This window comes from Mytilus galloprovincialis, chromosome 14 (genome assembly GCF_965363235.1).
Source record: "Mytilus galloprovincialis chromosome 14, xbMytGall1.hap1.1, whole genome shotgun sequence".
In the NCBI taxonomy this organism is placed as follows: Eukaryota; Metazoa; Mollusca; class Bivalvia; order Mytilida; family Mytilidae; genus Mytilus; species Mytilus galloprovincialis.
This window is the reverse complement of record NC_134851.1, coordinates 6896660-6968748: the sequence shown is the minus strand read 5'-3', so window position 1 is coordinate 6968748 and position 72089 is coordinate 6896660. Positions and strand designations below refer to the sequence as shown.

Sequence of the window (72089 nt, the reverse complement as noted above, 5' to 3'; positions counted from 1 at the left end):
CAACTAAGAAATTAAGTATGTTTAATTTTCTGTTCGTGAGAAAAGACGCAACTAATTCCTATTTGCACGCATACAGTTTTACAAAATGTCAAAAGTTTGTATCAAATTGTGATTGTATATTTTGACATCCAGCATTTTTAAAGAGACACTAATTTCACAAATGCATATTAAATGCAGTTAAATAAGTATTGATACTGTCATATCAAACATTGACATATGAATGGTGTAATCAATGTGACTAATTATCCACTTACAATATGCGGTAAATGTATGTCAATACCACGGTCGATTAGCATTGTGACGATTTCAGTTTGCCCGTTCGATACAGCAAGGTAAAATGCAGTACTACCATTCTGTACAAAGAAATACAAAGCAGTGTATACATACAATTGAATGCTAACGATTGCAGCTGATATATTAACTAACGCATGACTACATAGTGTCGCATTTATCGTAGCACGTCGACCCTGTAGCAGATAAAATAATCAAATAAAAATGATAATTGTTGTTATCAAATTTTCACTTGATGATAATAGTAAGGTGACAATTTGTGATATTTGTTTAAATTTTGATAATTCATTAAGAAAAATTAAGGCAAGAAACAGAAAATCGGAAAACCAAACCGTAAATCAACAATAGAAAAATAATATAATAAACAAATCTTCACCAATTACAAAAGAAAAAAGGTAAAGGGTAATTTTATACACCGAAATGGCGATAAAAAAGTGAATGTTAAATTATAAATAGGGAGATTAATTTAATGAGGAATCAACAGGAGCATATAATCTAGACATATTAGTAAATCTAAATAAGTCTTGCCAGCATGAAGTGTATATACAATTTTAACAATATCAAACCAGATGAAATACATAAGAAAAGCATTAATTTACCAGAAAAAATGTACACCAACAATAGTGATAGCTTATGGAAATCATGTGCAAGATATAACTTTATTATAGACAGTCACTAGACATTTGGTAAAATAACTTATATGAGATATTGTACATGTTGTATTTATAGGTGTCAAGACAAGTAGCATAGTGTAGCCTGTGTTGAAGAAAAATATTAACAAGTAGTCTGGACATTCGATAAATATTTCTAAATCTGACATAATTTCATCTTTATTTATTTTAGATTTCCGACCAGATAGGTGTAATTTGATACAAGACCGCATGAAGACCATAATTTAGGTTTGAGTTGATATTGTATGTCTTGATTACTACCACAATATACAAATAGTATAATTTTGAGGTTGGCATGAACAAATGAAAGGTTGAAATCTTACCTTTAGAAATGTTTTGGACCGTTGTGTGTAATTTGTGACACAATTAACAAAAAATATCATTCAATTGTTGCATAACTTAAAATAACTAGCCTTTTAGTTTGAGTTAAATTGCTAAAATGTGTATGCAAGATAACAAATTCACAGATTGACTGATAATTTTTAGTTATTTTATAAAATATGCTATAATAGATACCTAGGAGCAATCCCTATGCTGCTAATTCCTTGAAGTGCAGTACTTTTATGATGATCTTTTTTGATAGGACACAAATTTAATTTCTTCATTAGAAAAAGAAGATTAGTATGTATAATTTTCTTTTCATTTCAAAATGACCCAGTTAATTCCTATAGTCGAAAGTGTACGGTTTCACAAGATTGTCAAAGTTTGTATCAAATTGTGATTGTACATTTTGACATCCAGCATTTGTGAAGAGACATTACTTTCCGTAATCATATTCAATGCAGTTAAATAAGTATTGGTAATGTCATAACAAAGATTGTAAATAATCATCCACTTACCTTATTCGGTAAATGTATATTAATACCACGGCCGATTAGCAACCTTACGGTTTCAGTTCGCCCGTACCATGTAGCCTCGTGAAGTGCAGTATTACCATCCTGTACAAAGAAACACTAATCAGTGTTAACATAACATTTGATATTTATATTTGATATATAAACTTACACATGGCAACTAATTGTCGCATTTATCGTGGCACGTCGTTCCTTTAGCGGATGTAATAATCAAAGAACTACATCGGGAAATAAATTTTATCAAATTTTCACTTGATAATAATAATACGGTGACAATTTGTGTCAGCTGTTCAAATCTCGTTAATCGATTGAAAAAAATAACTTCAAACAAGAAACAGACACAGAGTATCTTGACAGTTACTAATAATTGAATTATAAAATTAAAGTTTGGAAACAAATCATCACTATTTTAAAAGAGATAAGTCATATCAATCGGTTTCTTTCTGCAATGTTTCGGAATGTACATAAATATGTAAGATTAATATCACCGCCGATTAGCAACCTTGATATTACAGTTGGTCCGTCCAATGCAACATCGTGGCGTGCAGTACTACTATTTTGTATAAAGATACTTAATATATCAATGCTAACATACTAGCTAATGATCAAGGACGCAGCTGATATCATCAACTAATTTCAGACACTGTAATGTCGCATTCATTGTTGAAAGTTGACACGAATGACGACATATAATAATCAAATAACTATATTGGACAATAATTTCATTCGTTTTTTTCACTTGATTATCATAAAACAGCGAATTTATTTTTCGATTTTCAAATACAGTTAATCGATTGAGACAATTTAGGCAACAGACCGAAACTGTGTGTAATAAAACCAAGATCTATAAAAAAAAATACAATAAAGATGGGAAACAAGAAAGTATTTTTTATTCAAATTGTTGTTCAACCGTGAACTTATTAATAAAAAAAACACCCGTTCCACAATCTAGACCATTTAACGTTCTCAAAACTTATAGACGGATAATTTCAAATACAATGCAACTGTGACGGTTACGTGCCATTTTGCATTATTAACATTTTTAAATGTTGTCATGGATTTAAAACTGATAAAAATATCAAAACAGCATTCATCTAAACGTAACAATTTGATATAAGACCGTATTTTATGTCACGTATAATGCCGGAATATACACATGGTATAATTTCTAGGTTTGCATAAACAAACGAAAAGTTGAAATATTTCCTTTAGAAATGTGTTGGCCGCCGTAACAATTTGTTGGAACGTTGTGTGTAAATTGTGTCACAAGTGACGAAGAATATATTTCAATTGTCAACATGAACAACACAAACAAACCGTCCTATATCTCCCGAATATTACCTACCTTAGAACAACTTATTAGTTACAGGAGTTGCATACAATAACCTAAAATAACTAGCCCTTTCGTTTAGGTAAAGTTGCTCAAATTTGTATGCAAAGATAAAAAATCACAGATTGACTGATATTTTTTTAGTTATTTCATAAAATACACCTTCATAGATATTTAGGAGCAATCATTATGTTGCTTATTCCTTGGAGTGCGGTATTTTTATGGTTTCACTTATTTGCTAGGACACATGTTTTTTAAAACAGATGTTTGTTCGTCAAATATCTGCGACAAAATTTAATTTCTTCATTTGAACTAAGAAGTTGAGTATGTTTAATTTTCTTTTCGTGAGATAAGATGCAATTATTTCCGATTTGAACGTATACGGTTTAACAAGATTGTCAAAGTTTTTATCAGATTGTGATTGTACTTTTTGACATCCAGCATTTTTGAAGAGACATTAATTTCCGTAATCATATTAAATGCAGTTGAAATAAGTATAGATTATAACATGCCCTTTTCCATATTGGCCCTGGTATTATCCCGAGACTTCCATATCGACCTCGAGGCTTTAGCCGAGGGCCGATATGGGTCGAGGGATGATACCAGGGCCAATATGGAAAAGGGCATGTTATAATCTATTTATCACATATTTAAGTTTTGCAGGAAAGAAGAAAAAAGTTCTCAATTATAACAATTTAATGAAACAAACAGGTCAATCTTTAAAAAATATCACAAACGTTTTATCACATTTTCAAATTTAGTTTTTATCATTTACTCCATAGAAATTTATTGTCACATTTCCTCTTATTTTAGAATATGGCAATACACAAACGCGTGAATTTGGCATAATTGGGGCTAAATCTATAACTGTTGGTTGTGCACTGTTGCTAGTTGCCATTGTAGCAGAATTCCCCTCATAACTTTCAATGCAAGCAACCATTGCATCGACATTTACATTTGTTAAATCATCATCTGTTAATTGTTCAATATTGTGAGTCGATGTACTTGGCTGATAAGAGACATTTCCAGGTTTATTAACTATAGATCCTCCGTTACCAGAAGAGATGTCACTCAAAATGTTTGACATTTTTTCTTGCTGCTCTAGAGAAGAAGAGCTATATTGGTTTATAGATTGAACATTACGGTTTCCAGTCAACTGCATTATCCGGGTAGTTTCAACGTTAGAATGTTATAATGAAGTAACTGTTGTTTTTTCTGGCACTGTGGTTAACTTTACGGCCTGTGAGACCAGCTTTAAGAGACATAGTTTTTGCCAGGTCACCAAGCTTGTTCTTTCCAAGTGGTTGTTTACTAAACCACAGTGCTCTAATAGGTGGAAAAGTGCTGTCAGGGGTAATATTGTGGAGTGTTGACAGATACATCCTACTGTCTGGTGTCAAAGTATCAACAGGCCGTCTTTTCATGAACTCTTTAAATGCATTTACAGGACATCTTGGGTCACCTACAAAGAAGACCAATGATTAAACTTACAAAATAAAGAAGAAACTTTTTTCAAAACATACAACACTTTTTATAAATATTCTTAAATGTAAATCGCAGAGAATATATGTTATGTTATGTTATGTATTAAGAATTCGATTTCGGCTTTTTTGTGTTTTGTTCCTATTGCTGCAAAGTAGTTTTATTGTGAGTTTATATATGAATTGATATTACAAATATGTGTTTTTGTAAGATTAAAATGTCACGATATAGTTCTATACGGTATTTACCTGGGTTTTCAAACATTTTAGATGCAAACGACCTTGTATTTCATGACTCCCCTTGTCTTGTTTTTGTCATTCTGTCTGAATATTCAAGATAGTGCTTTCCTTCAGATGTTGCTTTCATTGTTACATCACCAAATAACATATCTGTATGCTCTTGCCTACTTCTCATTCCAAAATGGAGACTGTTATTTAACCATACTGTGTTTGTTAAGGCTTCAGGGTTACCTAAAATAACATAAATTGAATATAAAACGATGCGAAATTACATGTATATTATATACGAATAATTTATATGCAATTGTACATTATACAAATGCAACTACCTTTTTTTCTTTCATTGAAAGAATTCTAAAAATTGAGAGGAGAGTCTCTGGAAATAACTTTTTTAGTTATAGAAAAAAAATACAACCATAGTTTATTGTATAACTGAAACTTTTGACGAATTTTAATTACTATCCTATTATTAAACGGGAACTGTGTTTTAACTATAAAATAAATTTTAAATACTTTATTAATACTTGATCATAAAAACTTACTTATTCCTAGCAGATTTTTGTTGAACAAGAAATCAGAAGTGAAGGGGTCTGCACGTCTTTTTTTGTTTCCAAGTCCTTACCCTTTTAATGCTTTACGCTTCGCTCCTAGAACATCCCGAGAGTGTGCAAATTCCTTGTCCTTTAATATACTGATGTTGCTTTTTCATTCAGATATCTGTGTATCGAGGATTGTATGCATTTTAGTGAATCCGGCTCATATTCTTTTCTATCTTTTGTCCGTACTGCTATAGAAAATCTGGCCAGATACATATTCATTGCTTCAACTGGAATATCCTCTGGATTGCGTAATTCTCCGACACTTGTTAACCAGTCTTTCAGAATGTTAATGTCACTTACTGTTTTTTTTTCTCGTATTGGCGTTTTTCATTAGTTCCACAAAGTCTCCCGTTTCGCCATCTTCCACTGCGACGAAACGAGCACCGTCACCGTCATTGTTCGCCATTGTCGTTAAGGACGCAATGACGTCACGTCATTTAGAGGGCACAATATCAATTTCTCTTTTTTGACCCGGGCAATTTTGAGGTTATCACATATGCAAAACCTAAGGTATTCATAACAAGTATGTGATAAGTATTGTTATCATATACTTAGACTAAATAACATATGATTTTTACAGTATGATAATAGCATTAAATTAAAGTATTTTCCATATTTTCCGAATTGGTGCTTAGCGGGCTGATATGAAAAGTTTATCACATGCTTCGATTGTTAGCACATGCCTTTCCGTAACGTTATCACATGGCATTCCGGTGATACTCGGCAAATTCCGGAAAATACACCTCAATGCTACGTTTTCAGTGAAAAACATTACAAAGTAGTGTACAAAACAATTATTTGAATAGTGGAAAATATATTGTGTAAAATGATTAAATTGAATTAAAAAAAAAATAAACAAATAAATCAATGCAGTTTTTAAGTTTTTCTGAAACATAATTTAGAAAGTTACTTTAAAAAAGTTGACTTTTCCAAACAATGTTCATTATGTATGTTGTTGAATTATTTTTTGTCGATTCGTCAATATTTAAATGATTTTTTTCCTCAGTTGAGGCATATGATAGAAAGATTTCATATTGAATGTATCAAATTTTGGGTCCAACGTCCGTGAACTTTTTACTCTTTCAACTTCTTTTCAGGAACCACGTAGAAGGATCAATATATGAATCTGTTATTTTTCTCTACTGTTGAAGCATAAGATAAAAAGATCATAACATGTCATTTTTCATTTCGCATGTATTATCAGCCCTCGGTCAATATCAGCCCTCGAGCCATGCGGCTCTTGGGCTGATATTGAACCTAGGGCTGATAATACATGCGATATGAAAAATGCCATGTAATAATCTGATATTATCATATACTTAGACTAAATAACATATGTTTTTTACAGTATGATAATAGCTTTAAATTAAAATATTTTCCCTATTTTTCGAATTGGTGCTTAGCGGGCTGATATGAAAAGTTTATCACATGCTTCGATTGTTATCACATGCCTTTCCGTAACGTTATCACATGGCATTCCGGTGATACTCGGCAAATTCCGGAAAATACACCTCAATGCTACGTTTTCAGTGAAAAACATTACAAAGTAGTGTACACAACAATTATTTGAATACTGGAAAGTATGTTGTGTAAATAATTAAATTGAATTAAAAAAAAAAAGAGAATAAAAAAATTATTAAATAAATGCATTTTTTAAGTTTTTCTGAAACATAATTTAGAAAGATACTTTAAAAAAGTTGACATTTCCAAATAATGTTCATTATGCATATTGTTGAATTATTTTTTTATCGATTCGTCCATATAAAATGTCTTTTTTTTTTCTCTGTTGAGGCATATGATTGAAAGATTTCATATTGAATGTATCAAATTTTGGGTGCGACGTCCGTGAACTTTTTACTCTTTCAACTTCTTTTCGGGAACCACATAGATGGATCAATATATGAATCTGTTATTTTTCTCTACTGTTGAAGCATATGATAAAAAGATCATAACATGTCATTTTTCATATCGCATGTATTATCAGCCCTCGGTCAATATCAGCCCTCGAGCCATGCGGCTCTTGGGCTGATATTAAACCTAGGGCTGATAATACATGCGATATGAAAAATGCCATGTAATAATCTGATAATAGTGTCATATTAAACATTGACTTATGATTGTTGTAATCAATGTGAATAATTATCCACTTACATTTTTCGGTAAATTTATATCAATACCATGGTCGATGAGCAATCTAACGATTTCAGTTTGCCCGAACACTATAGCCTCGTGAAGTGCATTACTGCCATCCTGTACAAAGAAATACTAAACGGTGTTAACATACAATTGAATGCTAACGAGTGTAGCTGATATATATACACTAACGCATAACTATATAATGTCGCATTTATCGTAGCTGATCGACCCTGCAGCCGATATAATAATCAAATAGAAATTTTAATAATAATTATCAAATTTTTACTTGCTGATAATACATGTAATAGTAAGATGACAATGTGACATAGATGTTCAAATCTCGTTTCTCGATTAAGAAAAAATAAGGCAAGAAACAGAAACAGAGTATCTTAAAACCAAAAAGTAAATCAACCATAGAAAAAAAATATGGGAAACAAATCATAACCACTTACCAAAAGAAAAATGAAGGGTATACTTATACACCGAAATGGCGATAAAAACGTGAATTGTAAATTCCAAATATGGAGAGTAATTTAATGAGGAAATAAACTCATCATAGATATCAGGACTAAATTTTTTTATATACGTCAGACGCGCGTTTCGGCTGCAAAAGACTCATCAGTGACGCTCGAACCAATAAAATTAAAAAGGCCAAATAAAGTACGAAGTTGAAGAGCATTGAGGACCAAAATTCCTAAAAGTTTTGCCAAATCCAGGGGATGGAATCAACAGGAGCATATAAACTAGGCATACTAGTAAGTATAAGCCAGTCTTGCCAGTATGAAATATAAAAACAATTTGTACAATATCAAACCTGATAAAAAAAACATCAGAAAAGCATTAATTTAAAAGAAACAGTGTACGCCGAAAGTAACTTATCGGAATCCTGTTCAAGAGATTCATTTGTTTTAAAAGAGACAGTCACTGATTTTACCTCATATTCAACATTGGAATTATTCAAGTCAAAAGTCGTTAGAAAAGGAACCTAAGATCTGATTCATAGGTTATAGGACAAGTGTGTACACTGCGTTTAAGACAAATTTTAACAAGTAGTCCGGACATTCGATAAATATTCCAAAATCTGACATAATTTCATCGTTATTTAGATTTCCGACAAGATATGTGTAATTTGACCGCATGAAGACCATAACGGGGTATCAGTTGATATATTATGTCACGATTACTGCAAGAATACACAAATGATATAATGTTGAGATTGGTATAAACAAACGGAAAATTGAAATCTTTCCTGTAAAAATGTGTTGGACGCCATTACGACTAGTTGGACTGTTAGGGATAAATGGTGTCACAAATAACGACAAATATCTGTCAATTGTCAACATTAACAGAGGGACGAAAGATACCAAAGGGACAGTTAAACTCATAAATCTAAAACAAACTGACAACGCCATGGCTAAAAATGAAAAAGACAAACAGAAAAACAATAGTACACATGACACAACATAGAAAACTAAAGAATAAACAACACGAACCCCACCAAAAACTAGGGTTGATCTCAGGTGCTCCTGAAGGGTAAGCATATCCTGCTCCACATGTGGCACCCGTCGTGTTGCTTATGTGATTACAAATCCGGTAAATAGTTTAATTCGGTAGGTCACATTCATGAAAGTGAAGGGGGTTGTAGATACGACGTAAGGAACATATCCGATATCATTTGTGAAACGGTTATTCCATAACGGTCAACCAACTCGTGATGGCGTCCGTAAAATTTACGAAGGGAAGATTTCAACCTCACCATTTGGAACTCTTGGTTTAATAGCTTCCTTGTGAGCAGTAACCCTCTATCAAGAAAATCATGATAGGAAATGCAAGCGCGGGAATATCGTATCAATTGGGAGATATATACCCCGTATGCAGGTGCTGCTGGAATGTTGCTACTTAGAAATGGAAAGTTCACAATTGAAAAGCTGAAATCATCTCTTTTGTCGTAAAGTTTTGTTTTCAACCGACCCTCATTGTCAATTTCTAGATGTAAGTCAAGATATGAAGCCGACTTAACTGTATCTGTAGTATCCTTTATCTCCAATTCGATGGGATAGATGCGTTCCACATAGTCACCAAATTTTGAGTTGTTTAGTGAAAGAACGTCATCCATATATATAGCGGAAAGTAGAGTTAAAGGATATTGCTAACTTCTTATTTTTCTTCCTAAGAAAAATAAGAAGTTATTATTTTTCTTCCTAAGAAGTTTCTGCATGAAGTCAGCCTCATTATAATTAAGAAACAAGTCGGCAAGTAGAGGGGCACAGTTTGTTCCCATTGGGATGCCGACAGTCTGTTGAAAAACACGTCCTACGAACGTTACAAATATGTTGTCAATCAAGAAATCAAGCATCTTGATAATATCGGTTTCAGAGAATTTTTTGTTTGAATAAGAGTGATTCTTTACAAAGTATGATTTATCCATCCCTAAGACAAGATACTTGTATCTACGTTGACCATTCTTTTTTATGAAGCAAAGTAATACCAACTCTTTCAATTTGTCTTTTAGTTTGGAATGTGGAATACTTGTGTAGAGAATAGAAAAGTCAAATGTTTTAATACTGTTACAAGATGAAAGAGAGTTAGATTGTATGTACTCTAAAAGATCGTTGGAATTTTTAAGTATCCACATCTGATTCACGCCACCTCTAGAATAGGCAGTTTCACAATACCTTTGAAGAATTAACAACACAACAAATCCGTCCTATATCCCCCGAATACTACTTTTTTCAGAAAATGTTATCTGTTACAGGAGTTGCACACAATCACTTAAAATAACTAGCCTTTTATATTTGGTTAAATTACTACAAATATGGATGAATAAATGAAACATCAACAAAATGACTGATGATTTTTTGGATATTTCATAAAATATGCTATCATAGATATCTAGGAGCAATCCCTATGTTGCCAATTCCTTGGAGTGCAGTATTTTTATGATTTCACTTACTTGCTAGGACAAATGTCTTTTAAACCTTAAAATTATTCGTCATATATCAGCGACAAAATTTAATTTCTTCATTTTAACTAAAAAGTTAAGTATTTTGAATTTTCTTTATTTGAGAAAAGACGCAAATAATTCCTATTTGAACGTATACGGTTTTACAAATTGTCAAAGTTTGTATCAAATTGTGATTGTACATTTTGGCATTCAACATTTTTGAAGAGACACTAATTTCACAAATGCATATTAAATGCAGGTAAATAAGTATTGATAATGTTATATCAAACATTGACTTATGATAAGTGTAACCAATGTGAATAATTATCCACTTACCTTTTTCGGTAAATTTATATCAATACCACGGTCGATTAGCAATCTAACAATTTCAATTTGCCCCTTCCATGCAGCATCGTGAAGTGCAGTACTACCATTCTGTACAAAGAAATACTGAGCGGTGTTACCATGACATGATATTCTAAAGATTGTAGCTGATATATACACTAACGCATAACTACATAATGTCGCATTTATCGTAGCTGATCGACCCTGCCGCCGATATAATAATCAAATAAAAATTATAATAACTGTTATCAAATTTTCACTTGCTGATAATAGTAAGATGACAATGTGTGATAAATGTTCAAATCTCGTTAATCGATTACAAAAAGTTAAGGCAAGAAACAGAAACAGAGTATCTTAAAACCAAAAAGTAAATCAACAATATAATATAAACATGGGAAACAAATCATCACCACTTACCAAAAGAAAAGTAAAGGGTATACTTATACAACGAAATGGCGATATAAAAGTGAATTTTAAATTCCAAATATTGATTTATTTAATGAGGAATCAACAGGAGCATATAAACTAGGCATATTAGTAAATATAAGCCAGTCTTGCCAGTATGAAATGTAAATACAATTTGTACAAATCAAAAATCGTAAGAAAAGGAAACTATGATCTGCTTGAATTTTAGTAAATTACCTAATATGAGGTATTGTGTTTAAGTAGGTTAACTTTTTATTCCTGAGAATAGACGCAAGTAATTTCTATTTGAACGTAAACGGTTTTATAAGATAGTCAAATACAATTGAGAATGGAAATGGGGAATGTGTCAAATTGAGAAGAACCCGACCATAGAGCAGAAAATATAGCAAGATACTCCTGCACCCGAAGGCGTCCTTCAGCTGGCCTAAAACACATATGCATACTATTTCAGTGATAATGGACGTCATACTAAACTCAGAATTATCGACAAGAAAATAAAATTAAAAAGCATACCAGACTAACAAAGGCCAGAGGCTCCTGACTTGCGTCGGAGTTAAACATGTTTTTTTGAGATCTCAAACCTTCCCTAATACCTCTAGCCAATGTAGTAAAACAAACGCACAACAATACGCAGCTAAACACAGTTTAAGAGAAGTCCGAGTTACAATAATAAATAAATAACAACATACTACCATTAGCTAGTTATTTTAAGTGATTGTGTGCAACTCCTGTAACAGATAACATTTTCTTACAAAAGTAGTATTCGGGGGATATAGGACGGACCTCAATTAAACTGATTGAAAGATTATGTGTTTGTCATGTGAATATCAGGCACAATCCCTTCTGTTAAGGGTTTGGTATTATATCATCATGAAATATATGAGAAGAATATAACCCGTGCCAAGCCAACAACTGATATTAGAATACATGTGTTTTATTCCGATTCAAAGACCCTAAAAGTGAATCAATATTAAAGCCAAAATATGCAATCTTTAATGACTTCACAACAGTATCGTAACTTCATCCCTTCTTAATAAGCTTGTTTAAAGGTTTTGTTAGCTCTTGGGGCGAATACTCACATGTACATCTTTGTAAAGATTATTACCATAAAAGATTTGATGTGAAATACCTGAATGTATAAGATGTTTGCGAGTTGAGTTATATTTACGAATTAATTCCTTATACGGATGACAAAACTATTTAAATGTTTTGACTAGTTGGTGATATCGAAAACCCTGGTGTAATAATTGTTCAGTAATACCAATATTTCACCAATTCAAATGTAATACGTTGTTACATACACGAGCGAATCGTACAAGTTGAGATATATTAACACCATAATATGGTGACAAGGGAACGTCACCATCTAAGAATTGATAATTACACCTAATTGCGGCCAAGCTTAGCGAAAGGTCGTTCGACATAATCAGTCAAACAAACTTTATTAATTTAACTCTTTAAGGAATGATCGTTTTCATTGGACAATGTAAACCTTCGACCTCACACCTGCGAAAATAGAACACTCGTACTATATCGTTGAATGGACTGATAAATATTCACGTAGCTGGTCAAGGTCGTTTAAAGCTTCCATCGTCGTATTCGCGTACATGGAAAAAAGTAAAATCACAAAAATACTGAAATTAGAGGAAAATCAATTCGGAAAGTCCATAATCACATGGCAAAATCTTTAACAATACGCATCAAAAACGAATGGACAAGAACTGTCATATTCCTGACTTGGTACAGGCATTTTCAAATGTAGAAAATGGTGGATTAAACCTGGTTTTATAGCGCTAACCCTCTCACGTTAGTGACAGTCTCATCAAATTCCGTTATATTTACATTGATGCGTTAACTAAACAGACACAATAAATAAAATAGTCAAAATATGGGTACATCAGTCATCATCGTTTTAAAAGGAACAATTTAACAGAACACAAAAAAAAAACCATCTATCTACAAACACATTCATTGATTTATGTGTCTGACGTTAAAAAATTAAAAGTATGTAAGAATAAATTTCAGAAATAGACCGAGATTTAAAATAGTCCAAAAGTTATATATATCATTTATAAGAATCCACAAATAATTAATTCCACAACGCAATTGAATGATTTTGACGTTTGTGGTTCAATGTATTTTGTAATTCATAATAGAAATATATCATAATGACATAAAAAAGAACATTATCATACTGACATGATTGTGTTCTTGATTATTCAATCACAATTCTAGCTTTTATAAATGTGCAACAGTTTTCACATCGAAATATTTAATTCAAATGTCTCCTCTGGATCAAGGGACGACATCAAAAGTTCAATGTAGGATAAAAAAACACTTACATATTTTTTTTCATTGACCCCCCTCCCCCTCCCCCTACCCAAGTTGCTCATTCTGCCTTTTCTTTTACTCAATGGACTCGATGAATTAACGTTGTACTCGAAAAATGAAACCCTACTTTACTACAAACACTTTTCATTTTCTTTGCCAAGTTTTAGGTATTCGACATAGGATAGAGATTTCTTTCTGATTCCGTTTACTTGGGAAAAAAAATCCCGAAATTTTAAGTAAATTCATAACATGTAACCAACCATGCTTTGTTAAGAAAAAAAGGAGAACGCAAACCATGGCACAGGGGAATTAAATGTAGTTTGTAAACTCCAACGATATACTTTAATTGTTGGCAAATAAAAGAGCACATCAAATGGACCAGAGTGATACCGTATTTTTGTTCATGTCCACTACGAAACGGTTTAAATCTCCTTCAGTATCTGGTTTTAAAATTATGAAAAAAATATCAGTGTACAGCTTAGTACGTGCTTTGATGAATATAATCATTCTTGTTACAATTGCAATATAGGGATTGGGAAAAAAAAAACATGTAAATATGTCCATTACAAAACGGTCAACTACGAAACAAGTATTAGAGATTTTGTATTTTTCAATTTTATTCGTGCAAAACAAATAACAAGGCTTAGTTTTATGTATTTTTAGTATGCTATCAACATAGAGTAGGGTCGATGTTAACTACGACGCCGTTCGTTTTTGTCCACTTCGATCGAAACGGTTTTGTCCACTGCGACACTCATCAAAATGTCCACTGTCTATTATCTATCGATCATGAAAAATGGTTCTCAAAATATAAAAAGATAGAGCTTTCTAGTTTATAAAGTAAAACAACTGGGATGTCTATAGGTTACATTCAAATGCAAAGTGGAAAGGGATTAATATAAAACAGGGACGAAAGATACCAAAGGGACAGTTAAACTCATAAATCTAAAACAAACTGACAACGCCATGGCTAAAAATGAAAAAGACAAACAGAAAAACAATAGTACACATGCCACAACATAGAAAACTAAAGAATAAACAACACGAACCCCACCAAAAAACTAGGGGTGATCTCAGGTGCTCCGGAAGGGTAAGCAGATCCTGCTCCACATGCGGCACCCGTCGTGTTGCTTATGTGATAACAAATCCGGTAAATAGTCTAATTCGGTAGGTCACATTCAGGAAAGGGAAGGGGATTGTAGTTACGACGCAGGGAACATATCCGATATCATTTGTGATACGGTTATTCCATAACGGTCAACCAACTCGTGATGGCGTCCGTAAAATTTACGAAGGGATGATTTCAACTTCCCCATTTGGAACTCTTGGTTTAATAGCTTCCTTGTGAGCAGCAACCCTCTATCAAGAAAATCATGATAGGAAATGCAAGCACGGGAATATCGTATCAATTGGGAGATATATACCCCGTATGCAGGTGCTGCTGGAATGTTGCTACTTAGAAATGGAAAGTTCACAATTGGAAAGCTGAAATCATTTCTTTTGTCGTAAAGTTTTGTTTTCAACCGACCCTCATTGTCAATTTCTAGATGTAAGTCAAGATATGAGGCCGACTTAACTGTATCTGTAGTATCCTTTATCTATAGCTCGATTGGATAGATGCGTTCCACATAGTCACCAAATTTTGAATTATTTAGTGAAAGAACATCATCTATATAGCGAAACGTAGAGTTAAAGGATAGTGCTAACCTGCATGAAGTCTGCCTCATAATAATAAAGAAACAAGTCGGCAAGTAGAGGGGCACAGTTTGTTCCCATTGGAATGCCGACAGTCTGTTGAAAAACACGTCATCCGAACGTAACAAATATGTTGTCAATCAAGTTGCAAAACTTGTTTCCCAATCCACTATAACTAAATATGTTTAAACTAATTGAAATGCAATAAGATGTACGTTTAAAAGCAGTTTCGTAGTGGACAAATGTCCCCTACGAAACAGTACATACATTATGAAAATGATATCATTTTAAAGAGTATTTTAGATTGCACGTTTTATTTACAAACAGGTCTATAATAGAGGTATTGGAAATATCTCTAGAAATAAAAATTTCGACAAGTTGATTTTTCATTTTTTTAGGTCTGAAATTCACACTTTTATTGAAAAGTAAAATCACAAAAATATTGAAATTAGAGGAAAATCAATTCGGAAACTCAAATAACAAAACACATCAAAAACGAATGGACAAGAACTGTCATATTCCTGACTTGGTACAGGTGTTTTCAAATGTCGAAAATGATGGATTAAAACTGGTTTTATAGCGCTAACCTTCTCACTTTTATGACAGTCTCATCAAATTCCGTTATATTAACATTGATGCTTTAACTAAACAAACACAATAAATAAAATAGTCAAAATATGGGTACATCAGTCATCATAGTATAACAATTTTAAAAGGAGCAAATTAACAGAACACAAAAAACATCTATCTACAAACACATTCATTGATTTGTGTGTCTGACGTCAGCTAATTTTATACGTCACATAAATTTGTCGTTCACACGTTATGAGAACCAAAGAAATACAAAAAGTCGCACATACAATACACACCACCAAAAAATGAAAGACAATAAAAACACATTGACAATGTATAAGTACCGAGCCACGTCAAACGGATATCACATAAAACCATTCAACAGTAAAAGTAATATTAATAATAGAACAAAGACAAATGAAAGAACTATAAAACACGTGGTTAAGATGATAATCAACATCAGTACGCAGAATATATACATCAAGACCATCGTGTATTATTTGTGAAGTTGATACGGAATATTTATCAACAAGGTCTTGGTACCTTCCGATGAACTTTTTTTAGAAAAAGGACGAGATGTTGTTTGACATACTCCTGGTTCATCAACTTTCTACTCAGACAGTGATGACGTTTTACAAAGTCTGAGTCGGAGCTGCAAGCTCTTGAGTATCGAATAAGTTGGGAAATATATATCCCATATGCAGGTTAAGTTGGTATATTGCTACTAAGGCGGGGGAAATTTATAATTTCAAAATTAAAATCGTCTCGTTTGTCAAAGATTCTGGTACTGAAATGACAGTGTAAGTCAAATTCGAGATATAAGTCTAAAACTGAGACGGAGGAAGCCGTGTCTGTTGTTTCTTTAATCTCTAGTTCTGGGAGATATATTAATGGAACCCACTCAGAAAAGTTCGGATTGTTTATGGAAAGAACATCATCAATATATCTGAAAGTGAAATTAAATAATCTGGCTTCTTTGATCCTCTTGTTTTTGACAAGTATCTGGAGTAACTTCGATTCATAAGAAAATAAGAAGAGTTCGGCAAGAAGAGGCGCACAGTTTGTTCTCATATGAATGCCGACAATTTGTTGGAAAAGTCTACCTCCAAACTCAACAAATATGTTGTCGATAAGAAACTCCAGCATACTGACCACTTGTTCTTCTGTGTAGCATGTTTTACCTTTTTGTTTGTCACTATTTACGAGATATGCCTTATGAAATCCGAAAGAAAACCACCCTTATAACTGACAACAATATGCATAACCTATAAATATTTACAGGTTCATGTTACTCCAGTGCTGTAATTATTATTTATTTGACACCGATTTTACATATATCCATATATGTCAATCAAGTTTTTTCCAAATTATGTTAAGAAGGGGAGGAGGTTCATTGAAAAAAACTATGTGAATTAAGTTTTTTTCTTATCCTACATTGAACTTTTGATATCGTCCCTTAATCCAGAAAGGAGACAGTTAAATTAAATATTTCGATGGGAAAAAAAGATCAGATTTTAAGGTCTGAAATGTTACTATTCCTCAAAATAATAATATCAATGAATTTTACACGCATACATGTATAAAAGCTAGAAATGAAATTGGATAATCAAGAACACAATACAGCGATTGAAGATTTGAAACGACCTTGACCATCTACGTGAATATTGATCAGTCCATTCAACGTTATAGTACGTGTGTTCTATTTTCGTAGGTGTAAAATCGAAAGTTTTAATTGACCAATGAAAACGATCGTTCCTTAAAGAGTTTGTTTGACTGATTATGTCGCACGACCTTTCGCTGAGCTTGGACGCATTTGGGTGTATATTTAAAAAAAGAAGATGTGGTTTCTACAAGAGACCAACATGACACAGAAATGAACAACTATAGGTCACCGTACGGCCTTCAATTATGAGCATAGTCAGCTATAAAAGGCCACGAAATGACAATGTAAAACAATTCAAACGAGAATTGTTCATTATACACTACGACATTGGGGGACAATTTCCTCCGTTTATGGTACGCTTAGGTACTGTGTGTATGTTTTATAGCATGAACATAATCAAAGAGGAATGACAGTGCAACCCATCATTAATTATTGTAATGGATCAGTATTATGAGATACTTATTACAAGTGGGCTATATCATCTAATTTCTCCGTCCAGACCTGAAACGAGGATATTTAATATTCTTCATATTTTTTTGAGTAAAAAATAGATTTCTTTTCAATTTTTTTATTTTCCCCCCAAAAAACGCCTAGCCCCTTTTTTTTCTAAAATATACCCCAAAGATAAACCCTTTCAGAGAGTTGGAGAAGGTAATTAATATATATTATTGCTGATGTATTTTACTGCATTGTTTTATTATTCATTATAATCCACGTCTCTTTCTTTAAAACGGTGTCTTATATAGTGATCCTCAAATTTCCCCGTGTCTTTCTTTAAAACAGTGTCTTATATACTGATCCTCAAATTTCCTCGTGTCTTTCTTTTAAACAGTGTCTCATTTACTGATCCTCAAATTTCCCCGTGTATTTCTATAAAACACTGTTTTAACGGAATAAATGTACTCAATTGACATTTATTTCGTTATTCTCAAATTGTAAAATTTCATGGAACAAAACACAGTCTTCTTTACGGTTTGAAGTGCATTACGGAATAAATCTATTCAGTTGACATTTATTTCGTTATTCTCTAATTCTAAAAAGAAAACCCTTTCAGAGAGGTGAAGAAGGTTGTTGATATATATTATTGTTGATGTATTTGACTGCAATGTTTTACAAGTATTAGCCTTTCAAAAAAGGCTAGCCGTCTCTTAGCTGATGAAAATGGAAAGTGTTCTCGCTTTGTAGATTAAATCATTTACTAAAAATAGCCACGTGCATCAATCAACAAATGTTACCACACACGCGAGGTCACTCGTTATGAAGTAGTATATATCGTTTAACGTTGTTGTTGACGAAACTCCAGAAAATTCGGCTATTTATAGATAAAAGTTACCTGTGTACCATTATCATGAATATGCATGATTAATAACCAGGCAAAATCAAATTGCTAAAAGAGAGAAGACAAATCCGATACTCTGCGGGATTGAAGGACATTTACTAATTTTGGATTGTCCTAACCAATCAATAAACTTTGATTATTCACGTCTCGTAATATCGTCCAATCAGGTAGTAACAAGCATTCACGCACTGACTGTCCATCGTTCAATTCTTAATATCGTCCCCGAGGAGAAGATAATTATTCATTATAATCTACGTCTTTTTTTTTCAAAACAATGTCTTATATACTGATCCTCAAATTTCCCCGTCTCTTTCTTCAAAACAGAGTCTTATATCCTGATTCTCAAATTTCCCCGTTTCTTTCTTTAAAACTCTGTCTTAATATAATAAATGTACTCAATTGACATTTATTTCGTTATTCTCAAATTGTAAAACGTCATAGAATGAAACGCCGTCTTATTTACAATTATATATTATAAAGTTTGAAGTGCATTACGGAATAAATCTATCCAGTTGACATTTATTTCGTTATTATCTAATTCTAAAACTGTAATAATCATTCTTTTATTCAATCACAACAGGAAATGGTCCATTATTAACAATATTTCAAAGTACGGGGAAATTTGACGATATAGCCTACAAGTGACCACGACAGTGTTAGGATTATAACCTATCGTCAGTATGGAATAAATAAAAATGGTTCATATATTCATCCGTATAAAAGCGGCACATGTATTTTATTTTATCCTTATATTTCTCATTATGCGGTACAAGATAATTAAGTCGCTGTATGGATAAAGAACTTAGAATATTACTTAATACAGTATTTCGACCCCACTATTTGAAGTTAACAAATCATTTACTTGATTCGCTTGACCAAAGGTTTGTAAACTATACAAATCCTTGTTTTTACGTTCGTAGTAACATATAGTACATTCTATTGTCGGTCACCTGTGTCAATTCACGTGTACACTGACTGCATTGCTGTTGTACTTGAATCTTTCGGCAAATGCAATGAGACGTTACAAGTTGTTTGTTTATGATACGCCAGAATGGTATCAATGAACTATCAAACGCTAAACTTCACTGCATTTCACTGTAACGATAGGAAATGAAAAAGCATCTCTTTTCTCATAAATTTTATTGTCAAATATGTTTTCCTATAATGCTTTAATTTCATAACAACATTATTTCAGCGTCCAAAAAAAAACAATGGAGTCACATTTACTCTAAAACATTGTATACTAGAAGTTTTGATTACATAATGAAGTATGAATGCAAATAAATGAAATGTGAAATGTTTATCATATTCTTAAAACTCACCCAGTTTTGAAAATTTATATTTGCTCCTAGTTCTAAGCACTGTTCTACGTTTTTCTTGTCTCCACGCTCAGCATAAAGTATTAGAACCTGTACCACAAGATACAAGTTATTCATCAATGTTGTAATGAGGATGTATATTACATGTGTAAGAGGAGTACCTATGTTTGATATTGACAAACTGATCAATTATCTTCAATTATGAATAATGAACATGAGTAATGTCGAAACCATCTGTTTACATGTAAACCATCATAAAAATATACTAGATCTACACGTGATAAACAAGTCTTAACAAGTCTAATTTCAAAACAACGTTCAAACCTATAATTGCGTTGAAGAAACACCGCATTTTGATACGTGTGCATGCAAAACAAATTTTTTGGTGATAGGGTCTAAATATAACACAACCAACGTTTTCCAAAAGACCAATGAAGCGAAAAAGTATATTTCAACATGTATTAGTTTCGAACACCATTAGATATATATTTGTTGTACCTTGTTAATCTGTTCCCTTTTTTCTTCTGAGCTCATTCTGAAAACTCTGTAAATAAAGCTGATATCAATGTAATTTAAAATTATCATTTATTAAAATGTTATGCTTTCCTATATTTCAGCAATAGAATTGGAATAAATAAATGAAATATAGAGTTACATCATAACAATAGATTGAATAATTGATTCTAATTCACTGATGATTACTAATTATAGTCGATAAAAATGGATCGTTTATTCATACATGATCATCTTAATTTGAACGATTGTTAGATATGTAATAGACGAATATTTCAAAATTAATGTGACAGCCTACCTGGTCCTTCTCGACACTAATTTAATAAACGATACAATATGATTTGGAGACGATAGATAAGGTCCTTTTTGTACTGCGTTCAATGTTACACATATGAAATACAGCATACCGTGAGAGTTGGGGTCTAGTGGCATGCAGTTTGTTAGAATGTTACTTTGCATGTTATTGGTTTTGTTTTTTCAAATGACTGATTGTTTAAAGATCGATTATATAATTTAGGGTAAGGAAAACAACAACTTCAAATGAATATAACATTTGGTCCTACAAAATGACAAGTCAATCAACATAAATACTACCTCAATTGATCCTACCTAACTATCATAACATCAATAGCATTGTGTGTTCGTTTCATTTTTATTTTATTTTCTATCAGACTTTTATCTTTGACTAGTGTTGACTAATGCAAGAGTAATCCATTGGTAGTTTTTCATACCCTGTGCGTGAGATTGCTGGATCAATCTCTGGAATTTGTTTGTCATCAACAAAGATTAATTGATATTTTATGCTTTTAAATCGAGTTGGCTGTATTGAGTAGATTGGGCCGATACTAGTTACTGAGTCAAAAGAATTCCATATCATGCTGATGGAATGATATCATATTTGATCTATTTCAAAATGACCAGTACTATTTGTAAATCGTATTTATAATCCTGTGATGAATACTTTCAAGGTGGATTATGTACTTAAAACTTTTTTATTTCGTGTTTACTGTTGATACATTGTAACCTGGATGAAGAGTTGTCTCATTTACACTCATATCACATTTTCTTATTTATCGCACAGGTCAAACAATACGTGATGGTGACCGTAAAATCGGAGAAGTATCGAATTCAGCCATTTTTCTCCAAAACGCTATTGCAGAAGTCTTTGTGAATGAAGCACACCCCTTTTAATAAAGTTCGTGTAGTGTGAACATGCACACATGTTACATACGAAATGAGATTTGCAAACGTCATACGATTGGGGAAATGTTTTGTATATGGTATCTTTGTTGTTATTACCGCTGAGAGGAATGGATGTAATATGTGTAATATCAAGAAAACAATCAAGATATAAGGGAGACCTCTGAATTCTGATAGTATCCTTACACTCAAGAGCAATTTAATATTTCAGATGCAAGCACTTACTTAAATATTGGTTATGGAAGTTTTATAAATCTAATACATATGTTGTCGTTCAAAATGGACAGCATATTTATCATATCATTCTCGTTTTGTTATGGATTTCAGAATCAGGGTGGTTCTTCACAAAGTAGGGTTTCTTATTACTAAAAGTTCTGTTTAATGAGACGATGCATTTGATCTTTCAATCGGTTATCATGGTTATAGGATTTTTTTTTAAATTCAAATCATTCTTAGATTTAAGAATAAAGAAGCATTAGGTTGTTTCAATTGCCTGTGTTTGATTTTGCTAAGGTCAACCTACAAATAATATTTAACATTTCTTATTTAAATCACATTATTCATATTTGGCAAAACCAGCTGCATACTGGATGATGACGATATAATGTATAACCTGTCTCGTAGTTCAACAAATACCATTTACTTTGTTACGTTGATGTGTTTTCTGAGTCGCAAATTAAAAGTTACACAAAGCTTAATTAAAGGTTTAAAGTTTACTAAACCATTACATCAAATTAAAAAAAAAATACGTACCTCAGCAAGAAATCAAATAACACATGATTAATCATTTTTAATTTTCTTACCATATGGCACAGTTTTACTTTAATCCATTTATTTCGGCAATCAATCAGTCAAAGATAGGTGTGTACATGTTGAAAAAGAAACCTTTCGTCGAAACAAGTCAGAAGAATTCTATAGATTTAATTTAAAAGTATCCACTTTTGTAATAATACAAACAGAAAACAAAGTAGGTAACTTCCTGTTGAAACGATCCAGTAATTTTTAATAATAGCTGACTATTGAACAAATGATAAAGGATTTAAATAAAATATATTAAATAATACATTTGTAAAGGGAAATGTATTCATCAACAGGTTTGTTTTAAATATGAAGCACGAAACACTCCATTGATATTGGCGAACAAAGGAAAACGGATAAGCAAACACACAAATAATTTGTAATTCATATTGTACTTTTTTGTAGAAGGCCATCTTGTAAAGAAAGATCTTTTTTCTTCTAAATACACTTTATTTTTAAATAATCTAAGTTTGTATATCCTATGAGATATGATAAGATCCTCTGTATATCTAAGTTTTCACCAAATTCGAAGGAATTTAGTATATTCGTCTTTTAATATGGGAATATTGACTAACACTTCACAGAAGATAACATTTTGTTTTATTTCAGCCGATACATTGAATACATATGCTGGAAAGGAATACTTAATGTTTTTAAAAGCTATTTTCCACATCATCATTTATATATGTCACCTTTAATTGGATATTTGTCTACACATAGCACACTCGATTCACAGATTTATAAGGCAAGTTCTGTTTGATGAGACAATGTTATATAGAGTATTTACAGGGGGAGGATTGCAATCTCATAAACATGATTAACCCCGCCGCAATTTCGGCCTGTCCTAAGTCAGGAGCCTCTGGCCTTTGTAAGTCTTGTATGATTTTTAATTTTAGTTTCTTCTGTATAATTCGGAGTTTAGTATGACGTCCATTATTACTATACTAGTATGCATTTTAAAGGGGCCAGCTGAAGGGCGACTCCGATTGCGATAGTTTCTCGCTACATTGAAGACCCATTGGTGGCCTTCGGCTGTTGTCTGCTCTATTGTCGGGTTGTTGTCGCTTTGTCACATTCCCCATTTTTTTCTTAATTTAATCTATCAGTTACTCCATGTCTTATCTGGAAATGTTTCGGCGCGAGATGTTCGTTAAATGTATCGGAAATTTTGTGCATATTTGAATATATATCTTCGTCATTTCTACAAGTCATTCGCGCTTTATTTCAGATTGCCACATAATTTTTCTATTTAATGCTACACGTACATGCTCAAATGGGCCTTTTTTATGTTAAAAGAACCTTCATTTTGAAAAGAAGAAATTGCTGTACCAAATAACATTTTGCTAATTAGGGTAAACATTGAAAAGAGGGACGAAAGATACCAAAGGGACAGTCAAACTCAGAAATCTAAAATAGACTGACGACGCCAGGGCTAAAAATGAAAAAGAAAAACAGACAAACAAAGTACATATGACACATAATAGAAAACTAAAGAATAAACAACACGAACCCCACCAAGAACTAGGGGTGATCTCAGGTGCTCTGGAAGGGTAAGCAGATCCTGCTCCACATGTGGCACCCGTCGTGTTGCTTATGCGATAAAAAATCGTATGCAGGTGCTGCTGGATTGTTGCTACTTAGCAATGGAAATTCACAATAGGGAAGCTGAAATCATCTCTTTTGTCGTAAAGTTTTGTTTTCAACCGACCCGCATGGCAAATTTCTAGATGTAAGTCAATATATGAGGCCGACTTTACTAAAGGTCATGAAGTATAAAACTTTGATTGTACAAGACAGCTGGTACAAGAACTATCCTGACTATTTGTCAATCTGAATTTAATGTTTTAGCATAGCCTGATTTTAATTATAAAAAAGAAGATGTGGTATGATTGCCAATGAGAAACTGTTAACAAGAGACCAAAATGACACAAACATTAACAACTATAGGTCATCGTACAGCCTTCAACAATGAGCATAGATCATACCACATAGTCAGCTATAAATGGCCTCGAAATGACAATGTAAAACAATTGAAACAAGAAAACTAACGGCCTTATTTATATTAAAAAAAAAATGAAACACATCAACAAGCGACAACCACGGATTAACAGGCACCTGATTTGGGAAAGGCACATCTACATTGTAGACTTTGTTAATTATATCCATGAAAAGTGAACTTTTCTGTAGTGAAACACGTACGGTTAAATGTGTCAATTTTTAATTATTCTGCAAAGTGAATACAATCATGACGAACTTTTTATTATTGTGCTTAAACCATGATTGTGATGACAATTGATAAGTGTCAGCTAAGAGTCTGCTAATTTTTTATCAGGAAGGCACATTCTGACTTTCTATCTGACAGGTTTTTTATGTGTCAATATTTGTGTTTCAATACAAAAGGAAGATGTGGTATAATAGTTGATTGCTAATGAGGCAACTCTCCGCAATAAACCAAATGACGCAGAAGTTAAAATCTACAGGTCAAAAGCCGTTATCGCATAGTCAGCCATAAAGAGGCCCTACAATGACTAATATAAAACAATTCAAATTAGAAAAAAATCGGCCTATTTATGCACAAAATGATAAACAAACACAGCAACAAAAGATTACCACTGAATTACACATTTGTGACTTGGAACAGGGTCATACAGATTGTGGTGGGGTTAATGTATGAAGGCGTCAATCCTTCTCTTAACTTAGGACAGTATTGTAATGGTAAAACTTATGGATATATGAATTTGTATTATTCATTTGTGAATTATCTGAATCTAGCGAAAAGTAGATTATCACAGAAAAATGTGCAAAATGATTTGTATGAATAGTCCGTATCCTTGTCTAACAGCCGTTGTGAAGAAAGATAAATGTGACAACCTTTGTATGTACGTACATGTCCGTCATCAAATTAGAGATTGCAGTAAATTTGCTCTGGTCACACAAAGTTGTTTATATCGGTTAAATCCTTCTATCCTATTATATAGGAACATAGTTATTATCCTTTGATTCTCTTTGTTTACAAATATAGACTCTAGATAGAGTTATATACATTGCAAATTGTTTACATATACCTTTAAACAAACTATTTCTTACAGAGGAAGTATTTTAAGAGGTTAAAATAATATTGTAACCGCACTTTTAGTCATGAATGGACCAGCTGAAAAATTGAAAAATTAGTATGCCTGAAGCTGTCAAGAGAATACAACACCCACTTCGTACAGATGCAATTTTTGAAAGTTTTCATTTAACTTCTCTAACATGTTAAAGAAATGCACTACGAATTAACTGTGTTCTTGAGCCAATTGCAGCTCAGTGGCGGATCCAGAAAAAAAGTTTGGGGGTGGTCCCAAATGTGGTCCCAAATGAATATTGAATGGTATGAAAAAGGTTAAAAAATACTTTCGACATTATGGAAGATCATGAATTTGGACAACACCATGCAATGCACATATTCCTAGGTAAAGAAATTTAAAGACATGTAAAACTGATTTTTATTTAAGACTCTATGCAATACCTTGCAATTTAAAATAGTACAACATACAACTGTCATCTGACTTAGACAAGCTGTAAAAAAAGTTTAGCTAAAATGTTCCGAATCGGTAAAAATAGTTCTACGTAAAATTGTTCAAAATTTACTAATTTAACAAAGAGTCGTTTATCAGGCCATTCAACATCATGCGTTGCTGGAGTTTCCTTGCAAAGTTATCTATAATTTGTTTTATGTTTAGTTCCAAACTGTAGTGCACATGCATCAACGCTAGTCCGTTTAAATGTGATTGTCCCATAGTTGTTCTCAGGTAGGTTTTTAATAGTGATAACTCACTGTTGGATCGCTCACATTCGCAACTCGTCACCCCCATGGTAGCTATGATTTTAAGATAACAGAAATATTTGGAAAGTCTATTTTACAAAATACTTTCAGAGCACCGGCTACAGTTTTGAAAGCATTGACTCGCAAGTCTTTTGCCACAAACGCAGTTCGGACGGCAGTGTAGATGGACTCGGCAAATCAGTATGGTAAAAGTCTACAAAATGTTTAATTTCATCAAATGTTGCGCTTTGTACATATGCCGGTACCAACTTCAGTGCTTGAATTGCTGTTGATGTTGTGGGAAAAGGGGGGGGGCTCAAAGAGATAAATAAACAAATTTAATTTAATTCATTCATAATGATTGTTTTTTTCAAAATGTACATAAATGAAATTTAAAACCGAGACTCCGTTAGTTGGACAATGCAATTATATATGGAAATTTCACTTTTAAAAATACAAAAATAATTTGTATTTACCTTTCAAAATAAGAAGTTAACTTCTTCATATTGACGAGCTGTTTTGACAATTTAATTACATGTATATAGGTAAAACACATTGATCCGTATTCTATCATTGTGACACCTCCAGGTATCCAGGTGATCCATAACCAATTAGTGCGATGAAAGAATTAATTTTAAGTGTTAATTTGTTAATTGGCTAGTTATTGAAAAAAAATAGACACTTTAAAAAAGTTGAGTTTCGTCATGGGGGTGGTCCGGTGCGCCGTGGGACCACCCCCTGGATCCGCCACTGATTGCTGATCAGTTAACAGCAATATCATGAACTGAAGCCTTATAAGCTTTTAAAAGCAATACTATGACAAGATTTAGTTTTCCTGCTTTGAGTTTTGTTTTTCTCTCATGAAGGTTCTGTACGATCAAATACATTGTAGGTGGTCAGGAAAAGTTTTAAAGAATAGAAAATAATGTATGTAATATGCACACTACATTTGTAAATAAAGAAACTATACATAATAATGAAGAATAATAGTGTTTTAAATTATTAGAGATACAGAAAAATGGATAAAAAAAAGAGATAAATGGTATAAAGAATTAGATAAGAAAGAAACGAAGGACCGTCAATCCATACCATCAGTTCTAAATCTTAAGTGTGCATGCTTAACCAAAAATGTTACAACTGCAATCTGGGCAAAATCTCCTGCATTCGCATAAGAATATACCAGGTTTACAAAAAGAAAATTATGTTTGCATATATCATATAAGCCTCCTATTTTCCTGACCTGTTCTCCCAGAAACCCAAATCGTCCGACCACTATGCAGATGATTTATACATACCCGAACTCTAAGGTCCACACATTTTAAAATCCATTACATGATAGAAGTACCATGAGCTATGCTTATAGTTATATGTATGTTTCAGCCTAAAAAAAACGGGTGTCATTGATTGTTGTTTGAGACGGATGTTGTTTTGAAATTATTTCCGCTAATTTAACGCATACTTATTATTTCAGGGGTCGTAAATCGCTCTTTGAGCATTTATTTTCAATTCATAAGCATTTAATTGTTTTTATCTTTTAATGATTTGTTGACATCCATCTTTCGCATATTTGTCGGACCTTTTCTAGTGTAAGACAAGGGTAAACTGCTTCATAAGCTACTAAATTGAAGATTGTTATCTATTTTTTCGATCTGAACTACAGTATTCATGAAAAGCAATTCATGTGTTTGATTATTATGAGTTATGCTCTCTTCCGTCTTCTCAGACGTCAATAACAGGCTCAATATTTTTAGAAAGGACTAACTATTTCGACAGTGACAATTGCAACAATATACTTTATTTAGTTTTGCTGTTAATAGTCATTGAAATCTTTCTCAATGTATTTAGAACAAAAATATTAGTTTAATGATCCAATAGTATTGTAATGGGAAATTACGACAATGTAAATGACTTACGATATCATTGCTAAACGTTATGCGCAGACGGTGCGAAAATTAAACCGCCGAACTACCTTAAAAGGGTTGATATCTCATTTTTATATTCATCTATATACCAATATGTTAAACTTATACATCCCATTCTATTATTGTGCTGTTATAATGTTTTGTATTCTTGTTTTTCTTTATTGCTTATGCTCTTTGTCTGTATACCGTTGTGATGGCATATTGTTTTTTTTTTTATTATGATTACATTGATAACACAACAGGACAATGTTGACTGATGTTTCCCTATTTGTAACCTGTTCACCTATTATGTTTGTTGGTTTTTTTACACATCGTTGTTCGTATGATGTAATTTCATACAACTACCAAACAAGTGATAGGTGTGGCTAGCTATAAAAAAAAATCTTGGAATCCGGTTTTTGGATTATTTTACTTTCAACAAGAGGCCATCAGAGTGACAGCAAACCATCAGCTTTAACACTTATTTTATGTCCTGGTTTTTCAACATCACATATATCAAAACTCCTGACAATCACCAATATTGAGCTTGACCACCATTTTGTCATAAGTAACACTATATGAAAATTTGAACAGCTTTTTGTTGAATGGTTCATTATTTAAAGAAAGAACAAGACTCGGAATACCATTGTTCAATCTTTGCAAAACCATAACTCCTAACAGATGACTGCAAACACCGTCAATTTCAAACAAGACATCCATTTTGTCATAGTTATTATCAACATATTTAAATTGGAAAACTTAAGTTAATCAGTTCCTGAGTAATTGCACGGACACTTTTTTAGGATTTTGTAATTTTTCGAAAAACTAAGGATTTTCTTATCCCAGGAATAGATTACCTTAGCCGTATTTGGCACAACTTTTTGGAATTGTTGGTCCTCAATGTTCTTCAACTTTGTACTTATAGGCTTTATAACTATTTTGATCTGAGCGCGACTGATGAGTCTTATGTAGACGAAACCGTGTCTGGCGTATTACATGGTAATCCTGGTACCTTTGATAATTTTTAGGAGCCGCCCGTCTGCCATGCATTTTAAAAATCAATTACCGATTTTTCCTTCGGACATCCGGTAAAAAATACAATACTTTTTTTTTTGTATTAACACAAAAATTAACCACACATAAATATGCATGCAATCAGAATTATAAATATCCTTAAATTTGAAATAGGTAAAATTCTGTTCTCATATCGGTGATATGTAGTTTTAAATGCTTGATAATATTTGAGAAAGATGTGTAATGCAATGATTTTTTATCTTTCAATTGCAGCTTACATTTATTTATGTTATCTTCCTTGTTTTTACATTGAAACTCTTTGAAATTACATTTTAATGATTATATGTATTTACTACATTGACTACGTCGAATTTGTCAACTTTGGACTGTCATCTATTTTTTTGTAATCAGACATGGATGTTATAATATTTTGTGTTATACATTTACTAACTTATGTAATAGCTACAAAGATTTGGTTACAAATTTGACTGTGTCTGAAAAATTGTTTATAAAACAGAATATCACTCATCTATTTTTACGGTGACTCAGATTTTGTTTATAGAGCCAGTTGTTGATAAGAGAAACAACAATTTACCGCTGTTTTAAAGTCAGAAATCGATTGAGTGAAAACATCAAGTCACATCAACTATAAGAGGAAAACAAAGAAACAACAGAAACACTGAAGTGCAACAACAAAAAAACGACAATGCAGCACACAAAGAAAATAACAACCGTTTTTGAATATATATAAGCTAACAATTACCATGTTCCTGACTTGGTACAAGACATTTTAAGAACAACATGGTGAGTTGACTCTGGTTTTGTGGCTATCACAACCTCGCGCTGATTTAGCAATGTTAATTATAACAATACAATGACAAGATTGCATGACAGGAGTACGGTACAAATAAATACAAGAATATTCAAGACATATACACATACAACTAAAGAATACAATTGTACATTTCGACATGATAACCAAGAAATTAAACCGAACACATCAAATAACATAGGACAGCACACACACATAGTACAACAGAACCACGAACTGTCCGTTACACGACAGGATCAACGACACAAAAATGGCGTCACATATATTTTTTTTTTAAATGGATAAAAATCAAGCATAGGTTTATCAGTATGCTTTTTGGTGTATTTGGTGTATTTAAATAAAGGCAACAGTATTGTACCGCTCTTCGAAACTCATAAATCGATAGAAAAAAAAATCCGGGTTACAACCTAAAACTGAGTGAAACATGCGAAACGCATCAAATTTAAGAGGAGAACAACGATAATTACAAAAACAATAGTATATAATTGTAATACTAATATTTCATCTAAATCAAACTGTAAATCAAGTAAATCGTGTTTGTTTAGTTGCTTTAAACTAAAATCTTATATTAAGAACTTCCTTTTAAATCAAATAATTTTATCATCAAAGGTTATCAATTTACCGGCGTGTGGAACTTTAAAAAAAAACTTTGTTCGCCAGAAATATTTTCGCTTTTAAAATATAAAATAATACAAAACCTTTAAATAAATACAAAACGATATATTTTAACAGTTATAGTATTCCTCGTGCTACATTCTGTATATATCAGTTTCGTTCACTTCAACATTGTGTTTCTCCGATTGTTATATTTTAATCTTTGTGCACTAGAACCATTGTATTTGCTTTGAATTATACTTTAGTCTTGAAAAGTATGATTTGTTTATTTCATTGTTTTTTACTTTTATCAAAATATGAGGAATAATGGACAATCTTATATCGGTCTTTTGTATCTATCGTCTTCACGTTTTTTTTTTGTTTTTTTGTAATTTTTACCGATGTCGTTAGCCATTTGCAGTTGAGATATATCATTTGTGTTATAATTGTGTTCATAATTAAGTGTGCCATGATAGGGGAGGGTTGAACGCTCAATTTTATGTCACCAAGTTATGTGACATATAGATTTTCGAAAATTTATAACAAATACGGTATGTTTTTTCGTTAATGTTATGGGTCGAACTGTGACCATTCAATGTGAACAGCCACGTCATAAAACCGTTGTTTTGAAAAACGTACTGTTGTATATTTTATTTTATATTAGAAACATACGTTGTTTTCACTTTCAATCAGCAGAAAATAGTTTTTCTTGTTATTAACAAAATTATTTCAGAATCAATCCTACTTCTCACCATTAAAGGTCGTTGACTAACTGCAGATAAAGAAATTGATAGATAGTATTGCAATTCTAGTTTCTGATTGAAGATCTAGTTTATTCCTATGAACCATGCATGGACATGTTAAAATAATCAATTTTGTGAAATCAAAAATGAAAAATGAAAACACTTTTATTTTTCGATTTTAGTTTTTGAGAAATCAAAAATGAAAAATGAAAATACTTTTGTTTTTCGTTTTTCGTTTTGTGAAATCAAAAACGAAAAACGAAAACACTTTTGTTTTTCATTTTGGTTTTTAAGAAATCAAAAACGAAAAATGAAAACACTTTCGTTTTTTATTTTGGTTTTTAAGAAATCAAAAATGAAAAATAAAAACACTTTCGTTGTTTGTTTTTTGTTTTTGATATTTCAAAACGAAAAACGAATGAACGCAGATATACACGGACCTTACTGCTCACAAGGAAGCTATTAAACCAAGAGTTCCAAATAGCGAAGTTGAAATCATCCATTCGTAAAGTTTACGGACGCCATAGCGAGTTGGTTGACCGTTATGGAAAAACCGTTTCACAAATGATATCGGATATGTTCCTTATGTCGCATCTACAATTCCCTTCCCTTTCATGAATGTAACCTATCGATTTAGATTATTTACCGGATTTGATATCACATGAACAACACGACGGGTGCCACATGTGGAGCAGGATCTGCTAACCCTTTCTGAGCTACCGGAGATCATCTCTAGTTGTTGGTGGGGTTCGTGTTGCTAATTGTTTAGTTTTCTATGTTGTGGTATGTGTACTATTGTTTGTCTGTTGGTCCTTTTCAGTATTTAGTCATGGTGTTGTCAGTTTATTTTCGCTGTATGAGTTTGACTGTCCCTCTGGTATCTTTCGTCCCTCTTTTAAAGTACAATCAATCTAATGGTAAACAAAAATAAATAAAAAAACAACTGTAAAAACTCCATATGGGACTAAAACGTTTATCCAGACCCTAGCTATAGAAAACCAAAAGCCATAAACCTAAAAATTGGATACCTAAAAAGTCACAAAGATCTTTTAAGACCCAATTTAAAAGCATTAAAAACAAAATAAAGTTCTATCAAATATAACTATGACAATACATGCCTATAGTAAAAGTATTTTGACAATATATGCATATAATCAAAGTCCTCATGTATGAATAATTGACTATTTGTTAAAAAAAGAAAATCAACAAAAAAAATAATAATCAAGGATATAAAAAGTCATAACAGAAGAGATGAGTACTGGTATGTGTTTCTCTTTGGGTCGGAACATCCTCTTCAGAGATGCGAGGCTGACGATGAGGTCTATTAGATGCGAGTTTTGTTAAGATCATAACTTTAACGGTACAAACTTTACTGAACCCTATGCATATATGGACAAGTAATTTTTTAAGTGATGTTTGAGGTCTAAATATTAAAAATTTAGAACCTAATAGAAACATTAATGTGCTTCAACCCCTCCCCCTCCATAAAAGAAAAAAGCCCAAAAGATAATTATGACAAAATCAAACAACGACAGCCACTGTCCTACATGCTCCTGACGGCCAAATACATAAACTTGCGGGATTCGACATTCGTATGAGCTCTTTACCCTCCTTCTAGCCGGATACAGTGGTTTACATAATAAAATAAACATATACTAATCAGTTAAAGATGACTGAATTTATTTTAGAACTATACAAAGCACAAAAACAGCTAGCGAAATCAGCCATGGTAGGGTATATATACAAACAATAATATAATATAAAAGAAACAAGCAATACACACAGTAAAAATCTTAGAGAACTTACAGTTACTGGTAGTTAAATAACAAGTAATTATTATTAAGTGGGATTGTATTGTCGGTGTAAATCCGTAATGTTCTGAGATGAAAATGCCTTGATGTGATGAGAGTACAAAACATTTCTTCTGGTATTTTCCATTTACAATATATATCTCACTATAAATACATAGTAACAAGATGAAATCAAATCGAAATATCTCAAAAACTTACATCAGCTAGGAGGCATTTCTATCATTTTTTGTAAGAATGCTCATAATTAAGACAGATACATGCGCTATGAAATCATAATAACTTTTTAAAGATAGACGAATGCATCATGTGCATCAAGCATTATATAACTAAATTAAATATTTAAAACATTAATTTTGAATTTTGTCTCTGCATTGAATTTCGATTTATAAATTTTTCTATAGATCACACAATAGATGGGTACTATTTTGAGGTAAGTCGAAATGTTTTAAACTCTTTAAAATAAATGTTAAATATATCTATTTAATGTACATTATTTAGATTTTTCAATATACACACATACAGAATTGTATTGACATTTATTGGATAAATTACATCACGTCTTTGTAAAGCAAAATCTCCTACATCACCAGTTTAGGAAATGTGTGTGCTTAAAGGTATAAAAAAAATGTAAGAAAGGGACCTGAACAAGAACCATAACCAAATAGTACCTAACAATATAAACACCATAATTCAGTAAAAATACACGATGTTCATCATGTTATTATATTAGTATAAATATGATAAAAGTCAAATTAAAACTATGTACATATAATGTTGGCAAGTGTGTCTTCAACTAAAATGTTATAATTTGAATCTCTCAAATTGAATATGGTTATTCTACAGATAGTTCAATATCAACTATCATGTAAAAACATAGAGATGCAACGGTGGGAGAATAAAATGAGTCAAAACAAATCTAGTAACGCATTTTACACAATTTTAACATTTTTACCTATGTTACTAAATGACTGAGCAATGGTTCTCTAGGTTGGTTTAAGTCTGTGCACCCGACAAAACTTGTTACTCCATTCTTCCAAAATATCTTTGTTCAGTCGTACCAAATTTCGTAGCGAAAACAAAACCAGCCGTGGTAGGGTATATATACAAACAATAAAATAAAAAAAAGCAATACAATACACACAGTAAAGATCTTAAGAGTACTTACGGTTACTAGAGGTTAAAAAACAAATAATTATTAATAAGTGGGATTATGTTGTCGGAGGAAATTAACCCGTGTTGTTCTGAGATGAAAATGCCTTAATGTGATGAGGGTTCAAAACATTCCTTCTGTTATTTTGTGTTTTACCAAACATATATATATATAATAGCACACTTAAAACACATATACACATGATAAAATCGAAAACAAATATCTAAAAAAAATGACATCAGATAGGAGGCATTATTATCATTTTTTGCTTATTTAACATTGTACAACATGACAGAGTAAAATGTTTTAGCTTACGGTTTTATAATATTAATCTATTTTCATCAATAATGAGGTGAAATCGTATTCTGCCATGCAGCTGATGAAAAAGAATGATTTTTGTAACAAATTAAGACAGATACATGAGTTATGAAATCATAAAAATGTATTTAAAATAGATGAATGCATCAATCATTATACAATTAAATTAAATATTGAAAAACTTAATTTAGAATTTTGTCACTGCATTGAATTTTGATAACTACATTTGTCTTAAGATCACAATTTATTTAAATGGGTACATTTTTGTACTATTTTGAAGTAAGTCGGAATTCTTTAAACCCTTTGAAATAAATGATAAAGGATACTTTCAAACACAAATAACTACTAATGAATAAAACAGTGCATTATCAACTTTAGAAAGAAAAACAAAAAAAAACATATTAATGTGATGTACATGCTTTTGATTGTTCAATATATACACACATAACAGAATTGTATTGTCATGTATTGGATTAATTGCATCACATCTTTTATAAAGCAAAATTTCTTGTATCACTAATTTAGGAAATGTGTGTGCTTAAAGGTAAAAAATAACATGCAAAAAAGAGACCTGTACAGGAACCGTAACCAAATAATATCTTACAATATAACACCCCTTTGTAAAAAAAACCACTATATTCATCATGGTATGACATTTGTAAATAAGTCAAATTAAAACTATATACATGTAATGTTGGAAAGTGTGTTCAACTGAAAAGTTCTAATTTTAATCTCTGAAATTGAAAATGAAATTTCTACAAATAGTTCAATATCAACTAGCATGTACAAACATAGAGATGCAACGGTGGAAGAGTAAAATGAGTCAAAATAAATCTAGTAAGGCATTTTCCACAATTTTAACATTTTTGCCTATGTTACTAAATGACTGAGCAATGGTCCTCAAGGTTGGTTTTAGACTGTGCATCCGACAAAACTTATTGCTCCATTCTTCTAAAATATCTTTGTTCAGTCTAACTAAATCTCGTTCATTTTGCTTGTGGCTTATCCGCTCCCAGGTATGGAAATCCATGCCCAGTTCAATCAGGAATTGGATAGATTGCTTTCCAACTAATGGAACCAGTCTGTCAATGTGTTCCTCTGTAGGTACTACATCCCACTTCTCCGGCTCCCTGTCTGTAAGGATAAGCAACTATTATTTTAGTCGAAACCTTAAACTGATTGGTACAGTTTATGTATCAAGTTATACTTTTTGAAAATATTGTAATTATTAATGCACATCTGACACATCTATATTGATTACAAAGTGTTCTTTTACCTTTTCATATTCTTACCATGCTTTCGTCGGTGATACGTTGACGAGTGGATTTAAAATGGTTTTTTTGTATATCCCGTGCATTCAAAAGGTATATTTGTGATATATATGTGCTACCTACCAAGAACATGACGGGATTGTGTCATGTACAAAATATGTGTGATCAACCAAAATTATGATAACTTATACAAATAAAAATCTGATATAACTATTTTGATACACCGAACTTACCAAAACCAATAAAGTCACCTTTCACAAGCTGTAAAACATAAATAAATGTAATTATAACAACAAAAAAACATGTATGAAGCATAAACAAATCAACAGTTTTCATATAAGCAACAGATTGATAAGAAAACAATCCGGTCGTATTCATATTTGATATACGATCATCCAATAAAATGATTACATATGAGAGACCAATCATTACGTATGGTACAACTTTAACATAGTATGCATATGCTAGTTTTAATAACTGTATACATGTAGTTTTAGTTTTTCTAAGTCTGGCATACGCATGCATGTCTACAGGTCACCTGCGCAGAAGTATATAGATTGTGCCTCTTTAGGTCAACGCTTTGAACTTGAAGTGAAATGTGATGTTGTTGTCAGTAGAAATCTATGTTGATAACCGTGTTTGCTATTTTCAAATTAAAAAAAAGATTTAGCAGCGTATACATGTTATACGTACATACAAATTTTTCTTCTGGTATTTTTTGTATGTAAATAATGAATAAGTTTAAAAACATTGCACGTGTTTGTCTTTTAACATCATCTTAAATCAAAAGGTATGTGCATGGGTGTTATGCCATTGACTTTAAGACATATGAATTCGTTATTGTCTTTGAACTTCCATTTGTCAATCTTTGATTGATAAATTGTTAGAAGTTAATTGTAATGTTTGATTGTTAACCTGGTGTAAGTGCATAGTTTTGTGACATGAAATGTTTCGGCATATTTAGTCTAATCGCCATAGAAATTTCTGATGTAATTACATAGAAACAACATTCTTTTGTTAATGTTTTGTGATAGTCGTTTACCTTGCAAAGTGTATGTATGTTTCCTTTTTCAGCTTCTGCTATTGCTTTCGTTATTTCTTTAAATGTAACCGCTTTGCTATCCCTGCATTGTCGAAAAACTTCAAAGTTCCATAATGTTTGATCCCCTGTGTCAACTGTGATATTAACGTCTGTCGCCGACAATCCTAAATGTATTGCCAGTTCTCTTACGTCATTGCTGCTGTACATTAACGACAACCGACGTAGATGTAGATCTGATGGTAACTCTTTCAAAAACTCTTCATTTGTAACTGTTATAAAGAGATTGTAGGTATCAAATGCAGATATCAAAATGAAAAAGTCAAACTTCCATGGTTGAGTCTAACTATACAGGAATTGAAGCAAATACAACTTTTAGGAAAGCTAGAGATAATCATAAACCAGACGTGCTTCATACATGTTTGCATACTGAGATATAGTTAAGCTTTTTTGAAAGATAATAGGTTAAAATATGATAGTGACCCATTGGTGGCGTTCGGCTGTTGTTTGCTGTATGATTGGGGTGGTGTTGCTTTGACTTATTCCACTTTCCATTCTCAATGTTATTCCTTCGTAGAAGTAATCATGTTATATATAAGTCAATCTCAACATAATGATACATTACCTAATTGGATTAGATCTTTTAGCATATTTTCGGATTTTGATTATTTCGTTTCTGTGTGTATTACATTTTAATGTTGTGCTTCTTTTGTGCATTTGTTCTCCTCTTATATTTGATGGGTTTCCCTCAGTTTTAGTTATTAATACGGATTTTCTTCCTATCGATTTATGAGTTTCGAGCAGCGGTATACTACTTTTGCCTTTGTTGCTTTCAGAGTGCTCACTTGGAACCTGAGATGGATAACCTCTCATGAAAAAAAAATCCTCTTTCACACAAAATATGTATTCACAAAATTGTCAATCAAACAAAAATCGTTCACCAGAAAAAATGGCTGCCTTGTTAAAAGTTATATAAAGAATTCAAGAAATTCTGTAATGACAATAAAGAACAGAAGAAAATCGTTACTGTACATTACTTGGTTTTACATACTATGTTGCCAAGGAACACCTATGGGTGGTTTAAATCGGAAACCGGTAGTATTATGTTTTTAAAAATAATATTTAGACGCTTCTCTGTACAAACCAAACTGTCAACTATTTTACGACTGACGCAGTTGAGAAGACGTGACCTAAAGAATTACACACACGTTAGACTGTTAAGGCAAATATGTAATGAATGTGCAATTGTAATTCATAAAACATATATTGATTCCTGTATCAAATGACATCAGCAATGCTATAGGCACGTACATAACTATAACTAATTAACATTAATATATTACTATGATACTCTCAATGATGCACGAGTAACACTTCATACGACAGTCATGTCAGTTGATTTTAAACAAGTCTGTAAAATAGTTGTCTTTTGGGAATAAGTATATGTTGTTTTTTTTTAAATCCATTGTCCAACTACAATTGAAACGTAGATCATAATTTGATAACACATTTTTTTTATTGTGTTACCTCATAACAAGGTGATGGTTGTTCATTCATGTAAAAGACAAGTGCAAACCGATTTGCTTTCCAATTATACCAATTGAATTTGAATACATAACTTCATATTGTTGAAGAAAGAAATGAGGAACTTGCGCTTTATATTACATTCAATTAATTAACATTTAGAAAACCAATCAGTTTGACTATCGAAAATCTGAAATCACGAATTTATATGTGATTTTAAAAGAACATAATACTATGTATTCATGATAATACAATACCTGGACACCCCGGCTCACATCCGTCCTCCTCCTGCTAGAAGTAAAAATACATATCTCGGCTTTACATACTTAACAGAAATAAAGTTTTAAAATATTATTTGTTTATCACGAAAAATTAAACATATTTTAGCATTTTTACAGACATAACGAAAAGTATGCAAACATAACTAAAGGAATGTATATATAACTGAATGAAAATAAACATACATGTACATTATGTAATTATATACGCTCAAATCGTTAAAGATTGCTATCATCATATTATACTGGCTTGTGTTTTATTCATTTCTTTATATTTGCAGTATTTAAGTAGTTCACTATTGTCAAAATGATTGTGTCGTATATGCCAGTTTACAAAATCTTTTTTGTTTGTTTTCTGTATCTAATTGTATTTTGGTACGATTCTTACCTTTCCTGGTATCCACGATTTGATAATATGTATTGGGTGTTCAATACCATGAGCAGGACATTTCCAGATTTTGTCGACATATGCAAGATTTTCGAATGGTAAGATGCATGGTTTATCTGGTGAGTTACAACATATCCTGGTCACAAAGGATGCATCACTGTTGTCACTCTGATCACTGCTGGTTCTTATATACAGCTGACTTATTTTTTCCAAGGCAGATGTTAAACATTCATTGATACTGGAAGCAAGATCCCTCATTATGAGTGTGTTTGTTCTGGCATGAACAAGACGGGCAGAAATCTTGTCATCTTCGCAAAGAATATACATATCCAAGGAAGGATCAATTGTAAACACTCCTGACCTGTGGAACAGCATTTCCCTATTGGTCTCTCTGAATCTCTTCACCGACCAGACAGATAAGCAGTAACTTAGAAATCGGAAGGATAATGCAGGAGGTATCATCAACGATGTCGGTTGAAAAGCTATGGCGATATTTCGTTGTGTGATGTCGGCTGAATGGAGGTATCCGGAATCATCACTACTTCGTACCATACTTGCAACATAGTAAAAGTCTGCAGGTATACGCATTCGGCTAGTATCGTATCTCTTTGGTTCTACCAATATGTCCAGATGGGTCATAACAGTTAATAGATAATCTTTGTCTTTGTTGAATTTTGCATATTTCTTACTCTTCCAAACGTCGTCTATTGCGTATTTTGATACCACGCCTTTCGTTCCCATTACATCCCAAATTTCTTCTCTTTTTCTGTCACCTTTGCAAAACTGTTTGTCTGTAACAATTGATTTAAAGGCATCAATGAGAAGGGTTGGAGACAAAATGATACGGTCGTCCAATTTAGGTTCATCAAAGAACAGTAATTTGCCAATTGAATGTTGAAATTTCAGAAAAACCTTCAACTCATCTTTTGACAACGGTCTTATAGGCTGCAATGCGTTTATTTTTTCTACATGCTCTAGGGTTATCAAGGTAATGTCCCGTCTGATTAGCGATGCAAATTCAAGCTCTAAAGGGATAAAGCATTTTGGAAGTAGTTCACCCCATGTTGGTTGCCTCTCTGATTCGCTCATGATAATCTTCTTTATCTTCTCCATCTCTGTGTCATTTTCGTCTTTAGCGTTGACAAATATTTGATCCTCAATCACCAAATGCTGCTCTAATGGCGTTTGTTGAAACATCTTGTAGATTTCTGCAAATATTTCATGTCGTCTTTCTTCAACTTCATGCTAAAAAAAACCACAACTGAACATTTTTACGTTACACTTTATATTTTGACCACAACTTCCTTTCAATGAAATTATTAATTATCGGTATATAAAGAAATACATAGTTGTAATCACACAATTGCCTGTATAAGGACAATTTAAAATGGGGATGATGACTACATATGCTTGTGACTAACCAAACAAATACAAAGCCTACCTCATCATTAGTAGAAATGCAAATTGGTATGTACAAGAAAATGTATGCACTAGCTATAGGAAACATACATATGGAATGAAACATTTTTGTTAAATGCAATGTTCGTCAGAGACAAAACAACCAACTATAAGTTTGGAATGTTTTGGAACATAACTTCGGATTATATTTGGCTTATTGTTTCGTCAATAACATGTTAACGTTAAATAATTGCATTAAAAATAAGCAGTAAATTAATGACAATAGTAAAGAAACTCTTCTTCTTTTTTTCTTTACATGTTTACGTAACATCAATATAAAACAAAATCAAAACCTGCCACCATTCCAATTGACGGTAAACAACCAAAGCACTGTAACATACTTACAGCTTTAACCTGATCTTTGTGCGTTAAAACCACCATAATTTTAGGAAATCCCTGATTACTTCCCTTGCAGTATGTAACAATGGTGTTGATCCAGAATAGTAGATAATCTGTAATAATAAACAGGAAAAAACGAATAATACATTGGTGAACACTGATCAAAGACGTAATTGCTTTCCATTTCAAATCCAAATTCTCCAATAATGATATATATTCTGAAGATGTTAAAAATGTCAAGTGTTCGTTTATATATTTATGAAAAACTATATTGAAATTTGGTGTTTTAAACTTAACAACTACTTCATGATAGTGTTTATCCAAAAATAAATATATATAAATACCTCTTGCTGTTTTATGTTGACCCTTTCCTGGAAGATACTTTTCATACGGACAGGGATCATCTAGTTTTCTACTTCCATCCAATACTACCATATAAATAGCTCTGTATGTTAGAAATGTCTGATGAGTTGAATAGAAAACATCTTGCCCTCCAAAATCCCAGATAATTATTGGGGCTATCTTTTTATTGTGCAACTGCTTTTCCCCAACTTTAGAAGACATTTTGAAAAACTTTTCTTGTGAGATTGACACTTTGACTTCTTTGACTTGTTTTGAAACCCCGAACATATTTTTCAGCCTTCTGATAACTCCAGGTTTAGTAACAGTGTGTATATGCATCTCACCACTGGGACTTGACTTCTCTTCAGAACCGTCTGAGTCATCAATCGGTTGGTCATTGATACGGTCTCCGATATTCGACGAATATGAAATTTGTCTAAAATCTAAAAAAAAAATCACAAAAACATATATGAAATCAAAAGAACCAAGAAAAACACATATAGGTACCAGACTTGTATTACAACTCCAGTTTCCGGTGCATGTCAAAACATGGAGGGAAACAAAATCGTGCATTTTTTCTGAATTTTTTTCTAATCTTAAATTTTTCTTTTTGATTATAGGGTTATGCTGACCAGAAACATATATATAGACTTTAAAAAACCTTGCATCTTTTGGAGGATATCAATCTAGGAAAGTGAAAGGATATCATGTTTGCTGGAAGTGGTGCGGCCTAGTAAAAACAGAAAAGTATAAAATAAATGTTTTGACTTCAGGTTTACGTAACTTTGTATTCTTCGTGGCATGACTCACTTTTTTTTTCTCGATTAAATAACAATTTCACATTAGTACATACATGATATGAACATGATTTTTTTTTTCATTGTAGCATTTTTTATTTTTTATTTTCAAAGATCAGCTGTTTCGCATGTAGGCCTATGGAGCAGTCAATTACAAGACCGCAACCTATAGTTACATAATGTCCCTTGATTAGAGGTACTAACTTTTCAATGTATAACTATAATACATTTACTGATTGAAAACAAAACTTTACGACAAAAGAGATGATTTCAGCTTTCCAATTGTGAACTGTCCATTTCTAAGTAGCAACATTCCAGCAGCACCTGCATACGGTGTATATACCTCCCAGTTGATACGATATTCCCGTGCTAGCATTTCCTATTATTATTTTCTTGATAGAGGGTTGCTGCTCACAAGGAAGCTTTAAAATCAAGAGTTCCAAATGGTGAAGTTGAAATTATCTCTTCGTAAATTTTACGGACGCCATCACGAGTTGATTGACCGTTATGGAATAGCCGTTTCACAAATGATATCGGATATGTTCCTTACGTCGTAACTACAATCCCCTTCCCTTTCATGAATGTGAATTACCGAATTAGACTATTTATCGGATTTGTTATCTCATAAGCAACACGACGGGTGCCACATGTGGAGCAGGATATGCTTACCCTTCCAGAGCACCTGATATCGCCTCTAGTTTTTGGTGGGGTTCGTGTTGTTTATTTTTTAGTTTTCTATGTTGTGTCGTGTGTACTATTGTTTGTCTGTTTGTCCTTTTCATTATAGCCATGGCTTTGTCAGTTTATTTTCGATTTATGATTTTGACTGTCTTTCTGGTATTTTTCGTCCCTCTTTCACACAATCTTGTCACTAAACAGGTTTATTTAGTAAGAGGTATACATGTATAAAACTATGCGATCATTGTTCACACTAAATGTACCCGTTTTTGAGTTGATAACGTTTGTGGACCGCTATCACATTCTAAACTCAATGCCAATTATATTAAAATAAACAACAATGCTTTAAGTGGACGAATAACAGATATTCTTATATACATAATTTCTCGCGAAACACTTTGATTGTTTCTGTCATTGGACCTCTCTTTAGTGTATTTTACCTTTTCATTCTAAAATAAGGTAACACTTTAAGTAAGTATTAGTTCTGTTTTTTAATTGCATTATTTTCATTCTGCGTTTTAGTTGGGTTGTTGTATCTCTATCGGATTTCCCGTCTCCATTCCCATATTTATATTTCCAATTTGAGAAATCATAGTTGTTAATTGTAGCAATCGATTAGAGAAAAATAATTTTAATAAGGCAATCATATGTTTCACAAATATGTATTCGAATTTCTTGATCACCACACAGTAGGTTGCTTTCACCATTTAAATATTACAAGGTTGCATGTAAAAAAATGAAATCAAAGGAGTATGTTCGATAAGGTCCTAAAATGGCCCCCTTTTTTAGCGTAAATTTCAAATTCGGATTTATTGACCAATATCGCGATAAATTATAGCTAATACATTGACTAGATAGGAATAAGCCATTTTGTTGAAAATTTAACGTTTCTGCGTTTCATTATGACGTCACAAGTTGTACTCATATTGATTTTTCACGAAAAAATCAATGAAAATGGGTAAATTTCAAAAGATTATTTGACAGGAAACATAGAGCGCATACGTCAACAACAAAGATCTTTTAAAATAATGTTTGTGAAGACATTTAACATGTCTTATTTGAATATTAAGCTTGTCGACGCCTGCGCTCTATGATTCCTTTTTTTTTTGATTCCTGGTCATTTATTTCGTTGAAATCCAGCTGATTTTGTCAAATGTCACCAAAATCCCTTATCTTGACCTTTTTGGGATGTAAAAATCAACGTATTAGAATTAAACTTTGACAAAAATAGCTCTGTTTAACTTTCCCACATGTCTTTAAGGCAACTTTAAACAATCATTGTCTTGTAATCATGAACTTTATAATTGGGGCCAAATATGGCACTTACCGAACTTACTCCTTTGACTTATTTCAAATTGACATGCTGCCGCAATTCAAAATGACTATCTTACAGAAGAAAAAAAAACATTTCCCAAAGACACAAAAATATTTTCGGGCAAATTCCTAAGGAATTATGTATGAAATGAAACATAGATAAAAGTCTGTACATCAGTAAAATTCGACCCAACGAAATAAATGACAAAACTACATATACAGGTAATCATACGAAATTTTAGTATATAACAAACCATCATGTTCTGACCATTCTCGTGTTGTGTCGGAAATCAATGTGTCCTTTGATTCACGTCTTAGGTTTCTACTGCTTTCTGGCAATGATATTATTTGTGCGCCGACTGGTATATCTTGACTGGTTTGTGTTGTATCATCTAATTTATTTTGTTTCGTTATTTTTTCTTCTTTCAAAAGGGATCTACTAACGAGTATTTCTTCTAGGGAGAAATCTAAAATTGATAGTTATAATAGAATCATATTATTTTGTAGGATTGAAGAGAATTTTTTCTAGAGGTTATTAATGTTTATCCTATACTTATAAATTATACACTTGACATAAATTGGCTCACATAAATAGACAAAACACAACCATGATGTATTACGTTAATAATTTTTAACAGGATTCAACTATATAGACAGTTAGAATACATCCGTATATTGTATGTCCTGCGTTTGTTTAAAAAGTTTTAGTTTTACCTTGCAGTCCACCAAGCCAATCCTTTGATTCACGGTCCATGTATGAAAGACCATTGTATAATTCTATCCCATCGGTTGAAATCCTGAATCTTGAAGGCCGTTTTCCGACAAGATATCTCGCTAAGGTTGTCTTCCCTGTGCCCTGTTCGCCAGCTAGCATAAGTCTTGACTCAAAGTGGGGATAACTTTCTTCTTTCAATAGACTAGAGAATACCTGGGCTGATTTCTTATCAAATTTTTTAACTTCAGTTGGAAGACCTAAATTTCAATTATCTAAATGTCAATTCTATATATAAAATAGATAGATGAATCTGTTCATGTTCATTCAAAACTTTCAAAAAATGTTTAGACCTGATATATAACGGTGGTGCAGAAAATAAGCTTGACACAAAGTAAATCATATCTATATCTTTTTTAACACTACTGCTTGAATCATATATATTGGTTACCATGAAGCGGGGCTCGGCCTATCCGTATCTATGATAGCTTCCATGGGCTTCAATTTTGTAGTTAATTTAAATCTGACAATTTATTTGATGTTGAAGTACGTGGGAATCTCAAAATATAAGCATTTACCGGTTGCTAAAATATCAATTATAAAAAGTTTTGCTAATTTTTGTTTTGGAATTTTACTGAGTGTAGTGTCCTATAGAAAATCATGTATTTGTACAAAGATGGAATTGCGCCTTTGAATCACCCTGTCGTTTCCTTTTTAAAATTTACTGTAAATCTAATTCTCTGCGGTAAATTTTGTCCTGAAGATTTTTCATATCAAATATTATTATTAAATAAGGTTAAATAAATTATAAAATAAATAACAGAGATTTTATAAGATTTAAAAATCGGGCTTTTTAAATGAATTTTATGAAATAATGACAAGAAAAGCAGGTGTTAGTGACACTTCACTTATTAAAGGATTCCGAATATTTCACAAAAAGACAACAATAAAATCAGCGAAATCTGTAAAATTTTCACACAAAACATACGAAATAAAATACGTATTTCGTAATGATATGTTACCAAAGTAATCCATGATTGATGATATGATTTTATTATCTGAACTATGTTTACTGAACTAGGAAATTTTCTTTCATATTATTTCAATTCACTACATTAAGGTTGAAGTTTTTATCTTATTTTGCTCATTCATTTGCCAGCCTTTAAAATGTAAGTTCATTCAATTAAATTGACTCTTGATAACCGAATCGCATGGACATGAATTGATCAGAGCGTTTTATTGAGAACTGAAATATGAAAATGAACGCCTGTTTTAATCTGTGCTGATCTTTAAAACCTGGTAAATAAATGCTGTTGATAACATAACAAATCTTACTTTAATTTTGTTTGTTGGATAAACATTACTTCCTTTTAAATTAAGATGTGTATTTGATAGCATACGAATATTGTTTTCCTTTACACTAATCAGCTTTCATCGAAATTTATGAATTAAAAGAGGAGAATAGTAAGATGTTGATAATTGTTAAGTACATAGAAAAGGGAACTAACGAAGGTTTGTTATCTTGAAAAGTAAGTGGCGACGTATATGACTTATGTGTATGCTTATAAATGATCGCTTCATATCTTGGTATAAATGATTATTATATTTACACTAAAATCGTTATAAAGGTGTTTTATATCAAATCTAACAGCTTTTAAGATAAGCGAATCAAAGTATTGGTGCTTTTTGCATATATTTGTCAAATGACAACGTTTAACATGTTTAATAACACTGATTCTTTTTTCGTTATCAACAACATTAGTCTAGGGTTTTCAAATTTGCAACCCGACGAACAGCATGTGAAAGATTGTTAAGATATGAGCATCTAAAAGAATATTTTCACTTAATTGTATTTCATGTACATTTTCATTTAATAATTTAAATAAGGTATCATTTAAACACTTGGGAAACATGTAGGATTTGGTGTGCTATTTATCAGTAACAGAAAAAAAACATGTTCAAATCAACCAAGTAAAATAATGCTCAACAGAAATAAGAAAAAAAGATAACATTTGTTTTTATCAACATAATCAAACGAATAAGAGTTCTCACAAGTTCTGTTTACTAAATGTCAAGAGGTATAATGTATGTGAGTTGGGAGGTGATTTCTTTTAATACCCTTATTGCTGACAATGATTTTACGATAATTTTATCAGCAAATTGGTCGGTATTGATTTAAATGTTTTTAACCAGCATTTCTTAAATTGTCCGTTGATAAATTTTGAATAAGGAAACCATTTTTTTTTATCTCCCCCGTGCACATAATACATTAGGTATTTTCGGCTATAATTTTTCTGTCTTTTTAACTGTTTCGGTTCTTATACATCTTTGGCTTTCAATTAGATAACTTTTAAGCGTTCCTGATGAAGGTCAATCGAAAACGCTCTTCATATGAAGAACATTTATAAAGTGTTGATTTCAATGTGTCATTGTATTATATTTTCCTTATCCTGAACTACCGATTTTACTTAACAACCCATACGATTCAGTAGTTAGTTGGAGTTAGAAGTATATGCTACTCACCAGGTAAAAGTGTATTTCCATATTCCTACAAAAGAACATTCAGAAAGAAATATCCGATTTTAGTAATTTTAACACACATTTACATGTTTGTATTTGTCCTAAAGTAAACGTCATTTTGTAGATAGTGTTGTCGTTAGCAATCATACTACGTCTCCTTTTAAATGTTGCATATGATACATATATCTGTTTTATGTAAATGTGGTGAATATTCATAAGCACCTCTAACTGAGCAACTCAAAAAGGGCCTAAACAAATCTTTTCTAAGAAATAAATAAGTGTAAATCAATCTTAAACAGTTGCATCACATGAATTACAGCCGGTCAAAACAATAAGCAAATAAACAGACAAACTTGTTTTAAGAAATAAGTGAATTGCTACATGTATGTGTTAATGCATAGCTACAAAAAAACGATGATGATCTTACCCTTTACAAACAAATTGCTCAACTTGTCAGCTATGAAGCTACATGTACTGCTTATTTCTCCTAAGAGTGTTTAAATTAATGTTGTGAAGCAACAAAAAGGATGCGTCTCTATCTAAAATAGCTATTAATAATTATCAAGTATTGTTTATGGTTATTGATAGAAGCTACATTTTTGATAATTTTTTTAATAATTTGTTGTGAAAAAACACAAAGGGATTCTTTACCATGAGAAGCCGCATGCCAAAATGGTATTAGGGGTGCGATACATAATGAAAAAAAAATTAGTTCATAATCAAACGAACAACTAAATCTTGAATGGTTAGGTTTCATCAAATTGCGACTATTCAATTAAGAACAACCTCAAACAAAAAGATGAAAATAGGGAAACAATCTGCAAATATTGCCATGAAACACCTGCTGAACTTAATATATATATATATGCAATCTTCCATTGAAGTAACAGGGATCTATATTTAAAACTGAATGAGTTTCCTTTTTTAAAACATTTGACAAAAATTAACTTAGTCTTTGAAACACAGTAGATGGAGTTTACTTCACAATTTAGTCACCCACTTTTTTCTGACCCACCAACAAAACCGATTGATCTTCGAATAACATTTTTCTCTTTCTTTGACTTTTAACGTTATTTCAGAATCAAGCTTTACATGCTTTAATATATATCATATCCCAAACAAATGTTGTACCTTTCGGTTTTTTTTAATTTTGTATATGGCTCAACCCCTTGCCCACTGAATATTTGGTCGGATAGCAAGAATATAGTGTTCAAAGAATAATACAAGAAAACTGTTTGTTAGCGAGAGTATGCTGTCATACATTTTTAAAAATTTGCAGAAACGTGGCTTTAGCAATATTCAACAACATTTGAGTTATGATACATCACATATACACCACCAATAACGCAATTTCTGAAACTCTTTCACAGGTAAAACCATTATACGTTTTCAAATTCTTTCAATATTGTATCAACAAGTTTTAGTCCTACGTTATGAGTTATGAAATCTACTCTTTTAACCCTTTATTTGAAAATGTCTCATCTTTGAAACGAGCATTTATATATCAAAGTTTAAGATATGAACAGAGAAATTGAGAAAAATGCTGCCTTAACCGCCTACTTGCAATGAAAAGTACATATGTACCCAACTGTTAAACTGTTTTCCGATGACAGCACAATACTTTTAAAAATAACTGTTTTCAATAAATTAGAAACTACTTAAAAGAAGAAATATCTATAGTTTACCTTTATTAGCTTTATTATTTCTGGGTTTCCGCTGGCCACATCTATTGCCTTTTCACCCTGACATATATATATTTGATTTTAATTTTGTAAAACATAAGAGCTGCTTTATAACAATGTATAAATGTCTATCATAACTTCGAAATTATTGGATAGAACTGAAATCCGCTTCGTTGTTATTTTAATCGTGTAATTATCTGTGGCTGCCTTTTCTGCAGATTCATTTTATATTGCAGCAAAACAATTATTATCATGATTATAAAAGTATGATTTGTTTTCAAAATAATATGTACTTTCTTATTCCATGTATAGATAACCTTAGCCGTACTTGGTACATTTTTATTGAATGTTGGATCATCAATGCTCATCATCTTTGTACTTGGATTGCTTTATAACTTTTTTTTATCTGAGCGTCACTGACAAAAATGACTGATGAGTCTTATGTAGACAAAACGCGCGTCTAGCGTATCAAATTATAAGCCTGGTACCTTTTATAACTATTAACTGTTACGTAATAGTTTATTATGTAGAATGTAAATTGTTTGTCCTTACAAACGAACTACAAAGTCCAGATATATATTCATTCTGTATTGTCCCTAAAACAGTATCCAGTAAATGTAGAGTTTATTTTCACCCTGAGTAATTGCTTAAAACTACTTCTTATGATTTATGTACGTGAGCATCGGAAAATAACATCTTTATTGTGTCAACTAATTCCAATATTTTCCCAATAATGTTAAATCAGCAAATTAATAAGATTATATTATCGTTGATGATCTTTGTAAACACAACTGTACTGACTGAATAGCTTATGATAACTTAGGGAGCAAATACAACAGATTATACATAGACATTTTAGAAATATTAATATCGACATATCATTCAAAAATAAACAGTTAAGAAAAGTAATGTCCTTTTTCCATCTTTCCTTCATTAACACGAAGAACCAATGGTAACAACTCCTTTAGATGCAGATGATCCTCCATGTTTGTCGTTAAGCTTTTAATGTTTCTTATGTATACATCCATGCCATTCAAATGTCTAGTTTGGAGCTCTCTTATAACAGAAATTCAATAAAAGCTTTTCGAACGTACACACAATAAGAATTGTTATTTTCTTTCACACACACAGAGGAATGGTTGTTGTAGTGATATTTTTGTTCTCAAACATGTACTTGTCAAACCGTAAGGAAAGGGCATAGATGAATGAAAGTTGACAAAGCATTGTAAGGTTCATTTTGTAAAATAAAAATTTAACCACGACTTCAATCTATTATTTATAAAAAAGATATATTTTCACTGGTACTTACTTTTTTATTAAGTATATGGGGATCACACTCTTTGTTCAACAAATATTTGACTGTCTGACGACGGTTGCCTTTTATGGACGCGAAATGAAGCGCAGTATCTCCGTCCTTAAAAAAATTATTTCAAATATTATTGATCGATAACATCATTTGCCCTTTGTTTTCATATATTTTAATTATGTCTAGCACACATTGTGGTTGTCAAGAATAAACTATATAAAAAAAAAAAAAAGGTTCGAAATCTGACTGATGCATCATGATTAACATACATTTATTGCTCTACTAAAATTTAATAGTATCTGACACATGATAACCAATGAACGAGAAATTGAGTAAACATCTTTAGACATTTGCCATAAAACTGCAGACATTGAGAAGAACCATTATCATTAAAGCGGGTTAGTAAATTGGGTTGGATAACAACAGGGGGATTGAGTGGTCACAAGAAGAAATTAAAATTGTCTACAAATAAATATTGTCGGGCAGTTTTGAGTGATAAATCGTTTGTTACTTTATATAATATATATAGTATTTACATAAATATTTCAAAAATGTTGCTTTATACAAAAAATATTGTATTTACAATGAAATTCCTAAAAACGTTTACAAGACCAACCTATTACATGTATTAGGGCATTTACAATAAGACTCATGAACATATTGTACAAGCATCTTTTAAAAAATGTTGGTAATAATTTTCAGATTCGTTGTCATTGCCTTTTCTGAATTATTAGGCATACAGTCCATTTTAATAGTAGGCAGATTGCAAACTTAAAATAACTAGCAATTCTTTTATTTCAGCGGTGACCCATAAATCTTCTTTCAATTTCAAAAAAATTAAATTGTTTAATCTTTTCAGTTAATAAAATAAGTCACTCTTATTTTCTTGTATTGTTAAACAAAAGATGTTTTAAGGCTGTTCTCTATATATTTACTTTGAAAATATTCAGCAAGAAATATTTTCATAATAGTTGCTATTTTTCATAATTTTCGTACGGTTTTAACTTATCACAATAGGTTTAATAATATTGTTAAATAATATAAAATAGGAAAATATCTTCTTGATTTCTGTTATAAAGAAGGACACTTTCTAGGGAATATATTTTCTTGAAATGTATCGATATTTTCGTTTATATTTTAATTGTTTGAAACAAATTTGCAACACTTACGTTTTGAACCATGGCATTGTCAGTTTATTTTCGATTTCTGAGTTTGGCTGTCCATCTGATATCTTTTGTCCCTCTATCATGGACCTATATATTTTTTTTATTTTTTTTTGTCATGTGAAAGAGAATATTGCCATCTGGATAATATTACCGTTGGTCAAGCCATAGACATGATGCACAGAAATTGATATATCACACAAATACAGAACTCCGATGTGCTTTATGAGCGCATGATACACCTGTGGTTTTATAAAACAATACAGTTCATTAACTCCTCAATGTTATATCAGAGATTTAGAGTACACAAATGAAGGGAGTTTTTTTTAAAGTTATGTTGTTACTCTTAAATTTATAAAAAGAAGATTGGAGATAAAATCAATAGGTAATTAATAATCACATCTGAGCATTTTGATTTATTGTCTTACATGTTGACGACGATGGAAATTCAAAACGGAAAGTAATTAATCAAATGGCAAAATCCAAAGCCCAAACACATCAAACGAATAGATAACAACTTATATATTCTAGCTGTGGTCCAGGTATTTTCTGTTGGTGAAAATGGTGGATAAAACGGACGTAAATACATTAAATACAATGTAATCCAACTGATATTCAACACTATTCAATTTCAGAAATATTAAATTATACCCACATGTATATTTGTTTTGCTTGTTTTATATAGATTACTTAACATTTCGTTATCAACATATTTGAATGAAGGTAATTCTTATATGAACTGCATTTCTACAAATTGTTTTTTATATGCTCATGTATTAGATCAAGAAAGAATGTATTTAGTTTTTATGACCTTGGAACATTCATCCGATATGATAAAATGAAGTTGTTGATGTATGTTTTATTTTGTTTTAGATGCTTATGCACCCATCGAATATTTATGAATTTCAAACATTCATCATGACGGCTTAGTTACAACACACCAGGTTCCGATTTGATGGTAACAGTAGCCAATGAAAACATGAATAGTTAAGTACTACTGCTAATGTTTTGATTACTAATTATAGATACTACGAGGTTATTAGTATATAAACAGGGGCGCTAAAAATTAAACTGATGTTCGTAGAAACATGTGTTTAATCATTTACCAGTAGTATACATTCTTTGCTCATATTTTATTCATCTTGTGCGCTTTGTTCAAATATGGTGCATCTATTGTGTCAAACTATTAATCTTTACTAGAACACACCCGCGAAATCGCGGGGAAATAGAGCGTATGTAAACTGTAAAAGAAATTATCTGGAGAATTTCAGGAGATGACTGTATCAAATGTCAAAGGTACTTGTGGACTAGGCACTTTTTTGCCCTCCCCTTTTTTTCCAAATACCGATTTTTATTCCTTCTGTTTTTCTGTATACTATGAACATACATATACACTATAATTACTATGAACGGTCACTGGTATATTATATATATACATCAGTGACCGCCTTGAACAGTAAAGAGCCCCCCCTCCTGAAATACTCAAGTTAAGCAAGGATGATAAATGCTAGAACACACCCGCGAAATCGCGTGCATTCAGAGCGTGGTTGAAAGAATCTAACACTACTGGACGAAAAAACAACTGTCCATACCAGTAACAGTCATTGTACGACTATGTTAGTCCGTGGAAGACTGAAGAAGACTGTCAAATCAACCTTATTTCGTTGTTACAGCTAAATTATGTCTGTCCCAACACTTTTATGGGTTGTGAAAAACATTAAATGCTATCAACAGTCATGTTAGGACTGTTGCAGTGGTTTACGGCGTTGTCACAGCCAAATACTATTCATAACAGTCTTTCTAAAAGTTGTGGCAGTTCTATAATGTTTGTCCCAACCTTTTTATAGTTGTGACAGTTGAAATTTGTTTGTGTCAACTTTTCAGACGTTGAAGCAGTCAAAAAATGTTTGTTACAATGTTTTTAGAGTTGTAACAGTCGTAAAATGTTTGTTACAACTTTTTAAAGGTTGTTACAGTCATTAAATGTTTATTACAACTTTTAAAAGGTTGCCACAGTCGTAAAATGTTTAAAACAAACATTTCATGGGTTGTTATACAGTCGGTAAATGTTTAATACAAATATTTTAGTGTGACGGTTGCGATTGTTAAAACAATGTGTACACGTACGTCTCACGTGCACCTTCTCAAAGTGTCACGTATTGATGATACAGTTGTAAAATTACCCATAATTTATATGATCCCTCATCTTCTTACTGTTGTTGTTTTTTCTCTAATTATTTTGCGATCGTTCTATGTCTTTTGTCGAATTCCGTGTATGGCATTTTAATTATCTATGTTCATTTGTGGCGGACTTGTGCGTTTGACTGTCATCTTTATTTTTTATTCAGTCTATTCAAGAGTCTTTTATAATTTGTTTGATACCAAAAGCCTTCGTTTAAAAATAGAGTTTTAAATAATATTATTGCAGAAGATTGCTTTAATTGTCTTAATTGTGAAGACTATGAGTTCATTGAAATTTATCAATTTCAAATTGCTTTTATAAATTATCATGTTAGACGTCGGTGTACCTGATGTAAATTTAAAAGAATATGACTAGGTTACATATATTATACAGAATAATAAAGCTGATTCATTTTAATGATCTTTAATTACTATCCATTAGGGATATTACCCGACAATAATAAATCAAATCTGTCAAGTTTTATTAAAAACGGAAATCATATTCTTCACCCGTAAACGATTTGACGTTATTGTACCCTTGTCGGCAGAAATAGGTAGAAATAGCGGGTCTGCAAACTAGGTTTACAAAAAAACGTAGACATGCATGGTAGCTAGAGAGAAACTACATACAATATAACGGATGAGCTGGGACTTTCAATCGGTGAGTAGAAATGAACAATATTTTAAAGCATGTCTATCAGAATAATCATGGATCCACGATTTTGAAGGGAAAATGGGTCCGGGAAAATGTGCACATTTCGTGCCTACCTTCATGCTTCAGGTATGCACCAGGTATGAATCGACGTTCTATATCACCTCACTCTTGCATATTACACATATAATTATATATAGTAGGATGTTCCAAGGCAAAGTAAGAATTTGGGCTTGTAAAAATTGTTCCCGGGATTGTAACCCCCCCCCCCTTTTTAGAAGATCAATCGCATTTGAAAGGGTACATTTAGTTAGAACTCCCCTTTATTCTGGGTTGGGACCCTCTTTTTTTATAAATGGCTGGATCCACCCGTGTTCATCGTCTTACTGTGTTACACCTTACATGATGATGTGGGGCATTCACAATGGGTTTTTTTTTGTGGGATGGTCTACTACAAAACCTATATTTATATTGTATATAAAAAAGATGTGGTATGATTGCCAATGAGACAACTGTCCACAAGAGACCAAAATGACACAGATATTAACAACTACAGGTCACCGTACGGCCTTCAACAATGAGCAAATTCCATACCGCATAGTCAGCTATAAAAGACCCCGATAAGGTAAACCAATTCAAAAGAGAAAACTAACGGCCTTATTTATATATAAAAAAAACGAAAAACAAATAAACAAACGACAACCACTGAATAACAGGCTCCTGTCCTGACTTGTATGTTAATGTATTGAAAACTGCACGACTCATCCTAAATTTGCTTGAAATATTTTCTACTGTATTTTTTTTTAAATTGAGAAAATTCAAGTTGAATATTATGACAAAGCAAATATTTATGTGTAAACTGTGAAACGAGCATGTTTGAGTATATATATTTAGAATAATTTCTAAGTCAAGAATAACAAAACATGGATATGTGTTACAATTCTAAAGCATGTCTTACATATCAATCACAAGAACTACATTGTATTAATCAAATCAGTGTAACTCTATTTATTTTCATGTGAACTCTTGTCAGTTTAACTTTTTATATATTTGCCCTGTTAATTAGCATAGTTAGTTAAAATTCAATTATGCCTTTTAACTTGTTTTGGTCTTAGGGCTGCTGTCTCTTTTGCATATATATATATATATACCCATCATCTCCTTTTAAACATGTTTCAAGTGTCTTTTAATTTATTCAGCTGTTAAAGGAGTTTCCATTCAACAGTCATATTTTCTACATGTGTTAAATTGTGCTTTGACTACTTCATTGTTTGGTTGCTGTATCATTGATATATATTCCACATCTCCTTTCATCATGCTTATTCACATCTGATTTCAGATACATGTATTTTGCCTTTTCCAAATTATTAAAATATTTTATTTATATTTATTTTTATATGTTTAACATTCAGTATGTGGGGGTGATACAAAACATCTATCTGTAAGGCAAGCATATTATATTATGTAAACATGGCCTATACTTAAACATTTTATGAATTTTATAGATATTTTAAATTTGTATAACAAAAAAAAAACTTAATTAACTACATGATATGTCTCAGATCAATTTGGTTTAAAAGATACTAAACATGTTTTACATGTTTAATTTAACTTCAAAATAAATAATTTTAAAAATATATTTACTGAGCCTAAGTTCATGACCATGTAAATGTGATATTAGAAAAGGTAATAATCAGGATGTTAACACTGGAAAAGTTAATTATCAGGACTTCTTATATATACATGTTATATGTAATAATCAGATTAAGACACAACAGTTTCATGAGTTTATTGCCTTCAGAGGGATGACAATTAAAATGTCATTGGTATTGAAGATGATTTTATAATGATATTAATAAATTTAAAATGTCCTTTTCAAATTGTGGATAAATTTATAATTGAAAATAATTTTAAAATTATGAAAAATATGAAACATTAGGATATAATCTTTTATTTTGGATATTATATTAAAAGTTTATCTAACATGTCTAATTCATTCTGCCAAGTATTGATTTATCAACATAAAAATGGGTAAATAACTAATATGAAATAAAGAAAATGTGTTGTCTGGTTAAAAAAAAAACAATTTTGAAAGCATTACTTAATACAAGCTGTAATAAGTAAAAAGTATACCGGATAATATTTAAGATGTCAAATTAAACTCATCTAATTACTACTAATCATAAGAAGGAAATACTAGCTTTTTTTTAGGTTGCTAAAAATGTTTAAATTAAAGAAAGGGTTTTAACTTTGAACAAAGATTCTACATTTCATGATTTAGTTAAAAAAAAAAAAAGGTTTATTCATTCATTATGTTCACTATATAACATGTATAAATTTAAAGAAGAATTAAGTAATTATAATCATGATAATTATACAATATTAGATAAGTTTCAATACTTTATTCTTAATTTATGTTTTTTTGTTTGTAGAATTCTCATTGGTTTGAGCATGATTCCCAGCCAGATTATGAAGCCAGCTTAAAAAGGAAATACATATAGCATGTATAGGTGACACTAGTATCTCGCATACCTGTAAATTGTGAAACAGTGGATTAATTCATAATTTGGTGTTACTGACTTTGGTGTTTTTGGAAATAACAAATAGGGCTTACAGCAATATGCCATGATGTTGATGGGATTTCATAATAAATTGGACAAGAAGAAAATTGTGCATTGTATGAATAGCAAACTTACAATTTGAAAAAAAGACTACATTACTTGATGACAGTGAATACCTTTGATAATTAATTCATTTGAAATTGAAATAATAATTTGGAACTATTATAGAGAATTCAAAGTTTTCTGGGAATATTAATATCATAGTGCATCATATTTGAATTCTATGAAATACCTTGGATAGTTATTCAAGAATAGCAAATTGGATTTAATTTAATAAAAAAAAATCATAGTTTCAGTGAATATCAATAGTGCAATATATCTGAATTCATGAATACATGTACCTTGGATAATAAATTTATATAAATTTGGAAATTGAGAATATCTGATTTGTGTGAAATTTATAGTACATCACATCTGAAGTTAATGCTTGCATTCCTATTGTTAGCTATATGTACCCCCAGGGGGTGTTAATTTTAACAACCTTGATTACCCATGAGGGTCTGTCGTGGTGGGTCACTATTGGTAAGTGTCATTATGACAGAAGTTTTTAATGACCATGACTGGTGGGTCACTATTGGAAGTGTCATTATGACAGAAGTTTTTAATGACCATGACTGCCTTTACAGCCCTTGCATGGACATTGGTTGATGTCAAATGACTGCTTGCTGTACTTATATAAGAGTCTGAATGTACATACAGTATATTAATATAATCATCTAAATTAATGTTCATTCTGAAACTGTCATTTTATACTAGTCAAAAACATTAAACAATACATGTACTTCAAAGTATCATTTTACATTTATAGTCTTGCCTTCCACAAAAGTCATTTAAAGTTGATTGTATGCAGGACATAGGTATTGCAATCTTGGGCTGATGACGTAAACTTTTTTATAAAGTTTACATTTTAAAAGCTGAAAGAGCTGGATGCTTCTTATCTTCTTATCATTTTTTGTATTCAGATAGCTAATATGTTATGAAGTTTCAGTCTGTCATTACATGTCCATTGCACCTAGCTGACCGACCTCATTTTCATGGTTTAGTGACTGCATGTAAAAAATACTGTTTTTCTAACAGTAAGATGCTCTCTTATACGAGTACATTTTGTAATTGGATACATTTTTTGTATATATACATTTGTACATGTATATGATATAAAAAAAGAAGATGTGGTTACACTGGTATGATTGTCAATGAGCATGATGAGACAACTCTCCACAAGAGACCAAAATGACACAGAAATTAACAACTATACATGTAGGTCACTGTACAGCCTTCAACAATGAGCAAAGCCCATACTGCATACGCTAGTCGGCTATAAAAGGCCACATGTTAAATAGTAAGTAAGTAAGTAAGTAATGACTTTATTTAAAGAGGGTGACCCAATTAGCTTTCGCTAATCTACCTTGAGGCCCTCATAAAGAACAAACAGTACAAATATTACAAAGCTTACAGTTTCTAACATATTATTAATGACAATGTAAAACAATTCATATGAGAAATATGAGTATCTAAATTCTTGCAAGGTATACTTGTCTATCAGGTTGAGCTGACCTGACCTGCTGACCTTGACTTCATTTCATGGATAAATGGATAGGTGATTACGGTTAATTTCAGTGAGTTTAGGCCAAAATAAATAATTGTGTCTCCTATTTCACTCTCCAAAAAATTAAGAAGGGTAGATAGGAAAAACATTTTATTCTTTTAACATGATTAAAACAATTTATTTTAAATTTCTATACTTTTTTCTGTTAATGTACTGTGATAACATTTCCCATATTTCACAGCTAATACACTGCAGTCTTAGTCCTTTCAAAGATTGGTTTCTGATATGTTTTACTGATGAGTTTTATTTGTAATTTGTAATTATCATTCACACAAGTTATCTGATGTGGAAAGACATCAAATGATGAATATATGACATGTACATGTATGATGAATACATTGTTTAGGGTGGCCTAGAAATGGAGGTATGGTCAGGGAAACCAGAAACATGCAATAAAATTATTTTGGCCTTAATACAGTATTCCAGTAGATCAACTTCATGTATATTTAATGTACATGTATAAACAGATGGAAAATTTGAGTATATGTCATGTATGTCTGACTGGTAGGGTTCATCAGACATTGAGCTAAATGTCATGGGTTCATTGGGCAATGTTGAGTTTTTGTGTTTTTGTTTATTTTTTAATGTTTCTCAGATGCGATAAGCTACATTGTACATGTATAGGATTACTATTTTTTTTGCATATGACATAAATGTTAGGTGTTCATGTTTGATTGGCCGGTTTTATTTAACAATGACCACATTTTCATGGTTTTCATTAATTTGAATAAGGAGATGTGGTATGAATTTCTATGAGACAACCATCAACCATAGACCATGTAGACCAAGTGAAGTGCTTGTAAGCTATATAATAAGTTACTCCACTCCCTTCAACAATGACCAAAACTAATACTTCATAATGAGCACCCTATATAAAGGGTTCAGCCTTGCACGCAACACTGTTAATGTAAAAAAAAGATCAGACAAGAAGCCCTACAGTGATGACAGTTTGATTTATATACACATGATACAAAAGCTACAAATCAACAAATGAGTAACAGCAAGCAACAAAACACAAAACATACATTGAAAAATAAACCTGTGTCAGGGTGGTGCAACCTTCATGTACAATTCTAGCATAAAAGAAAAAATATTTAAAAAAACTGATATACACATGATACAGTGTATCAAAAAAACATTATGGAACCAAAATACCATACATGTATATGACTACCAACATAATTTAATCAATATTTAATAGATCAGTGTTAAAATATGTTAACACATGCAGAAGAATATCTCAAGAATGTTTTGTAGGATTTTATGAATGCCTACTCGAATCCAATCAATTAGAAAAATCAGTTATTACAGAAGAGTGTCTACCATGCACTCGCACTGCACTTATACTAGAATTTCTTTTGACAACCCTGCATACCATCCTGATCCATTTAAGGATTCTCTACCTTCACGAAACTTTAGAGGCGTTGGTCCAGCAGTCCTTCATTTATATTAGAATAATATGATAGCAGAATATATAAATATAAACATGATACGGTATATATACATGATATATAGAACAATGCAGAATGATGTATTCAAATGGATGAAAATCATATACATGTATACATGCATGTAACTGTATATTCAACAAATATACAAATATGTATATAACAACAAACCAGATTATATACTGATTTGTATCACTACAATGTAAAATAGTTATTACGGTGACGTAATTCCCTGTCATTTAATTTATTTATCGTCCATCCATGAACTTGTCTCAGAAAAAAATATCTCTGTCATGTCTGTGCACATGGTACATTAACCTCACTTGTACATGTAGGTTTATATATGTGATAAACAGGTTGAGAAAAAAACCGGCGAAATATAAACTCGATGGTTAATAGAATGAAATTCAAAACAGTGTGGCTGTGGCCATTGATTGACACATTAAATTCATCCATTGACTGGGACAATTTAGGTGAACGTTTGTATGTAACGACCACTGCTCACTATGTACTTTTTAAAGACACTTAATATATGGGGTCACCAAAGGTTCTCAACACCTTAATAAAGTAATTCGAAAAATTAATCAGAAATAACACGATGTTTTGATTTATATCAATTATATAAATCAAAACATAAAGGTTATTCCTGATTAATTTTTTCGAATTATTTTATAATTAAAGGCGTTAAGAAACCTTTGGTGACCCCACAGTTTAAATGTCTATCGTAGGTACGTCGTGAACAGTGGTACTTACAGACAAACGTTCACGTAAATTGTCCCAGTCAATGGATGAATTTAATGTGTCAATCAATGGCCACAGCCACACTGTTTTGAATTTCATTCTATTTTTGCGTCCATGTGGAGAGCTATTAATTAAGACATTTAAACCTCAAATAAGACACCACTCGATACAATAACAGTACAAAGTTAAGTAAATCTGACTAGACTATTAAAAAAAACCCAGTAAAATAATATAAATTGAATTAGATACAAGACATTAACGAACATTTTAGTATTTTCCATAGCTACATGTAAAAGATGCGTTGAAAGTTCAGCATAACTTAGATTTTTTTTTAATTTATAAATCAAAATGATTAGAAGCGAGATCTTTTATAATGTTCAAAGAGTCACAAGAGCTTAAAAACAAACAAATTAATTCTAAAAGTGTCTATGTCGTATGAACTAAGCCCTCGGCAGTTTTCTATGGGGATAAGTTTGACAAGTGTGTATATTCCCGCTGGGTTTATAGTATATTGACCGTTATTATGAAATTATGAAGTAATGTGATTTGTAAATCTACGGGTATTGGAGGTAAAACCTTGCATGCATGAATGATTTCACAACTAGGTTATAAAAATTAAAACGTTACCATTATGATAATTTCGAAAAGTGTCTTATGTTATAGTTAAAGATACATTTTTTTACAAATAAATTGAGACACCTTGTTCAATTTATCTGACAGGTGCATGTAACTATATGTGTTCAAGCATTAAATGCGCATAAACCAGTCCCATGTGAAATTGCAGGTATCTAACGGTGGTCTGTTTTTTTTTCGAAGAGATGCGAGACAAGGGATTGTCAATTGAGTTATTAATTTACAACATTTACAAGATAAGCGGGGAATACCAAAATTTCCAGCGGCAGATATTTCAATATGTTTTCTGTTTTTACAATCAGTTTCTATTTATACTAATGCATTAAATGGGTGTGGCAGTTGTGTCTTTTTTTATAACAACCTTTTTAAAAAATTGCAAACGATGTGATTGTATTTAAAAAAAATTAACCTATCCCGGACTGTCAGATAGAAATTTGGTATCCGTAACTTTTAAGTCTATAAAATGACTACCAATATTTGAAAGTTGCGACACTTATAAATTAATGGTTGTAGCAATCATATTTTAACTGTAACACCCTTTTGGACGTTTAAACAGTTTATTTACGACTGTTTCAACGTTTTGCGTGTTGGGGCAGTTATTAAATAACTGTAACAACTTTCAAAAGGTTGCATTAGTCGTATTATAACTGTGACAACATTTTCGGCGTTTGAACAGTTTTTTTATGACTGTTACAACGTTTTTCGAGTTGGGACAGTTGTAAACCAACTGTTACAACTTGAAATTAGTTGTATCAGTCCTTTAATGTTTGTGACAGCTATTTCTAGCGTTGTTGCAGTCGATTTATGTTGGAGACAAACACTTTAAAAGTTGGGACAGTCACAAAATAACTGAAACAGTAAAATTTTACAACTGTTACAACTTTAACAAACAATTACAGTCTTAGAACGACTGTTACTGGTATGGACAGTTGTAATTTCGTCCAGTAGTGTAAAGTGTTGTTGGACGATAATTTTTAAAAAGATTTAATGACTGAAGAATTTCAGGAAAGGTATCCAAAGTTATAGGTACTTGAAGACAGTCGATTGTTTTTCTTTCAACCCCTCATCCTTTTACCCAAAATTCCCAATTTTTTGGTTTTTATTTATTTTAATATGAACATAGTATACGTTTAGTATATACATTCATTACTATAAATAAAGTGTGTTTGCTTTTAACTATCAATTCTCAGTTTACTAATGAATCCACGGCGGTCATTGATATACATGTATTCTATAGATCCTCTCTATTTAATATACTTAGTGACTCAATGAATTTTTGTAACAGATTTTATGACTGGAGAATTTCAGAAAAGGTATCAAAAGTCATAGGTACTTTGGAACATGACAATTGTTTTTTCCAGCCCGGCTCCTCATTTGTTTCCTCCCAAATTCCCATTTGTTTACTATCAATATCAATGATGTTAGCGTTTATCTGTATCTAATGAACATTCATTACTATAAATAAAGTGTATTTTCTTTTTACTATCAATTCCCAGTTTTCTAATCGATCCACGGCGGTCATTGACATATTATAATATAGACCCTCTCTATTTAATAAACTCTGTGACCGCCGTGGATAGTTTACTTAACTTGAAAATGATAGCAGATAGCAAATACACTTTATTCATAGTCTTTGTATGTTCAAAGTACAGAAAAACGCAAACCGGAAGTCTAGTTTGACTTAAAATTTCGTCCAATGACGGAAAAATATCCGGACGCATTTTTGTTCGCTTTTCTCCCAAAATAACCCAAACTGAATAATTATAAGAATGGATTACAAATGCGACTATACATGGTACCTATAGGACACAGAGACAGGATGGTTAATTTATTGTGGAAGGAAGAGAAGCGACACATGAAATGAGGTCTTCTCGTTTAATAGTATAGATGTTTGATTAGGTTACCATGACAAAAGAATGTTTTTCTTACAAAACCAATCGTAATTATTCAAAAGCAGTAGTTCGTTTTTTTATTATAATATATAGTTTTCATTCATAAAGATGTTTTGAATCACTTGAAATGTTAATGTAGAAATATATTACCAATTGTATTATTTTAACATATCTAAATGATGGATTTTTATTCATATTGATCGTAGTGTATAAACACCTGTTCCTTAATAACTCGTCATTATTTATCATTATGTTGTGAGGGAAGTGGACACAGCACTTCACTTCTTATTCTTCTACAATTAATGTTTTGTGTATTCTTGGAATAGGAAGTTGAAAAAGTTATTCAAATTACCTTTACTTTGTCAAGGATGTATACCAAGCTTAATCTTGATTCATATCCAATTTTTAGATATTTACATGTGACGTCACTTTTGTGGTTTTGATTTAGTCGTTTGACGGACAATTCGTGGTTCTGTTGTTCCGTGTGTGTGCGCTGTTTTATGTTGTTTTACGTGTTTGTTGTCATAATGTGTAGAGCATGTCGAAATGCAATATTGTATTGTTTATTTGTGTATTTATGTGTCTTGAATGATCTTTCATTTACTGTACGGCATTCGTGTCATGTAATGTTGTCATTTCTTGGTATATATATAATATTATCATAATAGCACGAGGTTTGGCTACCACAAAAACCAGGTTCATTCCACCATTTTGTCTTAAAATGTACTTTAACAAGTAAAAAAAATAACAGTTGGTATCTTATGGTTCGTTTGTGTTTGTTGTATTGTTGTTTGTTTTAAGTTGCACTTCAGTGTTTCTGTGATTTCGTTGTTTTCCACTTATAGGTGATGTGTTTCCCTTGGTTTTGTGTGTTCCCTCGGCGTACTAAATTAGAAGCCTAATACCTTTGATAACTAGTAGTTATTAACCCAGATTTATGAATTTTTAGCAGCGGTATTCTATTTAAAAAAATAAATCCTGGTATTTATGATGAGTTTATTTACGACCACTGAGTCGATGCTACTGCTTGTGGAGTTTTTATTCCCCGAGAGTATAACCAGCCTAGTAGTCAGCACTCCTGTGTTGACTTCAGTTATCATTGATATGTTTATAATAATAAACTTACTGTTAACAAAACTTTTAATGTTCGAAATACTAAGGCTAAATAATAAATTACCTTATCTGTATTTGACAAAACGTTTACAAATTTGGGGTCATCAATGCTCTTCAACTTCGTACATTGTTTGCTTTTTCAACATTTGTTGATTCAAGTGTCACTAGTTAGTCTTTTGTAGATGAAACGCGCGTCTGGCGTAAATAAAATTCTGGTATCTATGATGAGTTTATCTACTGTTGCCTTTATTTGACAAGTGTTGAAAAGGGTGATTTTCTTGTTATCTTCAGGTCGTTTGTACTCTTCAAATTTAGCACATGTTTTCCCGTACAAGTACCGATAATGTATTAGAAAGGTTATACTTGAAAATGAAGATGCATTTCTTGTGTAAAAGAGGGACGAAAGATACCAAAGGGACAGTCAAACTCATAAATCTAAAACAAACTGACAACTCCATGGCTAAAAATGAAAAAGACAAACAGAAAAACAATAGTACACACGACACAACATAGAAAACTAAAGAATAAACAACACGAACCCCATCAAAAACTAGGGGTGATCTCAGGTGCTCCGGAAGGGTAAGCAGATCCTGCTCCACATGTGGCACCCGTTGTGTAAGGTGATACACAAATGAAGGTGAAACTAATGGGGATGGTGGCTATGATTTTCATCATCTCTTTGTTGCTGATTAAATTGTAGATGATGAATTTAATATCAAAACAAATGGTATTTTGCATACACCCTATTTTATTAGGATTATAAAAGGCACTGCCTTCTTACAAGTGACAGAGTGTAAAACCAGTTAATGGAAGCATAAGCCCAGAAATACTAGTAAAGCTGCAAAATCGCATAGAGTTGAGGATTTCCACCAACAGAAATATCTGTGTTGAGAGATAATACTGCTAAGTGTATAGATAGATTGACTTAGTTTTTAAAACATAATAGATAAATATCGAAAAAAGCCTGTTATAATCTTTTATAAGATAACTAAAACATATATGCAGTTAAAGACTTTGATCCAAATACTTGGATAATTTTGATCATTGACCTCCTTCTGATGTTTATGCTATGGCGGATTATACTTTTTTTGATCGTGCATTAGGATTTTCAGATGCATTTGGGGCGCCTCTTAGTGAGATAAATATACCAGTAATGTAACCTGTTGTTTAACAGGTTGAACAACGTGATGATGATTTTGCTTGGGAAATCCCACAATTGAAAACAGAGGAGATTGGGTCTAAACTTTCTTCTCGTCTTTCTGGAGCTGTAAATGATGCCATCTATGTAAGCCGATATAAATACCTATACCGTTATATAATTGCTATCCAATTGTCTTTTGATAATAATTAGGTGACAATTGGTATATACGTTTAAGTCTTGTTAATAGATTGAACAGTATTAAAGCAAGAAACAGAAACAAAGAGTCTTTACATTGCATGTGATTCAATTATAAAATTTCAAGATAGAAAACAAAAAATAGCTTTTTCAAAAAGTAAGTCATGCACAATTTAACTGCCTGCACTGTTTTTGATTGTACATGACTATGGTAATTAAGATTAATACCACCGCCGATGAGCAACCTGAAGATTTCAGTTTATCCGTTAATGCAACCTCGTTGGTTGCAGATCTACGATTCTGAATAAAGAGACTTTTATCAATGCTAACATAATAGTGAACGATCAAGAACGCAGCTGCTATCATCTACTAATTTGATACAATGTAGTGTCGCGTTCATTGTTGCAAGTTGACACGGATGACGACATAAACATCAAATAACTATAATATTGGTTAATACTTGCTTTCGTTTTTTTACTTGCTAATCATAATAAGGCGAATTAATGTTTTGTTTTTCTAATACCGTTAATCGATTGAGACAATTTAGGCAACAGAAAACTGTGTAATAAAACCAAGATATATAAAAACAACATATAATAAAGATGGGAAACAAAAAAGTATTTTTTGGTAAATTGTTGTTCAAAAGTGAACTTATTCATAAAACTACATCCGTTCAACAATTTTGACCAAACATAGAGACGGATATTTTCAAATACAATGAAACTTTGACGGTTAAGTGCCATTTTACATTGTTACCTTTTTAGATGTTGTGAGAGATTCAAAATTGATAAATATATCAGAAAAAGAATTTATCTAAACGTAACAATGTTCTCTAAAAATAGTGATAGCTTATGGACATCCTGTTCAATGTATACATTTTTTTAGAGGAAGATACTAATTTAACATCATATTCAGAAGGGTGATTATTTTAGTCAAAAATCGTATGAAAAGGAATCAATAATATGCTTGAATTTATGTAAATTACATAATATGAGGAATTGCATTCATAGGTGACAAGACAAGAGAGGGATATGGGGCAAACTAGTCTTCCATGCACTGAAGAAAAATATGAACAAATAGTCGGTACATCCGATAATTATCCTTAATCTGACATAACTGCATCCTTATATATTTTTTAATATCCGAATATATGTTGTAATTAGATATATATCCACATGAAGAACATAGTTGGGGTATGGGTTGTTACTCTATGTTATGATTACTGCCAGTGTATACTGATATAATTTCGAGGTTGGCATGAACAAATTTAAAATTAGAGTCTATACTTTAAACATTCAACAGACGCCATCACGACTTGTTGGACCGTTATAAGTAATTTGTGTCACAAATGACGACGAATATCTTTCACTCGTCTACATGATTAACACAAACAATTCGCCCTATTTCCCCCGAATACTACCTACCTAAGAGAACTTATATGTTACAGAAATTGCATACAATTAATTAAAATAACTAGCTATTTATTTTGGGATAAATTGCTGAAAATATGTATGCAAAATTAAAAGAATCCACACATTTACTGATATTTTTTAGTTATTTCATAAAATATGCTATCATAGATACCTAAGAGCAATCCCTATGTTGATAATTCCTCGGAATTAGGTATATTTATGATTTACTTTTTTGGCAAGTTCACAAGGTTTTTTAAACATTCAGTTTATTCGTCAAATACCAGCGAAGGAAGTTTAATATCTTCATTTGAACTATGAAGTTAAGAACGATTAATTCATGATAATAACACAATTAATTCCTTTTCGAACGAATGCAGTTTTACATGATTGTCAAAGTTTGTATGATATTGTGCTTGCAAATTTTGAAGTAAAACATTACTGAACAGACCATAATTTCCGTAGTGCAATCAAATTAGTATTGATCATGTCATACCAAACAATGACAAATGATTGGTGAGAGCAATGTGAATAATCATGCACTTACCTCATCCTGTAAATTTATATTAATACCACGGTCTATTAGCAATCTAACAGTTTCAGTGTTCTTGTACCATGCAGCAAGGTGGAGTGCAGTTCTACCATCCTGTACAAAGACATACTAAGCTGTGTTAACATACAATTGAATGCTAACTATTGCAGCTGGTATATAAACTAATGCATGAATACATAGTGTCGCATGTATCGTAGCTCGTCGACCCTGCAGCTAATATAATAATCAAATAAAAATGAAAATGAAAATAACTATTACCAATTTTCTACTTGATAATAATTATAAGGTGACAATTTGTTCAAATCTAGATAAATGATTTAAAAAAAATTAAGGCACTATATGTTCTGAACGCCGTAACAATTTGTTGGACCGTTGTGTGTAAATTATGTCACAAGTGACGACAAATATATTTCAATCGACAACATGATCAACACAAACAAGTCGTCCTATATCTCCCGAATACTATATAAGAAAAACTTATTGGTTACAGGAATTGCAAACAATAACTTAAAATAACTACCCTTTTAGTTTGGGTTAAATTGCTATTTGTATGCAAAGAAAAAGAAATTCACAGATTGACTGATATTTTTTTAGTTATTTCATAAAATATGCTATCATAGATATCTAGGAGCAATACCTATGTTGCTAATTCCTTGGAGTTTTGTATTTTTATGATTTTCCTAATTTGCTAGGACACATGTTTTTTAAACCTCAAGTTTATTCGTCAAATATCTGCGACAAAATTTAATTTCTTCATTTGAACTAAGAAGTTAAGTATGTTTAGTTTTCCTTTCGTGAGAAAAGACGTAATTAATTCCTATTTGAACGTATACAGTTTTACAAATTTTCAAAGTTTGTATCAAATTGTGATTGTACATTTTGACATCCAGCATTTTTGAAGAGACACTAATCAACTTACATTTTCCGGTAAATGCCACGGCCGATACTAATCAAATAAAAATGATAATAAGTATTATCAAATTTTCACTTGATGATAATAGTAAGGTGACAATTTGTGATAGATGTTCAAATCTCGTTAATCGATTAAGAAAATTAAGACAAGAAACACCCACAGAGTAACTCAAAACCAAAATGTAAATCAACAATAAAAAATAAAGATGAAAACACATCATCACCACTTACCAAAAGAAAAAAAGTAAAGGTTATTCTTATACACCGAAATGGCGATAAAAAGGTGAATATTAAATTCCAAATATGGAGACTAATTTAATGAGGAATCTACAGGAGCATACAATCTAGACATATTAGTAAATATCAAACAGTCTGGCCAGTACGAAAAGTATATACAATTTTAACAATATCAAGCCTGATAAAATACATCAGAAAAGCATTAATTTAAAAGAAACAATGTACACCAAAAAGAGTGGTAGCTTATGGAAATCCTATTCAAGATACTAATTTGTTTTAGAAGAGACAGTCACTGATTCTACCTTTATTCAACATTGGAATTATTTAAGTCAAACATAGAAAGAAAAGACACCTATGATCTGATTGAATGTTGATAACTTACCAAATATGAGGTATTGAATTCATAGGTAACCAAAAGACCAAAATTTGGATATGAGTTGATTTTTTATGTCACGATTACTGCCGGAATATACACATGGTATAGTTTCGAGGTCTGCATAAACAAACGAAAAGTTGCAATGTTTCTTTTAAAAATGTTCTGAAAGCCGGAACGTTTTGTTGGACCGTTGTGTGTAAATTGTGTCACAATTTGCGACGAAAATCATTCAATTGTTAGAAGAGTTGCATACACTTACTTAAAATAACTAGCATTTTAGTTTGGGTTAAACTGCTGAAAATTCGTATTCAAAGATAAAAACTTCAAAGATGACTGATATTTTTTAGTTATTTCATAAAATATGCTATAATAGATATCTAGGAGCAATCCGTATGTTGCTAATTCCTTGGAGCCTGGTTTTTTTCATGATTTTACTTTTTTGCTAGGACACAGGGCTTTATAACCTTTAGTTTATTTGTCAAATAACTGCGATGAAATTTAATTTCTTCATTAGAAATAAGTATGTTAGTTTTCTGTTCGTGCGAAAAGACGCAATTAATTTCTATTTGAACGTATACAGTTTTACAAATTTTCAAAGTTTGTATTAAATTGTGATTGTACATTTTGACATCCAGCATTTTTGAAGAGACACTAATTTCACAAATGCTTATTAATTGGGTTAAATAATTATTGATAATGTCATATAACACATTGACTTATGATTGGTGTAATCAATGTGACTAATTATCAACTTACATTTTCCTGTAAATTTATGTCAATACCACCGTCGATTAGCAATCTAACGATTTCAGTTTGGCCGTTCACTGCAGCAATGTGAAGTGCAGTACTACCATCCTGTACAAAGACATACTAAGCAGTGTTTACATACAATTGAATGCTAACGATTGCAGCTGATATATAAACTAATGCATGACTACATAGTGTCGCAGTTATCGTAGCTCGTCGACCCTGCAGCCGATATAATAATCAAATAAAAGTGATAATAATTGTTATCAAATTTGCACTTGCTGATAATAGTAAGGTGACAATTTGTGATAGATGTTCAAATCTCGTTAATCGATTAAGAAAAATTAAGACAAGAAACACCCACAGAGTAACTTAAAACCAAAAAGTAATTCAACAATAGAAAAAAAACGTAGGAAACAAATCATCACCCCTTACCAAAAGAAAAAAGTAAAGGGTATTCTCATACACCGAAATGGCGATAAAAAAGTGAATATTAAATTCCAAATATGGAGATTAATTTAATGAGGAATCAACAGGAGCATAAAATCTAGACATATTAGTAAATGTCAGTCAGTCTTGCCAGTACGAAATTTATATACAATTTTAACAATATCAAACTAGATAAAATAATCAGAAAACATTCATTTAAAAGAAACAATGTACACCATAAAGAGTGATAGCTTATAGACATTCTGTTCAAGATATTCATTTGTTTTAGAAGAGACAGTCACTAATTCTACCTTATCTTCAACATTGGAATTATTTGAGTCAAAAATCGTAAGAAAAGGAACCTATGAACTGCTTGAATTTTGGTAAATTATCTAATATGAGGTATTGAATTCATAGGTAACCAACAGACCAAAATCAGGTATGAGTTAATATTTTATGTCACGAATACTGCTAGAATACATGGTATAATTTCGAAATCTGCATAAACAAACGTAAATAGATAAAGGCAGATGTGATGTGAGTGCCAATGAGACAACTCTCCATCCAAATAACAATTTAAAAAAGTAAACCATTATAGGTTAAAGTACGGCCTTTAACACGGAGCCTTGGCTCACACCGAACAACAAGCTATAAAGGGCCCCAAAATTACTAGTATAAAACCATTCAAACGGGAAAACCAACGGTCTAATCTATATAAATAAAACGAGAAACGAGAAACACGTATATATTACATAAACAAACGACAACTAATGTACATCAGATTCCTGACTTAGGACAGGTGCAAAGTTGAAATATTTCCTTTGAAAATGTTCCGAACGCCGTAACGATTTGTTGGACCGTTGTGTGTAAATTGTTTCACAAGTTACGACAAATATCTTTCAATTGTCAACATGAACAACATAAACAATCCGGTTGTGTGTAAATTGTGTCACAAGTTACGACGAATTTATTTCAACATGAACAACACAATCAAGCCGTCCTATTTCCCCAGAATACTACCTACCGACGAAAAACTAATCTGTTACAGGAGTCGCATACAATAACTTAAAATATCTAGCTTTTTAGTTTGGGCTAAACTGCTGAAAATTCGTATTCAAAGATAAAAAATTCACAGATTGACAGATAATTGTTACTTATTTCATTAAATATGCTATCATAGATATTTAGGAGCAATCCCTATGTTGCTTATTTCTTGGAGTCCGGTATGTTTATGATTTTAATTATTTGCTAGGACACATGGCTTTTAAACCTTCAGTTTATTCGTCTAATTTCTGCGAAGAAAGTCAAATTTCATCATTTGAACTTTGATGTTTTTGAGGTTCAAGGGTACAAAAATTTCAGCAAAAATTTAAACATTTGTTTGGTCATTTCAAATTGTATTCATTACTGTATTAGTTGTTACTTTATCATATGGTACAAACATTAACCATACAAAGCAATTCGTTTTCGCTCCAG

General features: G+C 31.7%; 1 protein-coding gene and 1 long non-coding RNA gene across 2 annotated transcripts; both read right to left on the bottom strand.

The window, feature by feature from the left end:
* Window positions 1-35454: 35454 nt before the first annotated feature.
* On the bottom strand, window positions 35455-47699 carry LOC143059344 (uncharacterized). The gene is made up of 10 exons (XM_076232824.1): window positions 47580-47699; window positions 45059-45316; window positions 44599-44811; window positions 41558-41998; window positions 41220-41326; window positions 39417-40661; window positions 39008-39041; window positions 37230-37498; window positions 36421-36448; window positions 35455-36050 (listed from the first exon to the last, which is right to left on the bottom strand). Exons 2-10 carry the CDS (start codon window positions 45216-45218, stop codon window positions 35740-35742), a joined length of 2808 nt encoding a protein of 935 aa, XP_076088939.1. The 5' UTR covers window positions 45219-45316; window positions 47580-47699; the 3' UTR covers window positions 35455-35739.
* Window positions 47700-49172: 1473 nt separating this feature from the next.
* Window positions 49173-68005, bottom strand: LOC143059485 (uncharacterized). The gene is made up of 3 exons (XR_012973486.1): window positions 67907-68005; window positions 50568-50672; window positions 49173-49318 (listed from the first exon to the last, which is right to left on the bottom strand). It is a non-coding gene; the product is annotated as an uncharacterized LOC143059485 (long non-coding RNA).
* Between the last annotated feature and the right edge of the window lie 4084 nt (window positions 68006-72089).

Coding starts and splice junctions, on each gene's coding strand:
- LOC143059344 (XM_076232824.1), bottom strand. CDS start 45,218: ATGCTAGCTGGCGAACAGGGCACAGGGAAGACAACCTTAGCGAGATAT. Junction 41,999..44,598: donor AGAATGGTCAGAACATGATG/GTTTGTTATATA, acceptor TTTTTTTTTTAG/ATTTTAGACAAATTTCATAT. Junction 37,499..39,007: donor ATGTGAGCCGGGGTGTCCAG/GTATTGTATTAT, acceptor TCTTTATAACAG/TTACAAATGAAGAGTTTTTG.